Genomic DNA, 72,089 nt, shown 5'->3' with positions numbered 1-72,089 from the left:
TGTGAAGGTGGTAAATGACATTTTGATGGCATCGGACCGAGGCTCTGCATCTGTCCTCGTGCTCCTAGACCTTAGTGCTGCTTTTGATACCATCGATCACCACATTCTTTTGGAGAGATTGGAAACCCAAATTGGTCTACACGGACATGTTCTGGCCTGGTTTAGGTCTTATCTGTCGGAAAGATATCAGTTTGTCTCTGTGAATGGTTTGTCCTCTGACAAATCAACTGTACATTTCGGTGTCCCTCAAGGTTCTGTTTTAGGACCACTATTGTTTTCACTATATATTTTACCTCTTGGGGATGTTATTCGAAAACATAATGTAAACTTTCACTGCTATGCGGATGACACACAGCTGTACATTTCAATGAAACATGGTGAAGCCCCAAAATTGCCCTCGCTAGAAGCATGTGTTTCAGACATAAGGAAGTGGATGGCTGCAAACTTTCTACTATTAAACTCGGACAAAACAGAGATGCTTGTTCTAGGTCCCAAGAAACAAAGAGATCTTCTGTTGAATCTGACAATTAATCTTAATGGTTGTACAGTCGTCTCAAATAAAACTGTGAAGGACCTCGGCGTTACTCTGGACCCTGATCTCTCTTTTGAAGAACATATCAAGACCATTTCGAGGACAGCTTTTTTCCATCTACGTAACATTGCAAAAATCAGAAACTTTCTGTCCAAAAATGATGCAGAAAAATTAATCCATGCTTTTGTCACTTCTAGGTTAGACTACTGCAATGCTCTATTTTCCGGCTACCCGGATAAAGCACTAAATAAACTTCAGTTAGTGCTAAATACGGCTGCTAGAATCCTGACTAGAACCAAAATATTTGATCATATTACTCCAGTGCTAGCCTCTCTACACTGGCTTCCTGTCAAAGCAAGGGCTGATTTCAAGGTTTTACTGCTAACCTACAAAGCATTACATGGGCTTGCTCCTACCTACCTCTCTGATTTGGTCCTGCCGTACATACCTACACGTACGCTACGGTCACAAGACGCAGGCCTCCTAATTGTCCCTAGAATTTCTAAGCAAACAGCTGGAGGCAGGGCTTTCTCCTATAGAGCTCCATTTGTATGGAACGGTCTGCCTACCCATGTCAGAGACGCAAACTCGGTCTCAACCTTTAAGTCTTTACTGAAGACTCATCTCTTCAATGGGTCATATGATTGAGTGTAGTCTGGCCCAGGAGTGGGAAGGTGAACGGAAAGGCTCTGGAGCAACGAACCGCCCTTGCTGTCTCTGCCTGGCCGGTTCCCCTCTTTCCACTGGGATTCTCTGCCTCTAACCCTGTTGCGGGGGCTGAGTCACTGGCTTGCTGGGGCTCTCTTGTGCCGTCCCTGGGGGGGGTGCGTCACCTGGGTGGGTTGATTCACTGTTGTGGTCGGCCTGTCTGGGTCCCCCCCCTTGGGTTGTACCGTGTCGGAGATCTTTGTGGGCTATACTCGGCCTTGTCTCAGGATGGTAAGTTGGTGGTTGAAGATTTCCCTCTAGTGGTGTGGGGGCTGTGCTTTGGCAAAGTGGGTGGGGTTATATCCTTCCTGTTTGGCCCTGTCCGGGGTGTCCTCGGATGGGGCCACAGTGTCTCCTGACCCCTCCTGTCTCAGCCTCCAGTATTTATGCTGCAGTAGTTTATGTGTCGGGGGCTAGGGTCAGTTTGTTTATCTGGAGTACTTCTCCTGTCCTATTCAGGTGTCCTGTGTGAATCTAAGTGTGCGTTCTCTAATTCTCTCCTTCTCTCTTTCTTTCTCTCTCTCGGAGGACCTGAGCCCTAGGACCATGCCCCAGGACTACCTGACATGATGACTCCTTGCTGTCCCCAGTCCACCTGGCCATGCTGCTGCTCCAGTTTCAACTGGCCTGGGCCCTAGGACCATGTCCCAGGACTACCTGACATGAGGACTCCTTGCTGTCCCCAGTCCACCTGGCCATGCTCCTGCTCCAGTTTCAACTGTTCTGCCTTACTATTATTCAACCATGCTGGTCATTTATGAACATTTGAACATCTTGGCCACGTTCTGTTATAATCTCCACCCGGCACAGCCAGAAGAGGACTGGCCACCCCACATATGCTCTCTCTAATTCTCTCTTTCTTTCTCTCTCTCGGAGGACCTGAGCCCTAGGACCGTGCCCCAGGACTACCTGACATGATGGCTCCTTGCTGTCCCCAGTCCACCTGACTGTGCTGCTGCTCCAGTTTCAACTGTTCTGCCTTATTATTATTTGACCATGCTGGTCATTTATGAACATTTGAACATCTTGGTCATGTTCTGTTATAATCTCTACCCGGCACAGCCAGAAGAGGACTGGCCACCCCACATAGCCCGGTTCCTCTCTAGGTTTCTTCCTAGGTTTTGGCCTTTCTAGGGAGTTTTTCCTAGCCACCGTGCTTTTACACCTGCATTGTTTGCTGTTTGGGGTTTTAGGCTGGGTTTCTGTACAGCACTTTGAGATATCAGCTGATGTACGAAGGGCTATATAAATAAATTTGATTTGATTTGATTTGATTTTGCAACAGGAGTGCAGTCTGCTAAAACAGGCATCTGCAACAGGCAACTGCAACAGGCTGATGGAACAGGCAGCTAGCGTGTAGAGCCACATTGAGGCAGCAGCTCAGTGATCGACACTGAGAGACATATGTTAAATAACAGAGCAATTTAAAAAAAATGTTACATGACTTTGGTGTAATTCTCACAAGTATGTGGTACATTTTCACAACTCTTAGTACAAAACTCAAAACAGATAATTAAAAAGGCTAAACAAATGTTAAATTAGTCTACAAAACAAATCATACAAAGGACATCATATTCCCAATGGGCCCTAGTCAAAAGTATCGCACTAAATAGGGAATAGGGTGCCATTTGGGACGTAAACCACATGTCGGTCTTCGTGTACTCCTCTCCAGACTTTGTACTGTAGTTGATCGTCTTAAAATATCCAAGATCTTTGGTGGAATTATTCAATGCATGATAACAGTGGAGAGCATTCAAACAGTAATGACGTAGTCACCCGGAAACACGAGCGCAGCAAAATGATGTTTGGAGTAACAAGTTATGTTGGGGTATCTGATCGCGTGTGTGCATTCGTACAAACTTTAAATCCTCGCTCTCTTATGATGGAGAGACTAAATAAAGGAGTCAGATAAGATCTCTCCATCCTCAGAGAGGATTGTGGGTAACGGCATGTATCTTCTTGTACATCATACATCTGGTCTGTATATCTTGGTTGAGGTCTACAGAGGTCTACCTGTTCATGTAGACTTCCAGCACGCAGAGACATAAATATGGTATCTATCTGACATCTCTCCTGACAGGGACTTGACAAATGAACCCTGGACACCACTGAATGACCTGGGTCTTGTTTGTAGGAACAAGATAATTGTAGTTTGCTAATACAGTAGTGAGGCTATACACAAAGTTTTGAAAAATATATATTTATTTTCCTTAAAAAATACAGTTGATCGCACATCATTGATGTTAGTTCTTTACATTATAAAATGTAGGATTCATCCACATTCAACCATTATAGAATAAATAAATAAATATTCAATACATATAACATTTGTACATTCATTTGAAATATTCTGTAATAAAATATAAAATTATCTTATTTAAGAACAATTATGCTTTTCATCATGGAAGTACATAGTACAGTATACTATGTACTTCCAAACGTTTATATTCTGTCTACAAGCAGACATGGGAAGAACACGGACTGTAATCTTCAAGACACATTTAAAAAGTAATAATTTAACTAATAAATATGTTTGTTTAAAGAAATAAATAAATAAATAAATACATTTAAAAAATGACTCAACTTGTGAATACCTTTTCTTGAACATAGTGAGCCAATCCGTAAGTAGTACATTGAAAAATACATGAACAATCTAAACCTGAGAATGGTCTATAAATAATCATTACTTCTGTCACAAAGAGCGATGCAGCATATTTATGGGCCATATTACCCAAAGAGATCAATCTATAAGATATAGAGATAATCTAATGACTGTATCTATACAGTAGTATCTCACACACATTCGTTTTCATTAAGGTTCCGGAGGAATAATATGTACTTCATTAGAACGATTGTCGTCTGTAAATGGGGAATCTTTTTGTCCATCATGGGGCAGATCCTGGCCTCCTTCAAAAATAAAACACATTCAACCATTAGTATGTAGCCTTCAGTGTCCTGAACCAACTTCTACCAGTAGAATGGGCAGAACCGTCCCGGAGCTGGACCTGAACCTGAACCAACTTCTACCAGTAGAGTGAATAAACTGTGTGTATTAAACAGAGGCAAATGGCAACATATTCCCTATATAGTGCACTACTTTTGACCAAGGCCCCTAGGGACTGACCTGTCCAAAACACTAAACTAAACAATGTGTATAAAACAGCCAGTGTTCAGAAACTCACCTCATGGGTAGAGATCTGAGGCAGAGCCTGGATGTTCTTCTGCAGTCTGTTCAGAAGTGGTTTGTGTTCCTCGGTCCGGGGCATCACCTTGTTGACCACACGCTTCAGCTGAGTGGCAAACACCCCCTGGCACTTACACTCCAGCTAATACATGAGTAGACTTGATCAGATCACAATTCAGACAACAGTTGTGAGTTATGCATACACTACGTGTGTGTGTGTGTGTGTGTGTGTGTGTGTGTGTGTGTGTGTGTGTGTGTGTGTGTGTGTGTGTGTGTGTGTGTGTGTGTGTGTGTGTGTGTGCGTGCGTGCGTGCGTGCGTGCGTGCGTGCGTGCGTGCGTGCGTGCGTGCATGTGGACTGATGAAGGATAGATGACTTACTGCGTTATCCTCCATTTCTTGTGTTGGTACTCTGTTGGGCAGCAATGTCTGTATGATGGAAGTAAAACAGTCATTAGATAAGAAAGGCTGCATTCAGAATATTACAGTATATTACAACTCCACCAGTCATGTCACTGTCTCTGTGTATTTATTCCATTTAGAACACATCTCTTGTTGAACCAATGCCCTGCAGTTTGTGACGAGCCACGATGAACCACGTAGTATGGAACTCACCAAACAACTCCTCACATGTCAAACTATTGTCAGTGAGCTTAACTTTGAACTCTAAGTTTACGTCCCAAATAGCACTCTTGCACTTATATAGGGCACTACTCTGGTCAAAAGTAATGCCCTATATAGGGAATAGGGTGTCATTTGTGGCACAACTCTAACTACAAGTGATGAGAACGTTCCTATAACTGTATACTTACAAACTTGAAGTTCTTCAGAGTGAGCTTTTCCAGGTCTTCCAGGATCTCTGTGCGTAAGTTGTTGCCCAGGCCGAGATGCAGCATGTTGAGAAACATAACGACGACAACAGACTTTATCATTTTCAAACCGTGATCTCTGGTTCTCTGTCTCTCTCTGTCTCTCTCTGCTTCTCTCTGTCGGTCTCTCGGTCTGTCGGTCTCTGTAAAATGTGTGAAGTGAATATGATAGAGATCAGCAGCATTGATGCTTTTTATGATAAACAAACAGGAAGTTGTTGTGAGAGGGCGTAAAGAAACCATGATGTCACTGAAACAGCCCTTTTCTGAGGCATCAAGGAAAACACTGTATTATCATCATCATCATCATCATCATCATCACCACCAAAGCAATTAATGGTCAGGGATGATATTCGTGCATATACGAATCTGATGAAGATGTTTGATAGATAGTTTCATGTTTTTTGTGTCCAGGAGCATATATGTGTTAACAAAATGCTGACTTGTTAAATGAAAATCTAATAAAGATGTTTAGAATTGCTGCTCTCTCGTTCCAGACTAGCAAGTGTCTTTTTAGAGTGTGTGTGTACATGGTGAGAGAGATGGGGCGGCAAGGTAGCCTAGTGGTTATAGCATTGGACTAGTAACCGAAAAGTTGCAAGTTCAAATCCCTGAGCTGACAAGGTACAAAATATGTTGTTCTGACCCACTGTTCCTTGGCTGTCATTGAAAATAAGAATTTGTTCTTAACTGACTTGCCTAGTAAAAAATATTTTTTACATTTATAAAAATGGTGCACTGGAAAAGCTATGGAGAGTCGACATATTACACTTAGCTTTCATCAAATAAAGGCTCTGACAGGTTGCACAAACTTTTTGAGGAGGGGTTTTGTGGATGTGGAGCTCTGGCCTCTTGTGCGAGATGACCCAGAGATTCAGCTTGAGTTCTAGGCTACTATAGGAAGTGGTTGTCAGTGAGATAAAATGACTCTATATTTATCTGGTTGCACAGACAGACTTTTTCTGTGCCTCTCAAACCTGCTTGAAGCACTCTGACCATGCTTGAAACCATATTGCCCATGAGATAAATCAACCATGAAGTGACTCTCGGTCCGGCAAGTTGCACAATGGGTCTGCATCTGAAACGGCACCCTATTCCCTACATAGTGCACTACTTTTGACCAGAGTCCTATGGTTCCTGGTAAAAATGTAGTGTACAAGGGAATAGGGTGCCATTTCGGAAGCACCCAAGCTGTCAGTCTAGGCAGTGTAAAAGTAACTTTCCATCACAGGAGGTTGGTGGCACCTTAATTGGGGAGGACGGGCTCATGGTGATGGCTGGAGTGGAATCAGTGGAATAGTATCAAATACGTCAAACGCATGAGTTTCATTCCTTTTACTCTGTTGCAGCCATTGTTATGAGCCTTCCACTGCTTTCCATTGAAGAAGCTGTGGGGTTTCTCAGCCGTCTCTAGTGTGTGAGGAGGAGTTGACTAATAATACCCTGTGTGAAGCAGAGTTTTCGTAGTGTCAATGAAACCTTATCAGGAACTATCATCTCAGCCACACTGCTGATAATGACGCTGGGTTAGGTTTATTTTCTTCTTAGAATTTTCTAGTTTGAATAACTAACCTTAACCCTAACCCTAATCTTAACTTCAACCCAGTTCCATCATTTGAATAGTAAAGGAATCTGAGCTGCTGCTGCCGCCTATAGAGTCTTTGATGGTTCATGAACGTGGTCAGAACACATGGAAATCTGTGACAAATTTAGACTATGCCCCCAATGGCACCTTATGCCCTTTCCAGGGCACTACATCTACCAGGGCCCATATAGGGAATAGGGTGCCATTTGGGAAGCAGAGATGGTTATCTCTGCTGTTTAAATCAGGTTTCCTGTCAGAACTAGATGTTTTCATTTGCATATTCACATCTAGACTCACTCACACATCTCCTCCATGAGTATAACTATATCTCATATGTATAGTGCACACTGAGGTTAATACACCTCACCTCACCATCTAATAAATTATAATTTTTAAAAATTATTTTTAAAATATCCATACCGGCCAAACCCTCCCTAACCCACACGCCAATTGTGCATCGCCCCACAGATCTCCCAGTCGCGGCTGGTTACGACAGAGCCTGGGCACGAACCCAGAGTCTCTGGTGGCACAGCTGGTACTGCAGTACAGCACCCTTATCCACTGCGCCACCCGTCAGGCCCCAATTATGCTATTTTTATTTTTACATAACAAATTCTGATGATTAAATGTTCCACTCCCCCAGCCATCCATCTCCAGCTGGTGTCAGCCAGGCATTCTGTGTAATGTGTTTCTGTTGTGATGTGTGTTTACTTATGTTTGTGCTCATTTCATTTGCCCTCAGTGGCTAATTGCTTAACACTTATGCATACACACCCCCATAACCAAGTCTAGAATGATGACACTAATTCACTAATATATCTGTGTAGTGGTAGAGCCTCACGCTGGTTAATGCATCAACATCATCCTATAGCTATAGGCTGAAGCCATATAGAATCTAGCAGAAACACCATCCTATCAGATCTGGGTTCAAATATTATTCTCAATAATTAAAATAGTTTGAGCCTTTGCTCTGGCCTGCCTGGAATGGACGATTTGTGGGGTTGCAGGGCAGGGTTGCAGAGTTGGGGCTACTCAATCAAATATTTTTATGAAGCCCTTTTTACATCAGCAGATGTTACAAAGTGCTATACAGAAACCCAGCCTAAATCCCCAAACAGCAAGTAATGCTGATGTAGAAGCACGGTGGCTAGGAAGAACTGCCTAGAAAGGCAGGAACTTAGGAAGAAACCTAGAGAGGAACCAGGCACTGAGGGGTGGCCAGTCCTCTTCTGGCTGTGCCGGGTGGAGAGGAACCAGGCTGAGGGGTGGCCAGTCCTCTTCTGGCTGTGCCGGGTGGAGAGGAACCAGGCTGAGGGGTGGCCAGTCCTCTTCTGGCTGTGCCAGGCTGAGGGGTGGCCAGTCCTCTTCTGGCTGTGCCGGGTAGAGAGGAACCAGGCTGAGGGGTGGCCAGTCCTCTTCTGGCTGTGCCGGGTAGAGAGGAACCAGGCTGAGGGGTGGCCAGTCCTCTTCTGGCTGTGCCGGGTAGAGAGGAACCAGGCTGAGGGTTGGCCAGTCCTCTTCTGGCTGTGCCGGGTCAGTACCTCAGGATACATGTCAGTGGCTTTTCATAGCTGATCATTCAGAGGTTGAGACAGCAGGTCCAGTATAAAAAGAGAGAGAGGTAGTTGATAATAGCAGGTTCGGGACAAGGTAGCACGTCCGGTGAACAGGTCAGGGTTCCATAGCCACAGGCAGAACAGTTGAAACTGGAGCAGCAGCACGACCAGGTGGACTGGGGACAGCCAGGAGTCATCAGGCCAGGTAGTCCCAAGGCATGGTCCTAGGGCTCAGGTCCTAGGAGAGAGAGAGAATTAGAAGGAGCATGCTTAAAGTCACACAGGACACCAGATAAGACAGGAGAATTACACCAGATGTAGCAGACCGACCCTAGCCCCCCGTCACATAAACTATTGCAGCATAGATCCTGGAGGCTGTGGTCCTGTCCGACGATACTCCAGGACAGGGCCAACCATGCAGGATATAACCCCACCCAAGGCTGAGTATAGCCCACCAAGATTCTAGGGACAATAAGGAGGCCTGCATCTTGTGATTGTAGCGTACGTGTAGGTGTGTACAGCAGGACGAAATCAGAGATATATGTAGGAGCAAGCCCATGTAATGCTTTGTAGCTTAGAAGTAAAAGCTTGAAATCTGCCCTAGCCTTAACAGGAAGCCAGTGTACAGAGGCTCAGCACTGGAATAATATGAATGATACATTTTTTGGTTCTAGTCAGGATTCTAGCAGCAGTGTTTAACACTAACTGAAGTTTATTTAGTGATTCATCCTGGGAACCGGGGAGTAGAGCATTGTGTACTCCAATCTAGAAGTGACAAAAGCATACATTTATGGACCAAAGGTTTCTGATTTTTGCAATGTTACGAAGATGGAAAAAAGCTGTCCTTGAAAAATTCTTGATATGTTCGTCAAAAGAGAGATCAGGGTCCAGAGTAATGCGGAGGCCCTTCACAGTTATTTTTCAGACGACTGTTTAACCATCAAGATTAATTGCCAGATCTAACAGATCTCTTTGTTTCTTGGAACCGAGAAGTAGCATCTCTGTTTTGTCTGAGTTCAAAAGTGAAACATTTGCCGCCATCCACTTCCTTATGTGTCACACCCTGATCTGTGTCACCTGTCCTCGTTATTGTCTCCACCCCCTCCAGGTGTAGCTTGTTAACCCCAGTGTATTTATCCCTGTGTTTCTGTACCAGTTTGTCTTGTATGTTTTCAAGTCAACCAGTTGTTTTCCTGGTGTTTTGTTTTGTTGTTGCATTTCTTCATTTTCTAGTCCTCCCGGTTTTGACCTTTGCCTGTTTCTTGACTCTGTACCTGCCTGCCTCGACCACTAGCCTGTCTGCCACTCTGTACCTCCTGGACTCTGATCTGGTTTTGACCTTTTTCCCTGTCCACCACCATTCTCTTGCCTACTTCTTTTGGATGAATAAACATTGTAAGACCTCAACCATCTGCCTCCTGTGTCTGCATCTGGGACGCCTTGATTTGTCTACAGGCTTTTGGATGAATAAACATTGATATAGTCTCAACCATCTGCCTCCTGTGTCTGCATCTGGGTCTCGCCTTGATATAGTCTGAAACACAGGCTTCCAGGGTAAGCTATTATGGGGTTTCACCTTGTTTCATCAAAATGTACAGCTGTGTGTCGTTCGCATAGCAGTGAAAGTTGACATTGTATTTCCGAATCGCGTCACCAAGAGGTAGTATGTGTGTGAAAACAATAGTGGTCCTAAAATGGAACATTGAAGAACACTGAAACGTATAATTGATTTGTTAGAGGACAAACCATCCACTGAGACAAACATATCTTTCAGACCAATATGATCTAAACCAGTCCAGAACTTGTCCATGTCCATGTAGACCAATTAGTTTCCAATCTGTCCAAAGAATGTGGTGGTCGATGGTGTCAAAAGCAGCACTAAGTTCTAGGAGGATGAGGACCGATGCAGAGCCCTGGTCTGACGCCATTAAAAAGGTAATTTACAACTCTCAGGAGTGCAGTCTGCTAAAACAGGCATCTGCAACAGGAGTGCAGTCTGCTAAAACAGGCATCTGCAACAGGAGTGCAGTCTGCTAAAACAGGCATCTGCAACAGGAGTGCAGTCTGCTAAAACAGGCATCTGCAACAGGAGTGCAGTCTCAGTGCTATGATGGGGTCTAAAACCAGACTGAAGCATTTTGTATACATTATTTTGTCTTCAGGAAGGCAGTGAGTTTCTGGGCACATCTTTTTCTAAAATGTTTGAGAAGAATTTGAGTTTAAATGTTTGTTTTTTTATAAAACGTTTTCCAGGTCAAGGTTTGGCTTTTCCAAGAGGCTTTACTGCCACTTTTAGTGAGTTTGGTACACATCCGGTGGTTACGGGGTCATATAGTATGTTAAACATAGGAAGGCCAAGCACTCTGTCAGTAGTTTAGCTGGAATAGGTTCCAGTATGCAGCTTGAAGAGGCCATTATTAGAGGCCATTATTATTTTCATAAATGTGTCAAGAGTCTGTGCAGACTCAGGACAACTGAGCTTTGGAGAAATACGCAGATTCCAAGAGGGGTCTGTAATTTGCTCTGATTTTTTTGTTGAAGTTAATGAATTCATTAGTGCTGATGTGAACTCTATCCTGTCTTGGGAATGCTTATACAATACCTCTGTTTGAGCAGGGTGTTTCAGTAGGCTAAACTAGCTAGCTGCATGTGCTAGCTAACTAAGTGGGAAAAAAAGAGAATAAATCTCTTTCTCTCTTGCTTCTCCATTTTGGAAGAAATACATTTTTTCAAAACTGTTCAACTATTATGTTTCTCTCGAGTCAATTACTCATCACATTTTTATACACTGCAGTGCTAGTTAGCTGTAGCTTATGTTTTCAGTACTAGATTAATTCTCTGAACCTTTGATTAGGTGGACAACATGTTCATGCTGCAAGAGCTCTGATAGGCAGGAGGATGTCCTCCGGAAGTTGCCATAATTAGTGTGTAAGTCTATGAAAAAGGGTGAGAACCATGACTCTTACATTTTGTATTGAAGTCAATGTACCCAGAGGAGGACAGAAGCTGGCTGTCCTGTGGCTACACCATGGTGCTACCCTACAGAGTGCTGTTGAGGCTACTGTAGACCTTTGCGTAATAGTGTGTTTTAATCAGTTATTTGGTGACGTAATTATATTTAGTATAGACATATCTAAAAAGGTGACCTTTTTAATGTTTTACAATTTAAATGTTCATGAAATTACTTGAGGAGGATGGTCCTTCCCTTCTTCCTCTAAGGAGCCTCCACTGTTTGCAACTGTCTCAAAAATACATTTGGGATTGTTCTTATTCTCCTCAATTAGGTTGGAAAAATAGGATGGCTCTTCAATATTGCACGGTACTGTCTTTCCAAGATAGGCGGAAGATTTCCAGTTTGGTAGAGTGCCATTTCCGTGACAATTTTCTGGAAGCTTGCTTCAGGGCTGGGGTATTTTCTGTATACCAGGGAGCTAATTTCTTGTGACAAATGTTTGTTTTTAGGTGTGCGACTGCATCTAGGGTATTACGCAAGGTTAAATTTACGTCCTCAGTTAGATGGTTAACTGATTTTTGTACTCTGACGGCCTTGGGTAGGCGGAGGGAGTCTGGAAGGGCATCTAGGAATCTTTGGGTTGCCCAATAGTTAATAGTATGGCTTTAGATTATCCTTGGTTGGGGTCGGAACAGATTATTTGTTGTGATTGCAAACGTAATAAGATGGTAGTCCGATAGTCCAGGACATGAGGAAAAACATTTAGATCCACAACATGTATTCTAGATCATGTAAAACATGTAAAACTAGATCCAGATGTTAGATGTTGGACAAAACCCACTGAGTCGATGATGGCCCTTAAAGCCTGGGGTCTGTGGACTTTTCCATGTGAATACTGAAGTCACCAAAAAATGTGAATATTATCTGCCATGAATACAAGGTCCGACAGGAACTCAGTGAGGAACGCTGTATATGGCCCAGGAGTCCTGTAAACAGTAGCTATAAAAAATGATTCAGTAAGCTGCATAGATTTCATGACTAGAAGCTCAAAAGATTAAAACTCAGTCATTTTATTTTTATATAAATTGAAATTTGCTGTGGTAAATATTGGCAACACCTCCACATTCTCAGGATGCGCAGGGGATAGGAAAATAACCTCACACTCAACGTCAACAAAACTAAGGAGATGATTGTGGACTTCAGGAAACAGCAGAGGGAACACCCCCCTATCCACATCGATGGAACAGTAGTGGAGAGGGTAGTAAGTTTTATGTTCCTCGGCGTACACATCACAGACAAACTGAATTGGTCCACCTACACAGACAGCATCGTGAAGAAGGCACAGCAGCGCCTCTTCAACCTCAGGAGGCTGAAGAAATTCGGCTTATCACCAAAAGCACTCACAAACTTCTACAGATGCACAATCGAGAGCATCCTGTCAGGCTGTATCACCGCCTAGTACGACAACTGCTCCGCCCACAACCGTAAGGCTCTCCAGAGGGTAGTGAGGTCTGCACAACGCATCACCGGGGGCAAACTACCTGCCCTCCAGGACACCTACACCACCCGATATCACATGAAGGTCATAAAGATCATCAAGGACAACAACCACCCGAGCCACTGCCTGTTCACCCCGCTATCATCCAGAAGGCGAGGTCAGTACAGGTGCATCAAAGTTGGGACCGAGAGACTGAAAAACAGCTTCTATCTCAAGGCCATCAGACTGTTAAACAGCCACCACTAACATTGAGTGGCTGCTGCCAACACACTGACTCAACTCCAGCCACTTTAATAATGGGAATTGATGGGATTGATGTAAAATATATCACTAGCCACTTTAAACAATGCTACTTAATATAATGTTTACATACCCTACATTTTTTATCTAATATGTATACGTATATACTGTACTCTATATCATCGACTGCATCCTTATGTAATACATGTATCACTAGCCACTTTAACTATGCCACTTTGTTTACATACTCATCTCATATGTATATACTGTACTCGATACCATCTACTGTATCTTGCCTATGCTGCTCTGTATCATCACTCATTCATATATCCTTATGTACATATTCTTTATCCCTTTACACTTATGTGTATAAGGTAGTAGTTTTGGAATTGTTAGCTAGATTACTCATTGGTTATTACTGCATTGTCGGAACTAGAAGCACAAGCATTTCGCTACACTCGCATTAACATCTGCTAACCATGTGTATGTGACAAATACAATTTGATTTGATTAGATATGGTCACTGATGTAACCAGGAGGAGAGGCCTCATTTAACACAGTCAATTCATCAGGTTTGAGACATGTTTCAGTGAAGTCAATCACATCAAGATTACGAACAGATATTAGTTCATTGACTATGACTGCTTTGGAAATGAGGGAACTAATATTAAGTAACCCTATTTTGAGATGTGAGATATCACAATCTCTTTCAATAATGACAGAATGGAGGTCTTTATTCCAGTGAGATTGCTAAGGCGAACACAGCCATGTTTAGTTTAGCCCAACCTTGATCGAGGCACAGACACGGTCTCAATGGGGAGCACTGAGCTGACTACACTGACTGTGCTAAGCTGGCAGGCTGGCTAACAGCCTGCTACCTTGCCTGCGTCCTATCTCATTGTGGAGTGAGAGGAGTTAGAGCCCTGTCTACGTTGAGAAGATGAGAGCACCCCTCCAGCTAGGATGGAGTCCGTCACTCCTCAGCAAGCCAAGCTTGGTCCTGTTTGTGAGTCCCAGAAATAGGGCCAATTATCTACAAATTCTATTTTTTGGAAGGGGCAGAAATATTTTCAACCAGCGATTGAGTTGAGACTGCTGTAGCGCTCATCAGTCCCCATCACTCTCAGTCCATTGAGTCAGGCATGTTCAATCAAGCACAAATAAAATATATTAAATTATTTCAAATACTATTTAAACACAGTTCTGCCTTCTGTTGAGACATAAAGTAGGCCTAACTATACAGCCTGGCTCTCCGACCCAGAGATATGGGCTGCATCCCAAATTACACCCTATTCCCAATATAGCGCACAACTTTTGACCACAGCCCTATGAGCCTTGGTCAAAAGTTGTGCACTATATAGGGAATAGGGTCCCATTTGGAACACAGCCACTGTGCCACAATGTACATTCTCACAGTACATCAGAAATAGCACCGCTGCTCTTCTCAATTGAGGATGTCCAGCATGGCTGAAGGTGACATCATAGTTTCAGTGTTGCTGCCAACACACAGGGGACCCCCTGGATCATTAGTGATGTAGGAAATAACAGAGCAGGGTAGAAAGACCCAGAGAGCTGTGAGTCATGTTAGGCTAGCTGTGGTGACTATTTTCTCTTTCTCTCTCTCTCTCTCTCTCTCTCTCTCTCTCTCTCTCTCTCTCTCTCTCTCTCTCTCTCTCTCTCTCTCTCTCTCTCTCTCTCTCTCTCGAGCTAAATAAAAATATCCTCTGACTGCAGATAAGAGACCAGGGTGGAGAGGCCCAGACATGTGTCAGTCACTGTGGTTACCAGTGATAATCTACATAGATTTACAGTACATGGTCATCTTGTGATGATAATAATGGTCCTATGGGGAAACCACAGCGGTCGAAAGATATTGAAGGTCATAAAGATAACATGGGTATGACGACAGGTGTTCCCCATCCTTGGTAGTGTTTAAAAACATGTTTTACTGAATTTTAAAACATACAATTCACCTGCAGTTTAGCCGCTCAACATTTACATAACATTTGAGTCATTTAGCAGACACTCCAATCCAGAGTGATTCACAGAAGCAATCAGATCAAGTGCCCCGCTCACCCAGTCGACTCAGGTACCCAAACCAGCGACCTCTCGGCTACTGGTCCAGCGCTCAACCATCCAATGCGTGCATTTGAATGTTTTTTTAAACTGTCATTTTACCCCTCACTCAAACTTCCCTCTCATCTCCAGTTCCATAATCCAACCCTCGGCTTCCCTCACCCTTGTAATATTTGTTCCTTTCCATGGGATGAAATTGTAACCAGCTCTGTTTTGCCTGTTTGAAAAAGGGAGAAACCTGAACATGGTTTCATTTTCAATTGAGAAGTGGTGTAACAGTATAGCTTCCGTCCCTCTCCTCGCCTCGAACCAGGGACCCTGAGTGACGTCACCAATTGAAACGCTATTAGCGCGCACCACCGCTAACTCGCTAGCCTTTTCACATCGGTTACACTCACCCCCCTTTTGACCTCCTCCTTTTCCGCAGTAACCAGTGATCCAGGTCACAGCATCAATGTAACAGTATAGCTTCCGTCCCTCTCCCCGCCCCTACCTGGGGTCGAACCAGGGACCCTCAGCACACAGACAACAGCCACCCTGGAAGCATCGTTACCCATCAGTCTACAAAAGACGTGGCCTTGCAGAGCAAGTGGAACAACTACTTCAAGGAGTGACGTCACCGATTGAAACGCTATTAGCGCGCACCACCGCTAACTAGCTACCCATTTCACATCGGTTAGAGTGGCAATCTGCAAAAATGCAATTTTTAAACAAGGGATGAGCTTCTTTTAGTAATTTACTTGAGAACCATTTTGGGTTTAAGTAAAACTTTTGTGCAAAAATCGAATAATCTCAGCCCACCCAGTTCAAATTCATTATCTAGATAGGCACACTTTATCTTGTCTGGTTTAGCATCCCAGATAAAGCTAAATATTTTTTGCTCTGATTTTAAGCCTTTTTTTTGGGGGGGGGGGTTAAGGCTAATCCCCTAATGTCCTTATTTGATGTGATTTTAATAGCTAGCTTTTCAATGGCCATAATGAATACATATGGAAACAGTGGACACCCTTGTTTAACTCTTCTTGACAGTTGTAATGAATACAATGGAAGACAGAAGCTGGTTTTAAGCGCAGGGCGCAGCAGGTGTTTATTAGGAGAGGACCACAGGAGGAGGCATGTGTCTGGGTCCAGGGACAGGCAAGAGGTCATACACAGGAAGTACAAACAGGTAACAGTACAGGCAGGGGAAAGGCTAATGACGTAGTCCGGGAGATCAGGCAAGAGGTCATACACAGGAAGTACAAACAGGTAACAGTACAGGCAGGGGAAAGGCTAATGACGTAGTCCGGGAGATCAGGCAAGAGGTCATACACAGGAAGTACAAACAGGTAACAGTACAGGCAAGAGGTCATACACAGGAAGTACAAACAGGTAACAGTACAGGCAGGGGAAAGGCTAATGACGTAGTCGGGGAGATCAGGCAAGAGGTCAAACACAGGAAGTACAAACAGGTAACAGTACAGGCAGGGGAAAGGCTAATGACGTAGTCGGGGAGATCAGGCAAGAGGTCATACACAGGAAGTACAAACAGGTAACAGTACAGGCAGGGGAAAGGCTAATGACGTAGTCGGGGAGATCAGGCAAGAGGTCGGGCAAGAGGTTGATGACAGGAAATCAGATGGGCAAAAGTACAGGCAGGAAGGAGGCAAAAAGGCGTTGTTAGTGAGGATGGCCAAAAACTATGATACACGTGTCATGTTTGTCATTTATTATCATGTCTTGTCCCTGTGCTCCCCATGCTATTCGTTTCCCTCTGCTGGTCTTATTTGGTTCTTTCCCTCCTATCCCTCTCTCTCCCCCTCCCTCTCTCACTCTCTCGCTCTCTCTTCTCTCTATCGTTCCGTTCCTGCTCCCAGCTGTTCCTATTCCCCTAATCATCATTTAGTCTTCCCACACCTGTTCCCGATCCTTTCCCCTGATTAGAGTCCCTATTTATTCCTTTGTGATCCGTTCCTGTGCCGTCGGTTCCTTGTATTGTATTCACCATGCTGTGATTGCGTTTCACCCTGTCCTGTCGTGTTTTTGCCGTGATTGTGTATCACCCTGTCCTGTCGTGTTTTGTGCCTTCATCAGACGCTGCGTGTGAGCAGGTGTCTCAGTCGACTACGGCCTGCGCCTTCCCGAGCGACCTGCAGTCTGTGGCCGCTTCTCCAGTTGTTTTCCCCTCTACAAATCTAGAGGATTTCAGTTATTCCGTTTTGAACATTAATAAACTCTGTTTCTGTTAAGTCGCGTTTGGGTCCTCTTTCACCTGCATGACAGAAGGAAACCAAGGAATGGGCGACTTCAGACGCTGTTACACTGCCGTCGAGATCCAAGGAGCCATGCTCGGCAGACACGAGCAGGAATTGTCTGCTGCTCGCCATGCCGTGGAGAACCTGGCCGCTCAGGTTTCCGACCTCTCTGGACAGTTCCAGAGTCTACGTCTCGTGCCACCTGTTACTCCCTGGCCTGCCGAGCCTCCAGAACCCAGGGTTAATAACCCACCTTGCTACTCCGGGCAGCCCACTGAGTGCCGCTCCTTTCTCACGCAGTGTGAGATTGTGTTCTCTCTCCAACCCACACATACTCTAGAGAGAGAGCTCGGGTTGCTTACGTCATTTCACTCCTTACTGGCCGGGCTCGAGAATGGGGCACAGCTATCTGGGAGGCAAGGGCTGATTGCTCTAACAGATTCCAGAACTTTAAAGAGGAGATGATTCGGGTTTTTGACCGTTCAGTTTTTGGTGGGGAGGCTTCTAGGGCCCTGGCTTCCTTATGCCAAGGTGAACGGTCCATAACGGATTATTCCATTGAGTTTCGCACTCTTGCTGCCTCTAGTGAGTGGAACGAGCCGGCGCTGCTCGCTCGTTTTCTGGAGGGACTCCACGCAGTGGTTAAGGATGAGATTCTCTCCCGGGAGGTTCCTTCAGATGTGGACTCTTTGATTGCTCTCGCCATCCGCATAGAACGACGGGTAGATCTTCGTCACCGGGCTCGTGGAAGAGAGCTCGCATCAACGGTGTTTCCCTGCTCCGCATCGCAACCATCTCCCTCCTCTGGCTTTGAGACTGAGCCCATGCAGCTGGGAGGGATTCGCATCTCGAATAAGGAGAGGGAACGGAGGATCACCAACCGCCTGTGCCTCTATTGCGGAGTTGCTGGACATTTTGTTAATTCATGTCCAGTAAGAGGCCAGAGCCCATCAGTAAGCGGAGGGCTACTGGTGAGCGCTACTACTCAGTCCTCTTCATCTAGATCTTGTACTACTATGTCGGTCCATCTACGCTGGACCGGTTAGGTGCTACATGCAGTGCCTTGATTGACTCTGGGGCTGAGGGTTGTTTCATGGACGAAGCATGGGTTCGGAAACATAACATTCCTTTCAGACCGTTAGACAAGCCTACGCCCATGTTTGCCTTAGATGGTAGTCATCTTCCCAGTATCAAATTTGAGACACTACCTTTAACTCTCACAGTATCTGGTAACCACAGTGAGACTATTTCTTTTTTGATTTTCCGTTCACCGTTTACACCTGTTGTTTTGGGTCATCCCTGGCTAGTATGTCATAATCCTTCTATTAATTGGTCTAGTAATTCTATCCTATCCTGGAACGTTTCTTGTCATGTGAAGTGTTTAATGTCTGCCATCCCTCCCGTTTCTTCTCTCCCTACTTCTCAGGAGGAACCTGGCGATTTGACAGAGTGCCGGAGGAATATCATGATCTGCGCACGGTCTTCAGTCGGTCCCGAGCCAACTCCCTTCCTCCTCACCGGTCGTAGTATTGATCTCCTTCCAGGGACCACGCCTCCTCGAGGTAGACTATACTCTCTGTCGGCTCCCGAACGTAAGGCTCTCGAGGATTATTTGTCTGTGTCTCTTGATTTACCTTAGTGCCTTCTTCTTCTCCGGCCGGGGCGGGGTTCTTTTTTGTTAAGAAGAAGGACGGTACTCTGCGCCCCTGCGTGGATTATCGAGGCTGAATGACATAACGGTTAAGAATCGTTATCCGCTTCCCCTTATGTCATCAGCCTTCGAGATTCTGCAGGGAGCCAGGTGCTTTACTAAGTTGGACCTTCGAACGCTTACCATCTCGTGCGCATCAGAGAGGGGGACAGTGCGTTTAACACTCCGTTAGGGCATTTTGAGTACCGGGTTCTCGTTCGGTCTCGCCAATGCGCCAGCTGTTTTTCAGGCATTAGTTAATGATGTTCTGAGAGACATGCTGAACATTTTTGTTTTTGTCTATCTTGGATATCCTGATTTTTTCTCCGTCACTCGAGATTCATGTTCAGCACGTTCGACGTGTTCTACAGCGCCTTTTAGAGAATTGTCTCTACGTAAAGGCTGAGAAGTGCTCTTTTCATGTCTCCTCCGTTACTTTTCTCGGTTCCGTTATTTCCGCTGAAGGCATTCAGATGGATTCCGCTAAGGTCCAAGCTGTCAGTGATTGGCCCGTTCCAAGGTCACGTGTCGAGTTGCAGCGCTTTTTAGGTTTCGCTAATTTCATTCGTAATTTCGGTCAAGTTGCTGCCCCTCTCACAGCTCTTACTTCTGTCAAGACGTGTTTTAAGTGGTCCGGTTCCGCCCAGGGAGCTTTTGATCTTCTAAAAGAACGTTTTACGTCCGCTCCTATCCTCGTTACTCCTGACGTCACTAGACAATTTATTGTCGAGGTTGACGCTTCAGAGGTAGGCGTGGGAGCCATTCTATCCCAGCGCTTCCAGTCTGACGATAAGGTTCATCCTTGCGCTTATTTTTCTCATCGAGCCATCTGAGCGCAACTATGATGTGGGTCGTGAACTGCTCGCCATCCGAGCCCTAGGCGAAACAGTGGTTGGAGGGGGCGAACTTTTGTCGTTTGGACAGACCATAAGGGAGTACATCCGTTCTGCCAAACGACTTAATGCCCGTCAAGCTCGTTGGGCGTTGTTTTTCGCTCGGAGTTTGTGATTTCTTACCGTCCGGGTAGCAAGAACACCAAGCCTGATGCCTTATCCCGTCTGTTTAGCTTCAGGCTTCTACTGATCTCGAGGGATTCTTCCTTATGGGCGTGTTGTCGGGTTGACAGTCTGGGGAATTGAAAGACAGGTTAACAGCACTCACGCACACTGCGTCGCCGCCGCGCTTGTCCTAGTAACCTCCTTTTCGTTCCTGTTTCCACTCGTCTGGCTGTTCTTCAGTGGGCTCACTCTGCCAAGTTAGCTGGTCATCCCGGTGTTCGAGGCACTCTTGCGTCTATTCGCCAGCGCTTTTGGTGGCCGACTCAGGAGCGTGACACGCGCCGTTTCGTGGCTGCGTGTTCAGACTGCGCGCAGAAGAAGTCTGGTAATTTTTTTCTGCTTCTGCTCCTGGTCTTGCTGGGTCTCAGTCTGTTCCCTGCCATCGCATCTCTCCTGTTCTTGTCCCTGCCCTTGCTGTGTCTCAGTCTGTCCCTAGGAGTAGTACCCTAGTTTCCCTTTTTATCGTTTTAACGTTACGGTCCTGAGGAGAGGAGTTGGGTTCTTTCTCGGGACGTGCTGGACCGTTTGATCTATGATTTCCTCCGTTGCTGCCAGTGTTCCTCCTCGAGAGCGCCAGGAGGCGCTCGGTGAGTGGGGGGTACTGTCATGTTTGTCATTTATTATCATGTCTTGTCCCTGTGCTCCCCATGCTATTCGTTTCCCTCTGCTGGTCTTATTTGGTTCTTTCCCTCCTATCCCTCTCTCCCCCTCCCTCTCTCACTCTCTCGCTCTCTCTTCTCTCTATCGTTCCGTTCCTGCTCCCAGCTGTTCCTATTCCCCTAATCATCATTTAGTCTTCCCACACCTGTTCCCGATCCTTTCCCCTGATTAGAGTCCCTATTTATTCCTTTGTGATCCGTTCCTGTGCCGTCGGTTCCTTGTATTGTATTCACCATGCTGTGATTGCGTTTCACCCTGTCCTGTCGTGTTTTTTGCCGTGATTGTGTATCACCCTGTCCTGTCGTGTTTTGTGCCTTCATCAGACGCTGCGTGTGAGCAGGTGTCTCAGTCGACTACGGCCTGCGCCTACCCGAAGCGACCTGCAGTCTGTGGCCGCTTCTCCAGTTGTTTTCCCCTCTACAAATCTAGAGGATTTCAGTTATTCCGTTTTGAACATTAATAAACTCTGTTTCTGTTAAGTCGCGTTTGGGTCCTCTTTCACCTGCATGACAACACGGGACTAATACGGAAATAAACAGAGCTCCAACTAGAAGGTGTAACAAAAACAAACAATACCTCACAATGATGGGGTGCAAAGAACTGAACTAAATAGTGTGTGATAATGACATACAGGTGTGTGAACAGGTGATCAGAATACAGGTGATTGGGGATCTGTGTGTTTGAGAGTGTGAAGGAGACGTTACAACAGTAGTAGCCATTATTTACTATTTTACACCTGGGGTTGCTATACATTACTTTTACCCATTGAATAAGAGAATCAACCAAATAAAACATATGCATTTAAATATGAATTTCAGTCAGACTTTATTAAAGGCCTTTTTAAAATGGTGGTTTGTTTAGGGTTTGCCTCACGTTCTAGGGGCTCACCCTCCCTCAAACCAAAAGAACATCCTCTAGCTTGGCCACATAGTAAGAGGTCATTCAAAAAAATATTGATAACATTACAACACAATTGAATGTATCTGAATGGAGTAAAGCCCCAATATGTTGGGATGTACAACACCTGATTTCTGTGGCTGACATTGAATATTTAACATCTCATTTGAGTTGTTAATGTGTTTCTTCTGGGTGCTGAGGTGATGTTAGGTTTAAAGTCTGATCTCTAACGTAATCATTATTTCTATTCAATGTGATGACTTGGTTGTAAAAGTGGTTGGAATCTGAAAGGTGCCTTAAGTTCCAGTCAACAGTCAGAAGGTGGTGCTTTCTTCACATATGTCTGCACACCATCAGTGGGGCAGAGAGACGACTGACAAGGTACAGAATATGGGTTGAGGGGGATATTTCTGATGTCAGATTGTGTGATGATAGGAAGCCATTCCTAGTTCTCCTGACTCAGACAGCTATGCACTACAGGCAGTCCATATCTCATCCTGTCTATCTTGTCTCTAATACATCACTTTTCAACTAAGCTTGTTTGCTTGCATGGGTGTCTGTGTGTGTGTGCGTGTGTGTGTGTGCGTGTGTGTGTGTGTGTGTGTGTGTGTGTGTGTGTGTGTGTGTGTGTGTGTGTGTGTGTGTGTGTGTGTGTGTGTGTGTGTGTGTGTGTGTGTGTGTGTGTGTGTGTGTGTGTGTGTGTGTGTGTGTGTGTGCGTCTGTGTGTGCGTCTGTGTGTGTGTGCGTATGCGTCTGTGTGTGTGTGTGTGCGTCTGTGTGTGTGTGTGTGCGTGTGTGTGCGTCTGTGTGTGTGCGTGTGCGTCTGTGTGTGTGTGCGTCTGTGTGTGCTGGTGTGCGTGTGCGTCTGTGTGTGTGTGTGTGTGTGTGTGTGTGTGTGTGTGTGTGTGTGTGTGTGTGTGTGTGTGTGTGTGTGTGTGTGTGTGTGTGTGTGTGTGTGTGTGTGTGTGTGTGTGTGTGTGTGTGTGTGTGTGTGTGTGTGTGTGTGCGGGTGTCTGTGTGTGTGCGTATGTGTGTGTGTGTGTGTGTGTGTGCGGGTGTCTGTGTGTGTGTGCGTGTGTGTGTGTGTGCGGGTGTCTGTGTGTGTGTGTGTGTGTGGGAAACTTCATAGAGGACAGATGGTGTGATGATATGAATCCTGCAACACATTTCCGCTCACAACCCATCTATTTGTTGAACTCATCATGTAATTATGTTTAACACACAGACCTCACAATGAGATATATCCACTGATAGAGAAAATGGAACTGTGGAACGTGGATGGATAATACCACTAAACAGTGTGTGGAATTCCCAAACAATAGAGGGAGCTGCTGTGTTCACTTCTTAGATCAATAGGTTGTTAAAATATCTCATTTTTCAAAATACGTGGGAGATCAAAATGTCACCTGGAAATGCCATCCTCTCCCCCACCTACCCACCGGCAGTGGTGGAAAGTACTACTTAAGTCGTTTTTTGGGGTAACTTTACTTTTTATATTGTTGACAACTTTTTATTTTACTTCACTACACTACTAATAAAAATAATGTACTTTTTACTGCATACATTTTCCCTGACACCCAAAATAACTCAATACATTTTGAATGCTCAGCAGGACAGATACAGTGCCTTGCGAAAGTATTCGGCCCCCTTGAACTTTGCGACCTTTTGCCACATTTCAGGCTTCAAACATAAAGATATAAAACTGTATTTTTTGTGAAGAATCAACAACAAGTGGGACACAATCATGAAGTGGAACAACATTTATTGGATATTTCAAACTTTTTTAACAAATCAAAAACTGAAAAATTGGGCGTGCAAAATGATTCAGCCCCTTTACTTTCAGTGCAGCAAACTCCCTCCAGAAGTTCAGCGAGGATCTCTGAATGATCCAATATTGACCTAAATGACTAATGATGATAAATACAATCCACCTGTGTGTAATCAAGTCTCCGTATAAATGCACCTGCACTGTGATAGTCTCAGAGGTCCGTTAAAAGCGCAGAGAGCATCATGAAGAACAAGGAACACACCAGGCAGGTCCGAGATACTGTTGTGAAGAAGTTTAAAGCCGGATTTGGATACAAAAAGATTTCCCAAGCTTTAAACATCCCAAGGAGCACTGTGCAAGCGATAATAAGGAGTATCAGACCACTGCAAATCTACCAAGACCTGGCCGTCCCTCTAAACTTTCAGCTCATACAAGGAGAAGACTGATCAGAGATGCAGCCAAGAGGCCCATGATCACTCTGGATGAACTGCAGAGATCTACAGCTGAGGTGGGACACTCTCTCCATAGGACAACAATCAGTCGTATATTGCACAAATCTGGCCTTTATGGAAGAGTGGCAAGAAGAAAGCCATTTCTTAACGATATCCATAAAAAGTGTCATTTAAAGTTTGCCACAAGCCACCTGGGAGACACCAAACATGTAGAAGAAGGTGCTCTGGTCAGATGAAACCAAAATTGAACTTTTTGGCAACAATGCAAAACGTTATGTTTGGCGTAAAAGCAACACAGCTCATCACCCTGAACACACCATCCCCACTGTCAAACATGGTGGTGGCAGCATCAAGGTTTGGGCCTGCTTTTCTTCAGCAGGGACAGGGAAGATGGTTAAAATTGATGGGAAGATGGATGGAGCCAAATACAGGACCATTCTGGAAGAAAACCTGATGGAGTATGCAAAAGACCTGAGACTGGGACGGAGATTTGTCTTCCAACAAGACAATTATCCAAAACATAAAGCAAAATCTACAATGGAATGGTTCAAAAATAAACATATCCAGGTGTTAGAATGGCCAAGTCAAAGTCCAGACCTGAATCGAATCGAGAATCTGTGGAAAGAACTGAAAACTGCTGTTCACAAATGCTCTCCATCCAACCTCACTGAGCTCGAGCTGTTTTGCAAGGAGGAATGGGAAAAAATTTCAGTCTCTCGATGTGCAAAACTGATAGAGACATACCCCAAGCGACTTACAGCTGTAATCGCAGCAAAAGGTGGCGCTACAAAGTATTAACTTAAGGGGGCTGAATAATTTTGCACGCCCAATTTTTCAGTTTTTGATTTGTTAAAAAAGTTTGAAATATCCAATAAATGTCATTCCACTTCATGATTGTGTCCCACTTGTTGTTGATTCTTCACAAAAATATACAGTTTTATATCTTTATGTTTGAAGCCTGAAATGTGGCAAAAGGTCGCAAAGTTCAAGGGGGCTGAATACTTTCGCAAGGCACTGTAAATGGTCCAATTCATGCAACATCTCTACTGCCTCTGATCTGGTAGACTCACTAAACAGAACATCCCTAGTCATCTCTACTGCCTCTGATCTGGTGGACTCACTAAACAGAGAACATCCCCAGTCATCTCTACAGCCTCTGATCTGGTAGACACTAAACAGAACATCCCTAGTCATCTCTACTGCCTCTGATCTGGTGGACTCACTAAACAGAGAACATCCCCAGTCATCTCTACTGCCTCTGATCTGGTGGACTAACTAAACAGAGAACATCCCTAGTCATCTCTACTGCCTCTGATCTGGAGGACTCACTAAACAGAGAACATCCCTAGTCATCTCTACTGCCTCTGATCTGGAGGACTCACTAAACAGAGAACATCCCCAGTCATCTCTACTGCCTCTGATCTGGTGGACTCACTAAACGGAGAACATCCCTAGTCATCTCTACTGCCTCTGATCTGGAGGACTCACTAAACAGAGAACATCCCTAGTCATCTCTACTGCCTCTGATCTGGTGGACTCACTAAACAGAACATCCATAGTCATCTCTACTGCCTCTGATCTGGTGGACTCACTAAACAGAGAACATCCCCAGTCATCTCTACTGCCTCTGATCTGGTGGACTCACTAAACAGAGAACATCCCTAGTCATCTCTACTGCCTCTGATCTGGTGGACTCACTAAACAGAGAACATCCCTAGTCATCTCTACTGCCTCTGATCTGGTGGACTCACTAAACAGAGAACATCCCTAGTCATCTCTACTGCCTCTGATCTGGAGGACTCACTAAACAGAGAACATCCCTAGTCATCTCTACTGCCTCTGATCTGGAGGACTCACTAAACAGAGAACATCCCTAGTCATCTCTACTGCCTCTGATCTGGTAGACTCACTAAACAGAGAACATCCCTAGTCATCTCTACTGCCTCTGATCTGGAGGACTCACTAAACAGAGAACATCCCTAGTCATCTCTACTGCCTCTGATCTGGTAGACTCACTAAACAGAGAACATCCCTAGTCATCTCTACTGCCTCTGATCTGGTGGACTCACTAAACAGAACATCCCTAGTCATCTCTACTGCCTCTGATCTGGTGGACTCACTAAACAGAGAACATCCCCAGTCATCTCTACTGCCTCTGATCTGGTGGACTCACTAAACAGAGAACATCCCTAGTCATCTCTACTGCCTCTGATCTGGTGGACTCACTAAACAGAGAACATCCCTAGTCATCTCTACTGCCTCTGATCTGGTGGACTCACTAAACAGAGAACATCCCTAGTCATCTCTACTGCCTCTGATCTGGAGGACTCACTAAACAGAGAACATCCCTAGTCATCTCTACTGCCTCTGATCTGGAGGACTCACTATACAGAGAACATCCCTAGTCATCTCTACTGCCTCTGATCTGGTAGACTCACTAAACAGAGAACATCCCTAGTCATCTCTACTGCCTCTGATCTGGAGGACTCACTAAACAGAGAACATCCCTAGTCATCTCTACTGCCTCTGATCTGGAGGACTCACTAAACAGAGAACATCCCTAGTCATCTCTACTGCCTCTGATCTGGAGGACTCACTAAACAGAGAACATCCCTGGTCATCTCTACTGCCTCTGATCTGGTGGACTCACTAAACAGAGAACATCCCTAGTCATCTCTACTGCCTCTGATCTGGAGGACTCACTAAACAGAGAACATCCCTAGTCATCTCTACTGCCTCTGATCTGGTGGACTCACTAAACAGAGAACATCCCTAGTCATCTCTACTGCCTCTGATCTGGAGGACTCACTAAACAGAGAACATCCCCAGTCATCTCTACTGCCTCTGATCTGATAGACTCACTAAACAGAGAACATCCCTAGTCATCTCTACTGCCTCTGATCTGGTGGACTCACTAAACAGAGAACATCCCTAGTCATCTCTACTGCCTCTGATCTGGTGGACTCACTAAACAGAGAACATCCCTGGTCATCTCTACTGCCTCTGATCTGGAGGACTCACTAAACAGAGAACATCCCTGATCATCCCTACTGCCTCTAATCTGGTGGACTCACTACACACAAATGCTTTGTTTGTAAATGATGTCTGAGTGTTTGAGTGTGACTATCCGTAAATAACAAAAACAAGAAAATGGTGCCATCTGGTTTGCTTAATATAAAGAATTTGGAATTTATCCTTTTTCATTTCATTCTTAAGTATACTAAAAAAAATACTTTGACTTACTCAAGTAGTATTTTACCGCGTCACTGTTACGCGAGTAATTTTCTATTAAGAAATCTTTACTTTTACTCAAGTATGACAATTAGGTACTTTTTACACCTGCCCACCAGTTTTTCCAACTTTCCATAATGCAATGATGAGCAAGCAGAGACAGAATACGCCTCCCAAATGGCACCCTATTCCCTATCCAGGTTTAGAACAGAGAGCTATGGCTCCTGGTCAAAAGTAGTGCACTATAGAGGGAATAGGATGCCATTTGGGACGCAGAGAAATCTGTCAGACCTTACTGGTGACCTATGACCTATGTCATCTATATGTGTGTACGTAGGAAGAACAAGTGATACTAATTGTTTAGCTCCACTTGGTCACAACTGAGCTAAATAAAGCTTATGAGGTGTGAAGACGGACATGAAACTCCTATGATTCAACCACATGGGGGGGCTTATTACTGTGTACTTTTTGGGGATTTTCTAAAATGGTCACAGGCTGACTTTTAACCAAATTTAGCACAATCCATTGCATAACCTCCAACAGTTGGAAAGCTAATTTCCTCTCTGGCCAGTAGAGGGCAGTACAGAATGTTGTTCCCTCCTTGCTGTATTAAATGTTGATCATTATTAATTAAATGTTGATCATTATCATTGCAATATGTTTGTGTCTGAGCGGGCGTTTGTCCTCATGGAGATGTGCAAAGGGAAGGGATCACTGCTGTCAACTCGCTTTCCAAACAAGGTGCAAGAATTGAGGAGCGAGGAGATCCAGCAACACAGAGGACAATGGAATTGAATAAAAAAACGTTTCTTTATTGCTAAAAGTAGAACCAGCACGTTTTGGCTTTGAATAAAAACCTGATGAGGGTGAAAGGTCAACACGCTGGTTCTATGTTTAGCAATAAATACGCTTTTCATTTAATTCCATTGTCCTTCAAGTGTTGCTGAATGTCCCCTCATCATGGAGATGTGTGAATGTCCCCTCATCATGGAGATGTGTGAATGTCCCCTCATCATGGAGATGTGTGAATGTCCCCTCATCATGGAGATGTGTGAATGTCCCCTCATCATGGAGATGTGTGAATGTCCCCTCATCATGGAGATGTGTGAATGTCCCCTCATCATGGAGATGTGTGAATGTCCCCTCATCATGGAGATGTGTGAATGTCCCCTCATCATGGAGATGTGTGAATGTCCCCTCATCATGGAGATGTGTGAATGTCCCCTCATCATGGAGATGTGTGAATGTCCCCTCATCATGGAGATGTGTGAATGTCCCCTCATCATGGAGATGTGTGAATGTCCCCTCATCATGGAGATGTGTGAATGTCCCCTCATCATGGAGATGTGTGAATGTCCCCTCATCATGGAGATGTGTGAATGGATCTCGATGAGAATATGAGGCAAAGGAAAACATTTCTGGGTTATGACAGGAAATCATGAGACAGCAGAGATAACCATCTCATACTCTGAAACAACCCTGCGTCCCAAATGAAACCCTATTCCCTATATGGTGCACTACTTTTGACCAGGGCCCATAGGTAGTGCACAATATAGGGAATACAGTGCCATTTGGGACATGCAGATATCCTCTGAAACAGTTTCTGCAACCCCACGACCCATGCTATGGAACACAAATAGATTAGGGGTGTCTTGCTTAACTAACTAACTAACTGGCATTACCTTACCTACAACTCTGTTGGTTGTTTCAAACTCGGCAGAACAATGACAGACCAGACAAATGTGCTGATAAAGATTCCTCTTTCATAAACTCAGCAAAAAAAGAAACATCCTCTCTCTGTCAACTGTGTTTATTTTCAGCAAACTTAACATGTGTAAATATTTATATGAACATAAGATTCACAGACATGTGACTAACAGAAATGGAAACATGTGTCCCTGAACAAAGGAGGGGGGGTCAAAATCAAAAGTCAGTATCTGGTGTGGCCACCAGCTGCATTTAAGTACTGCAGTGCATCTCCTCCTCATGGACTGCATCAGATTTGCCAGTTATTGCTGTGAGATGTTACCCCACTCTTCCACCAAGGCACCTGCAAGTTCCTAGACATTTCTGGGGGGAATGGCCCTAGCCCTCACCCTCCGATCCAACAGGTTCCAGAAGTGCACAATGGGATTGAGTTCCGGGCTCTTCGTTGGCCATGGCAGAACACTGACATTCCTGTCTTGCAGGAAATCATGCACAGAATGAACAGTATGGCTGGTGGATTGTCATGCTGGAGGGTCCTGTCAGGATGAGCCTGCAGGAAAGGTACTACATGAGGGAGGAGGATATCTTCCCTGTAACACACAGTGTTGAGATTGCCTGCAATGACAACAAGCTCAGTCCGATGATGCTGTGACACACCGCCCCAGACCATGACGGACCCGCCACCTCCAAATCGATCCCACTCCAGAGTACAGGCCTCGGTGTAATGATCATTCCTTCGACGATAAACGCAAATCCATCCATCACCCCTGGTGAGACAAAACCATGACTCGTCAGTGAAGAACACTTTTTGCCAGTCCTGTCTGGTTCAGTGACGGTGGGTTTGTGCCCACAGGCAACATTTTTGCCGGTGATGTCTGGTGACGACCTGCCTTACAACAGGCCTGCAAGCCCTCAGTCTAGCCTCTCTCAGCCTATTGCAGACAGTCTGAGCACTGATGGAGGTTCCTGGTATAACTCAGGCAGTTGTTGCCATCCTGTACCTGTCCTGCAGGTGTGATGTTCAGATGTACCAAAGCTGTGCAGGTGTTGTTACACGTGGTCGACCACTGCGAGGGCGATCAGCTGTCCGTCCTGTCTCCCTGTAGCTCCGTCTTAGGAGTCTCACAGTACGGACATTGCAATTTATTGCTCTGGCCACATCTGCAGTCCACATCCCTCCTTGCAGCATGCCTAAGGCACGTTCACGCAGATGAGCAGGGACCCTGGGCACATCTGCAGTCCACATCCCTCCTTGCAGCATGCCTAAGGCACGTTCACGCAGATGAGCAGGGACCCTGGAGATCTTTCTTTTGGTGTTTTTCAGAGTCAGTAGAAAGGTCTCATAACTCTGACCTTAATTGCCTAGCGTCTGTAAGCTGTTAGTGTCTTAACGACCGTTCCACAGGTGTATGTTCATTAACTGTGTATGGTTCATTGAACAAGCATGGGGAACCGTGTTTAAACCCTTTACAATGAAGATATTTTGATATTTACGAATGATCTTTGAAAGACAGGGTCCTGAAAAAGGGACGTTTCTTTTTTTGTTGAGTTTAGCATATTGCCAAACATTTCAGTAAAAATGAATGGGATTTCTTCTTCAGTAGTACATGAAGTAAAACATTGAGACAACATAGAAATGCATTTACATGGAAGTAATTAAATAGATAAATAAGGAAAGTTTCTACTTGACATCGTAAGTGAATCAATTTTCTTTATTTTTCAAGCACCTTCTACAGTTCCACTGCCTCTCCAGGAGGAACCAACAAAAACCCCTTCAGATTTCTGCTTACTTCACTTCAAGGTATTTTGAAGGAGGGTGTTCTCACAGTCTTACCCACAGATGTTTACACTTCAAGGTGGTATCTCCTTTAATCTTTTAACTTGCTACCGGTGTCATGAAACCTCAAATCAGTTTGGGCTGTGAACTGCCACAGCAACTCAGGGGATTTTCCCCTCCACAGTTTCAATGAAAAGCCTGATAGCACCCTCTTCTGTTTACAATGTTATGAACCATGATGGATGACAAATCATTCCCCAACATAAACGTGCTGCATCGTAGGCCTACAGGTAATGTCATGGTGCATCAGAAGTCCAGGTTTGGAGGGTGGTTCCACCATTTAAAATGTTTTAACACAGTTTACCCTCTTGGTTGAGAGTGAATATGAGATTGCAGTTTTCCAGATGGTCAGGACCCCAGTGTGTGTTTAAAGTGTGGCTGCTGTTCTTCAGGGCTGAGACCGTTCTCAAAGTGTTCGCTGATTTGCTCGTAGAGAGAGGGGCCGATGCCCTCTGCAATGACACACATAGACAATCAACAACACAGGCACACACACACACACACACACACACACACACACACACACACACACACACACACACACACACACACACACACACACACACACACACACACACACACACACACACACACACACACACACACACACACACACACACACACACACACACACACACACACACACACTTACCCATGATATAGCTGTCTCTCAGAGTCTTCAGTGTGACAGCCACACCCCCTGCGTCCCTCAGCTGAAACTCCTCCCCATCACCCTCTGCAGAAAGCTCCAGAGCAGCGCCGGCATAGTGGACCACCATCATCACATCCTCGTCTTCCTCCTCCTCAAAGTCATCAGGGTACTCATTAGGGTCCTCCACTTCAGGGGTCACTGTACACGGACGTAAATGGTTGATTAAAGTACTGAAATGTAACCTTAATAGTGGATTATCTATGAGGATCAAGCACACAGCTTTTGAGTGAGCAACACATTGTTTATTAGACCTAATTATTTCTATCAGATTTACCATTAGCGTTCATAGAGACATCCTCCGTGACAGAGTTAAAAGTTGTAGAGGTTGCCTCGTCCTCTCTGTGTTCCTCTATGGAAGACAAGCTGTTGTCGTCATCAAAGTCCTCAGAGTAGTCAGACTGGCCTACGCTGACCACATCACCCTCTACCTCCTCATTATCACTGGGACAGGGCTCTGTACTGTCCCCCTCCTCTTCCCCTGTATAGGAAGGTGTGAGCAGAAGTGGTCCTGAGAGAGAGAGAGAGAGAGAGAGAGAGAGAGAGAGAGAGAGAGAGAGAGAGAGAGAGAGAGAGAGAGAGAGAGAGAGAGAGAGAGAGAGAGAGAGAGAGAGAGAGAGAGAGAGAGAGAGAGAGAGAGAGAGAGAGAGAGAGAGAGAGAGAGAGAGATCGAGAGATCGAGAGAGATAGTGTCACACAAGCACCAAAGACAGCATATAAACACAATAGGGCCTAAACAATGCAAGAGTTAAGCATGTAATCAGAGTACCAGAGTTACTGTCACTGCTGCTGTCCTCCTTCCATTCTGCAGTCACGGCCATGCTCTTATCTGCAGGTGAACTCACAGAGCCAGATGTTCTCACACACTCACAGACCCAACTAGAGAGGGGTATGGATCTGGAGTCTACATTATCATACACTGCTAACTCTATCTCCCTGCGCTTGACAAACTCTCTGAGATGTTCCCGTACATAGATCATGTCCAGTATGACTCCAGCACTAGGTCTGTCCTCAGGCACCGGACTGAGCAGTATCTGGACCAGAGGGGTGATGCGGTCTGAGTAGGTCTGGGGAACAGGGCTGTACTCTCCTCTGATGATCTTAGAGAGCAGACTCAGCAGGTTGGAGGCAGCAAACGGCGGTCTGAGAGAACAGATCTCATACAGCAAACATCCCAGTGCCCAGACATCAGACTTAGAACTGTATGGGACGTCCTGACACAGCTCTGGACTCAGGTAGCTGGGGGTACCAACACAGGTACGAGCCATATCTACTGTGTTGGTCATTATCTTGGATATCCCAAAGTCCCCCACCTTTACCACGCCTCTCTTAGTTAGAAGCACATTGGAGGTTTTGATGTCCCGGTGGAGGATTCTAGCTGAGTGAATGTAGCTGACTGCCATGGTAACCTGTACAAACCACTCCATTATCATCCACTCTGGGAAATAGTCCCCTGTCTTTCTCTCCTTGACTTTGTCATCCAGTGTCCCTCCATCACAGTAGTCCATGACTATATAGATGTATCCATCATTTGAGTCAAAGAGAGCCTCGCTGCAGGTCACTATGTGAGGGTGATTCAGCTTCCTGATGATTTCAGCTTCTTGTAGGATGGCCTCTTTGGTCTTTGTTTTGCGAGAGTCGTCTGCTTGTATTCTTTTCACTGCATGCAGTCTCTTAGACTCCGCGTGTTTCATCAGGAATACTTCTGCTGCTCCACCTCTTCCCAGACACAGAATCTTCTTGTACAATTCCATTATCGTTTGTAAAATGTTCATCAGTTATCAGCCATCTCAATTAATAATGAGATTACATTTTTTTTTTTTTACATTCCATGTCTTGGTGTGAAGTACAAGTATTTGTATCAGAGAAACTCTCGCACAACAAAAACAAAAGTCACCTTGTGTTGTGTCTGATTCCCATAGTAACCGTCTGGCTCAGCCCACTCGATAAATAACAGGGTTTCTTTATTTGGTCGGAAATGCTGTTGCGTTCAGAAACTTTTCCAGTGAAGCTTAACATTGTAATTTACCCCAAGGAAACCCAGTGAGCACACATCATAAATAGCTTTTTAAAATCAATATGCATCGGAAAACGATTTGATATAAAAACGGTGCGTATAGGAAAATAGTATTGTTCAAAACATCTAAACTGGATGATGCATGCGCAATTTCTCGTTTACTTCCGCGCAGTTTAGCGCACATTTATAAAGCAGAAACATCACGACTACATTTAAGTCATTTAGCGTGTCTTGTAGTAGATGGCTAGCTAGAAGTTATATTTCCAGTTGTCCCATTCGTTTTCTGTAAAGGGTATTTTCAAGAATGCCACCTAGGGGGAAGGTGCCAAGGGAGGCAAAGGTTACTTTATTCATCACTAAATCGACTAGGCATGTTGGATTGAAAAACATGCTAACTTTACAACACAGCCTGTGTGTAGCAGCTAGGCAGCCATCTCCATGTTAGTCATGTTATTATGTTGAACGTTATCATTCAGGTGGAGCTGCTGCAGGGGGTGGAGAAAGGGGAGAGAAGACGATAAAAAGGAGGCACTTCTGTTAAGGTAGGTAGCGAGATTGCTATGTTACACCATACTGTAATGTCTTTGGCTACAGTGTGTACTCATGTGAGCATAGACGGCTAGCTTAAATTGACTAGTTATGTTGTTTTAATGTATTTCCCAGGTCAAACATATCCTGTGTGAGAAACATGGTAAATGCATGGAGGCGATGGAGAAACTGAAGTCCGGGTTTCGCTTCAGTGAAGTGGCCTTTCCAGTACAGTGAAGACAAAGCCAGCCTTTCCCATGCTAACGGTAACTAACATACATTCACCTTTACGATCTCTCGTGTATTGGTTTATCATGTTGTTGAATAGGGTGATGTCTGTTAGTATCCAAAAGATCCACTAGATGGCATCCTCCGTCTTGCTGTCTATCACTTGTTCATTTTTCAATAATATTGTTCAGATGGGAGAACTTGGAGGTGTATTCATTAGTCGCAGACTGTTGCAAATCGTTTGGTCTGTTGCAAAAAATTTTGCAACGTAAACTTTACTCTAGGAACTAGAGATCGACCGATTTTGATTTTTCAACGCCGATACAGATTAATAGGCCGATTTGTAATAATGACAATTACAACAATACTGAATGAACACTTTTAACTTACTATAATACAGCAACAAAATCAATTTAGCTTCAAATACTGAAACATGTTAAATTTGGTTTAAATAATGCAAAAACAGTGTTGGAGAAGAAAGTAAAAGTGCAGTATGTGCCATGTAAAAAAGCTAACGTTTCAGTTCCTTGCTCAGAACATGAGAACATATGAAAGCTTGTGGTTCCTTTTAACATGAGCCTTCAATATTCCCAAGTAAGAAGTTTTAGGTTGTAGTTATTATAGGACTTTCTCTATACCATTTGTATTTCATTAACCTTTGACTATTGGCTGTTCTTACAGGCACAATAGTATTGCTAGTGTAACAGTATAGCTTCCGTCCCTCTCCTCGCCCCGAACCAGGGACACATCGACAACAGCCACCCTCGAAGCAGCGTTACCCATTGCACCACAAAAGCCGCGGGGAAGGAGAACAACTACTTCAAGGTCTCAGCGCGAGTGACATCACTGATTGAAACGCTATTAGCGCGCACCCCGCTAACTAGCTAGCCCTTTCACATCGGTTACACCAGCCTAGTCTCGGGAGTTGATAGGCTTGAAGTCATAAACAGCTCAATGCTTGAAGCATTGTGAAGAGCTGCTGGCAAACAAAGGAAAGTGCTGTTTGAATGAATGCTTACAAGCCTGCTGCTGCCTACCATCGCTCAGACTGCTCTGTCAAATATCAAATCATGGACTTAATTATAACATAATAACACACAGAAATACAAGCCGTAGGTCGTTAATATGGTCAAATCCAGAAAATCCAGAAACTCATCATTTTGAAAACAAAACATTTATTCTTTCAGTGAAATACAAAGTCTAAATATTGGTGTTACATTGCATAACCTTCAATGTTATGTCATAATTATGTACAATTCTGGCAAATTAATTAGGGTCTTTGTTAGGAAGGAATGGTCTTCACATAGTTCGCAACGAGCCAGGCGGCCCTCACTCTGCTTGCACGGAACGCACGAGATGTGACACAATTTCCCTAGTTAAAAGAAATTCATGTTAGCAGGCATTATTAACTAAATATGCAGGTTTAAAAAGATATACTTATGTATTGATTTTAAAGGCTTTGATGTTTATGGTTAGGTACATTGTTGCAACGACAGTGCTTCTTTTGCAAATGCTCTTGTTAAATCATCACCCGTTTGGCGAAGTAGGCTGTGATTCGATGAGAAATTAATAGGCACCGCATCGATTATATGCAACGCAGGACAAGCTAGATAAACTAGTAATATCATCAACCATGTGTAGTTAACTTGTGATTATGATAAGATGTTTTTTTATAAGATACGTTTAATGCTAGCTAGCAACATACCGTGGCTTATTGCTGCACTCGCGTAACAGGTAGTTAGCCTACCACGCAGTCTCCTCGCGGAGTGCAATATAATCAGCCACAATCCGTGTCCAAAAATGCCGATTACCGATTTGTTATGAAATCAGCCCTAATTAATCGTCCATTCCGATTAATCGGTCGACCTCTACTAGGAACCAAACAGACGCCAAGGCAACAAAGCGGGAGGGTCTAGAAGAAAAAGAAACGCTCACCTTTTTAGGCGAGGTGCTGGCTAGCGGAGTAGAAAATTTTAGAGCCACACACTCTAGGAGCTCGGATGCAAAAATGTAATAGCCAACGTTTCAACAGCCAAGCTGTCTTCATCAGGGTATGATCACTAACACTGCGGTATGACTCATTTATATAGTGTCAAAAGACACACAGGTGTAATCATGGCCAAGTGTGGCCTAATATCATTGGTTAATTCTCAAATGTTAAAATGGCATACAAAGAACAGCATACAAAAAACAAAGGATATCATACGATTCATATTAGACTAAACAAGCTTACAAACAATTACAATGGCAAAAGTCACAATCACAAGAATGGCTTCAGATCAACGTTTACGTTGAGACCGAAGGGAGCAAAAGGGTCTTTAAATTAAAGATAGAGATTTACTATGCAATCTGATACACGTCAAATCAGTTTTCTTGATCTTCTGATCTTGTGTGAAGATGATGTTCGAAACACTGATCTTTACAGGAAACCTACTGATCGTAACAGTTTGAGGGCTGATAGTTATCACCCATTTCCCTTGAAAAATAGTTTGCCCTACAGCCACTGCTGTTGAATCAAAAGAATTTGCAAAAAACAATCAGATTTCGATAGAAATATGGCTGAGACTCAAAGAAAAGTCAAGGAGAGGGAGTACAAACATGATCAGATTAATATTGCCATTGAGAAAATCCAAAAACAAAACAACCTTTTTCAAGGTCAGTCCAGCAAAAAGACGCATTCTTGCCCCGGGTTTTCACGTGTGTTTTGCAACAGTGTCTGCCTTATGAGTACACCCCTGTTTTAGCCTTTGTGACTGTGGCAATATTGACTGTGCTGTTATCCTGGTTGTGTCAGGGTGATCTGGGCTGGATGACAAGAGGTTCTATGACTGGACCCTTCCAGGACGCTGCCTTCGCCCTACCCAACAGCACCATGGACCCATTTACACAGACCCTCCCATCAAGACCAAGTCTGGCTACCACATCATCATGGTGGAAGGAAAGAAATGACCTGAAGGTAAGATCCACTACTCTTCACGGTGTCACGAACCGGCTCGTAGCCCGTAACAAAGAGGGGGATAACATGGAGATCAAGGAATAACAAATATATTAAATAAATATACACTGCTCAAAACAATAAAGGGAACACTTAAACAACACAATGTAACTCTAAGTCAATCACACTTCTGTGAAATCAAACTGTCCACTTAGGCAGCAACACTGATTGACAATAAATTTCACATGCTGTTGTGCAAATGGAATAGACAACAGGTGGAAATTATAAGCAATTAGCAAGACACCCCCAATAAAGGAGTGGTTCTGCAGGTGGTGACCATAGACCACTTCTCAGTTCCTATGCTTCCTGGCTGATGTTTTGGTCACTTTTGAATGCTGACGGTGCTTTCACTCTAGCGGTAGCATGAGATGGAGTCTACAACCCACACAAGTGGCTCAGGTAGTGCAGCTCATCCAGGATGACACATCAATGCGAGCTGTGGCTAGAAGGTTTGCTGTGTCTGTCAGTGTCGTGTCCAGAGCATGGAGGCGCTACCAGGAGACAGGCCAGTACATCAGGAGACGTGGAGGAGGCCGTAGGAGGGCAACAACACAGCAGCAGGACCGCTACCTCTGCCTTTGTGCAAGGAGGAACAGGAGGAGCACTGCCAGAGCCCTGCAAAATTACCTCCAGCAGGCCACAAATGTGCATGTGTCTGCTCAAACGGTCAGGAACAGACTCCATGAGGGTGGTATGAGGGCCCGACCTCCACAGGTGGGGGTTGTGCTTACAACCCAGCACCGTGCAGGACGTTTGGCATTTGCCAGAGAACACCAAAATTGGCAAATTCGCCACTGGCGCCCTGTGCTCTTCACAGATGAAAGCAGGTTCACCCTGAACACATGTGACAGAGTCTGGAGATGCCGTGGAGAACGGTCTGGGAGGAGATCCCTCAGGAGACCATCCGCCACCTCATCAGGAGCATGCCCAGGCGTTGTAGGGAGGTCATACAGGCATGTGGAGGCCACACACACTACCGAGCCTAATTTTGACTTGTTTTAAGGACATTATATCAAAGCTGGATCAGCCTGTAGTGTGGTTTTCCACTTTAATTTTGAGTGTGACTCCAAATCCAGACCTCCATGGGTTGATAAATTTGATTTCCATTGATAATTTGTGTGATTTTTGTTGTCAGCACATTCAACTATGTAAAGAAAAAAGTATTTAATAAGAATATTTCATTCATTCAGATCTTGCATGTGTTATTTTAGTGTTCCCTTTTATTTTTTTGAGCAGTGTATTATTAGTTATATTAAGTTAATATATTATTAGTAAACTATATACAATTAACAATGGTGTGTAATCAGTAGTATAAGTTAGTGGGTGTGTGCATAAGTGTTGATGGTGTGCAATTAGCATGTTGACTGCAGGAATGTCCACCAGAGCTGTTGACAGAGAATGTAATGTTCATTTCTCTACCATAAGCCGCCTCCAACGTTGTTTTAGAGAATTTTGCAGGTCGTCCAACCGGCCTCACAACCGTAGACCACGTGTAACCACGCCAGCCCAGGACCTTCATCAGGCTTCTTCGCCTGCGGGACCGTCAGTGAGAAATACTCCTCAGCTCCCTGTCTGTAAAGGGCTTTTGTGGGGAAAAATTAATTCTGATTGGCTGGGCCTGGCTCCCTAGTTAGTTGGTCTATACCTTCCCAGGCCTGCCCATGGCTGCACCCCTGTCCAGTCATATGAAATCCATTTTAAAGGTTAAGATGGACTTTTTGGCCTTTATAGCTGTGGTGATTAATGACACTGCAAAGGTGGAGAGAAGGTCCAGGAAGATAGAAATCATAGTGGATGAGGCGGAGCGGTTCATGGAGTTACATGGAATATTGGAACAAGCCGTACCACCCTCTCAGGTCCTAGAGCCGTACCACTCTCAGGTCCTAGAGCCGTACCACCCTCTCAGGTCCTACGGCTGTACCACCCTCTCAGGTCCTACGGCCGTACCACCCTCTCAGGTCCTAGAGCCGTACCACCCTCTCAGGTCCTAGGGCCGTACCACCCTCTCAGGTCCTAGGGCCGTACCACCCTCTCAGGTCCTAGGGCCGTACCACCCTCTCAGGTACCACCCTCTCAGGTCCTAGGGCCGTACCACCCTCTCAGGTCCTAGGGCCGTACCACCCTCTCTCTCAGGTCTCTCAGGTCCTAGGGCTCGTACCACCCTCTCAGGTCCTAGGGCCGTACCACCCTCTCAGGTCCTAGGGCCGTACCACCCTCTCAGGTCCTAGGGCCGTACCACCCTCTCAGGTCCTAGAGCCGTACCACCCTCTCAGGTCCTAGAGCCGTACCACCCTCTCAGGTCCCACCCTCTCAGGTCCTAGGGTACCACCCTCTCAGGTCCTAGGGCCGTACCACCCTCCAGGTCCTAGGGCCGTACCACCCTCAGGTCCAGGTACCACCCTCTCAGGTCCTAGTACCACCCTCTCAGGTCCTAGAGCCGTACCACCCTCTCAGGTCCTAGAGCCGTACCACCCTCTCAGGTCCTAGAGCCGTACCACCCTCTCAGGTCCTAGAGCCGTACCACCCTCTCAGGTCCTACAGCCTGAGAAGGGAGATATGGAAAATTAAACAAAGGAAGAAGTGGGAGTTTGTTTTGGCAGTGTACTATTTTTATTATGGTGGATTAAGTAAGTTTCACAATTACATATGGATTTTTTATTTACATTTTTTTTGGGGGGGGTTTCAACCCTTACAGTTGGTGGCGACAACACACCTTTTTGGGTTGTAGTCTGCCATAAAACCCACAGAAGAAGAGTTGCGGGCCCTTCCCGAATGTAGGCTATATGATTCAGAACAATCCACAGCTTCTTTTTAAGAAGCTAATGATCCTCTGTGGCCAAATCATGCTTTATGCTGTAGTAGACTATTTTAGGAGTCAGCTAATTAGGCTATTTCATTTTGCCAATTCAGTTTACTTTAGGGAAAGCTCAGCTTCCCCTAGTCTTATGGGGACAACGCCTATGCATTTTAATGTGGCAGAAACACAACCAGTCATGATGTTTTCATCTGATTGTCAAACAATCACTTAAGAAAGACGCTCCTGTAGGTTATCTGTGCACATTAGTTCACTCAGAAAACAATTCCAGCATCCAAACCCCAACAGTGCGCTGTGCACCAACAATGTGATGAAAGGAAACAGACAGCTGCCATTAAACACATAGGTGTTTTGTAATGACATTCTGGGATTGCCATTAGGCCTCCACGGTTGTCCACACGTGCCTCGGCCTCGGCCACTCATCAAAATGTAGTGTTCTACTCAGACCAAAATGCAATTGGGGTATTATACCACCTAGTTTCCAGCCAATAAGCACCTTTTTAATGCAGGTGACATGTAGTAATATTACATAATTGTGTAATAGACTATAGTTTTTGGGGCATGTAGTATTATTTGTTTTATCTGTAAACTGTACCCCCACTTTATTTTTGCGGGGACGCCGTACTGGACTGTACGGCCTTACTTTCACCCCTGAACATGTCTGAATGAATACCCATTGAGGTGTTTGTTGCAGAAACTTACTTCGGATACAAAGTTGTTCACTGATCTCGGAACATAAACGATACAATGAATGTGTTTGATATTACCTCGCTTTTTTATTCATGCAACCAACGGTTTACCACTTAAAATCCAGGTCATTTAATAACCTAAAATGATATCAATTCAATAATATACAACCCCTTTAAAAAAGAACCTAGAAGCGCCAAACAGGAAGTAAGAATCTTGCTTCGCCAGCTCATTGGCCCAGGAATATGGAATCAAATTGGGTATTGTTTCCGGGTTCCCTTACTGGCAGAGATCACAAAAGGTAACTGTCGGTCAATTTGTTCTGGCAAGAGGGATCGACTGACCGGGCTTGGCAGCTGAAGATAAGGATGTTTAGAACTTGCCAGGTAAACGGTATTATTTGCTAGCTGGCTACTGTAATCTTAATAAAAGTGTAATCCGTATGCAGATCATTGACATTTCAAATGAGTGGATTCAGCTATTTCAGCCACATCCGTTGCTGACAGTTTTATCAAATCAAGCGCACCGCCATGAAATCTCCATAGACAAACATTGGCAGTAGAATAGCCTTACTGAAGAGCTCAGTGACAAGTCAATTTGTCAAATTTCTGCCCTGCTAGAGCTGCCCTGTGGAAATGTCTAGGAATAACAGTGGCTCAGCCGTGAGGTGGTAGGCCACCCAAGCTCACAGAACGGGACTGTGTAGTGCTGAAGCGCGTAGCGTATAAAAATCATCAGTCCTCGGTTGCAGTCGAGGACAGATGATGCCTCTGGAAGCAACATCAGTACAAGAACGGTTCGTCGGGGGCTTCAAGAAATGGGTTTTCATGGCCAAACAGCCACAGACAAGCCTAAGATCACCACGCACGATGCCAAGTGTCTGCTGGAGTGGCGTAAAGCTCGCTGCCTTTGGACTCTGGAGCAGTGGAAACAAATTCTCTGGAGTGATGAATCACGCTTCAGTCCGACGGACGAATCTGGGTTTGGCGGATGCCAGGAGAATGACTGTTTTTGCCGTTCACACTTGTAAAAAGTATATTTTAGGCTTAGAAGTTAGTTTTAGGGTTATAGTAAGGGGTTAAGTTCAGGGTTAGAGTAAGGGGTTAAGTTCAGGGTTGGGTAAGGGTTAGAGTAAGGGGTTAAGTTCGGGGTTGGGTAAGGGTTAGAGTAAGGGGTTAAGTTCAGGGTTGGGTAAGGGTTAGGGAGAATAGGATGTTGATTGGGAGTCCATTCCCTTTTTAATGGAACCTCCAGCATGTGACATAACAAGCGGTCTAGAACAGGTAGACGAGAGAATCCTAACCTGACCATCCCTGATATCCATCCAACCTGACCATCCCTGATATCCAACCTGACCATCCCTGATATCCAACCTGACCATCCCTGATATCCATCCAACCTGACCATCCCTGATATCCAACCTGACCATCCCTGATATCCAACCTGACCATCCCTGACAATCCAACCTGACCATCCCTGATATCCATCCAACCTGACCATCCCTGATATCCATCCAACCTGACCATCCCTGATATCCATCCAACCTGACCATCCCTGATATCCATCCAACCTGACCATCCCTGACAATCCAACCTGACCATCCCTGATATCCATCCAACCTGACCATCCCTGATATCCATCCAACCTGACCATCCCTGCTATCCATCCAACCTGACCATCCCTGATATCCATCCAACCTGACCATCCCTGATATCCATCCAACCTGACCATCCCTGCTATCCAACCTGACCATCCCTGACTATCCAACCTGACCATCCCTGACATCCAACCTGACCATCCCTGATATCCATCCAACCTGACCATCCCTGACAATCCAACCTGACCATCCCTGACAATCCAACCTGACCATCCCTGCTCTTCCTGTTTTCACGAACCCCTTTTCTTCACATATTAATACCTTTTATTTTCTGTTCCAACATTAGGCCTACTCTATTTGGATTGAGTGAACTGGAACCAGACGGCATCAGCCTGAAGTGAGCCCCTACCTGTCTCTGGATCCTTGGCATCGATAAGGCTCCTCTCCTCATTTCCTCTCAGGTTCTACCTGACACCCTGACCTTTAACTCCTGATTCTACTCTTTTCCCCCCCCCCCCTGATATCCCATCCAACCTGACCACCATCCCTGACAATCCAACCTGACCATCCTTTCCTTTCCTTTCTTCCCTTGTAATACCTCACCGGGCTGGGGAGAAGAGAACCCAGGCCACACGGGTCAAGGCTCACTCCACCTACTGCCGCTCCGAGGAGCCATGACACCCTGACCTTTAACCCCTCCGGGCGCTCCGAGGAGCCATACCGCTGTGTAGACCGCTTCCAGAGCTTGATATCAAATTGATTGAGATTATAGATAGATTTATTTGCATTCTCATGGTTATGATGAATCGCTATGATCCTAAATGACTCTATTCTGCTTCATATTGAATTCCTATTGGACTGAATTGCTGAATTACCTCATTAGGTTAATAATGACAATGAATGTTATGATTTAGACTTTTGTGATTATGAATTTGATTGGATACATGTTATTCAGTTTCCTTTGTGATGCAGCACAGACAAACTACCCAGTAAATATGTGGTTAAAGGAATTCCTGCCTCAGTCTCCTCCATTCCTGTCACGTGACCCGTGACCTCCTGTTCACCGTCACTATTGTCAGTCATCCTACCTTTCCAGCTACACACACAGAATCCAATAATCTTTCCCTGTTTGACCGCTAGGTTTTATGGGTATTATGACACCTCCACTGTTGGGCCTTATACAGGCTGTCGTGGCTTTATGATTTCAAATTTGCCTAACAGGATAATAGAAACACATTGTTTAGTCAAATTTCTATACAAACTTTCTAAATGTCGACAAACCTCTATGGACACATTTGATTTGATTTAATGGAAACATGGCAATGTCTCGGGTTGTAATGACCTTCCGCTCTCTCGCTCTTTCCTTCCTTCTCCCTCCTCTAGTTTAATTCCAGAGGTTTGAGATCCCAATGAAGGTCCACCTCAGCACAGAGTGGGTGTGGAAGACGTTAGGTACCCAGGCTAGTGGGCGTGGAAGACGTTAGGTACCCAGGCTAGTGGGCGTGGAAGACGTTAGGTACCCAGGCTAGTGGGTGTGGAAGACGTTAGGTACCCAGGCTAGTGGGTGTGGAAGACGTTAGGTACCCAGGCTAGTGGGCGTGGAAGACGTTATGTACCCAGGCTAGTGGGCGTGGAAGACGTTAGGTACCCAGGCTAGTGGGTGTGGAAGACGTTAGGTACCCAGGCTAGTGGGCGTGGAAGACGTTATGTACCCAGGCTAGTGGGCGTGGAAGACGTTAGGTACCCAGGCTAGTGGGTGTGGAAGACGTTAGGTACCCAGGCTAGTGGGTGTGGAAGACGTTAGGTACCCAGGCTAGTGGGTGTGGAAGACGTTAGGTACCCAGGCTAGTGGGTGTGGGTGGAATGAATATCCCTATTAACCAGTTAAGCGCGTCCAGTTCTAACCTGCATCGTTGTCATTAGGAAAAGACGCTGGTGAGTCTTAACTGTGGATGGGGAAATTATTATTTGGGAAATCAAACTTGAAGCTGATCCAACCTTACAGAAATATGTCCTCAACTTTCACTAACAAACATTGAGGAAATGGAACCATTCCAACAGTCAGCGTCTACCTGCCATTCCAACAGTCAGCGTCTACCTGCCATTCCAACAGTCAGCGTCTACCTGCCATTCCAACAGTCAGCGTCTACCTGCCATTCCAACAGTCAGCGTCTACCTGCCATTCCAACAGTCAGCGTCTACCTGCCATTCCAACAGTCAGCGTCTACCTGCCATTCCAACAGTCAGCGTCTACCTGCCATTCCAACAGTCAGCGTCTACCTGCCATTCCAACAGTCAGCGTCTACTTGCCATTCCAACAGTCAGCGTCTACCTGCCATTCCAACAGTCAGCGTCTACCTGCCATTCCAACAGTCAGCGTCTATTCCCTGCCATTCCAACAGTCAGCGTCTACCTGCCATTCCAACAGTCAGCGTCTACCTGCCATTCCAACAGTCAGCGTCTACCTGCCATTCCAACAGTCAGCGTCTACCTGCCATTCCAACAGTCAGCGTCTACCTGCCATCCCAACAGTCAGCGTCTACCTGCCATTCCAACAGTCAGCGTCTACCTGCCATTCCAACCTAAGCTGTTTGTACCAGATGTATTTTTGAATATCTGTTTATTCTTTCTCTCTGTGATACGTTGTTCCTCACCAGATTTGGTCAATTATATAGTTCTGCTGCCCTCTAGTGGTAAGACGGCAGTAGTGACATTACTGTGCCTTCCAGAGCTCTCACTTCCCAGTTCCAGGTTATATTTATGAAGAACGTTACATCCATCCATTGAGAAGAGCCAAGTCATATTTTGTGAGACAAAATTATCATTGAGATTTGAACAATTCGGTTTATTTCACTTTTCAATACATTCTTTCCCTATCAAACATGATATTTGGTTTGTTTTCCTCAGCATATGTCGCACCAAACGTGTCACTATATTATTCGGCATGTTTTCCCCAGGTTAAATGTATTCGCTAAACATTCTGAATAGTGTAAACCGTATCCGTCTGTGTGCACCTTAACTCCACAGAACATGCAGTTCATGGGGCGGCAGGGTAGCCTAATGGTTGAAGCGGTGGACTAGTAACCGGAAGGTTCAAACCCCCGAGCTGACAAGGTACAAATCTGTCGTTCTGCCCCTGAACAGGCAGTTAACCCACTATTGCTAGGCCGTCATTGAAAATAAGAATTTGTTCTTAACTGACTTGCCTAGTTAAATAAAGGTTAAATAAATAAATAAATAAATAAAAATTAGGCTGCCATAACTTTGCTCACACTCTCTCAGAATGGGAACAGAGGTTTACAGCACACATTTTAAATTCACTAGAACAATGACCACATGGGAAATAGCATTTTATGTTTCGTTACCTGAATACTGAAAGTAATGTTATGAGACTAGTAAGATATTTTGACATTGTCTTCATAAACAGTTATTTCATTCCACATGCTTTGGTGGTGAATAAATCATTGTATTTCTGACTACTTTGTTGTGTTTATTTTATTACAAACGACTTTAGGTACACAGTGTAACTTCAAAGAAAGGGCATATTTACCAACTATTATAAGATTGGTAGATCGTGGTATAAAAAAAGACCAAACATCTTAAAGCAGGGTTGTACTCATTAGGTACCAAACAGACTGAAACTTGTCCAACTTTTCTATTGTGTTATTATTGGGCTCCAAAGTGGTGCAGCAGTCTAAGGCACTGCATCTCAGTGCCAGAGGAGTCACTACAAACACCCTGATTTGAATCCAGGCTGTATCACAACCAGCCGGGATTGGGAGTCCTATAGGGCAGCGCACAATTGGCTCAGTGTCGTCTGGGTTTGGCCGGTGTAGGCTGTCCTTGTAAATAAGAATTTGTTCTTAAGATAACTTCCCTTTCTCAGAGGTCCCCAGCCAGCCTCTCAGATCATTAAGGTAACTTTCCTTTCTCAGAGGTCCCCAGCCAGCCTCTCAGATCATTAAGATAACTTCCTTTTCTCAGAGGTCCCCAGCCTCTCAGGTAACTTCCCCAGAGGTCCCCAGCCAGCCTCTCAGGATCATTAAGGCCTCTCAGATCATTAAGGTAACTTCCCTTTCTCAGAGGTCCCCAGCCAGCCTCTCAGGTCATTAAGGTAACTTCCCTTTCTCAGAGGTCCCCAGCCAGCCTCTCAGATCATTAAGGTAACTTCCCTTTCTCAGAGGTCCCCAGCCAGCCTCTCAGATCATTAAGGTAACTTCCCTTTCTCAGAGGTCCCCAGCCAGCCTCTCAGATCATTAAGGTAACTTCCCTTTCTCAGAGGTCCCCAGCCGGCCTCTCGGCGAAGGAGAAGATGGTACTGATTGAGTTACAAAATAGACTGGATAATACATATAGATTAAATAAACTGGATAATATATATAGATTAAATCAACTGGATAATATATTAATTAAAGTTCAAACCCCCGAGCTGACAAGGTAATAATCTGTCGTTCTGCCCCTGAACAGGCAGTTAACCCACTGTTCCGAGGCCATCATTGAAAATAAGAATTTGTTCTTAACTGACTTGCCTAGTTAAATAAAGGTAAAATAAATAAAACATAATGACTTATGTTTGGAAGAAAAAGGGGGAGGCTTGCAAGCTGAAGAACAACTGTGAAGTACGGGGCTGGCAGCATCATGGGGCTGCTTTACTGCAGGAGAGACTGGTGCACTTCACAAAATAGATAGCTCCATGAGGATGGAAAATTATGTGGATATATTGGATATATTGAAGCAACATCTCAAGACATCAGTTAAAGCTTGGTCGCAAATGGGTCTTCCCAAGCATACTTCCAAAATTGTGGCAAAATCGCTTAAGGACAACAAAGTCAAGGTATTGGAGTGACCATCACAAAGCCCTGACATCAATCCTATAGAAAATGTGTGGGCAGAACTGAAAAAGCATGTGCGAGCAAGGAGGCTTACAAACCTGACTCAGTTACATCAGCTCTGTCAGGAGGAATGGGCCAAAATTTACCCAACGTATTGTGGGAAGCTTGTGGAAGGCTACTCAAAACTTTTGACCCAAGTTAAACCATTTAAAGGCACTGCTACAAAAAATGAATTGCGTGTATGTGAACTTCTGACCCACTGGGACTGTAATTGGTCCATTCAACAACAGAGCGTTACAAACCTTGTATTCGTGTAAGGGATCTGTGGCAAGATATCAGTAGATTTATATTTGTACACATTTATGAAGATTTTACACTTATGGAGAGCTGTATGGCTTGGATTCTTTACCTAAGATAGAAATAAGTTGAAACTATTTTATTTCATTTAATTCTTTTGGCCAAATTTCATATTCACAAATGTAAATTTAAAAAATAAAACACATTTTCTTACCTTACAAAAATAATTTGAACTATATTTTAAGACAAATACTCTACTAACAAAAAAGCTGTTAAGCTTATAATTTTATGTATGTCACTTATGGTCCATGTGTAATGTGATATTGTACCCCCTAGCCCAATTGTCCTTTGTATATTCTTTATATATACTTGTGTCCCTCATGTACTTTTTGTATTGATTTGTTATTAATAATAAAAAATAAAAATAGGTATGTGTGTGTGGGGGGGGTGGTGGTTACGTTGGGGGTATTTGCCCTGTCATTGGCTAGAATAGTCCCACCTGATCTCACCTCACTTCCTTCTTTGAGGACATGTATTTCCATTGTTAAAGCGGTCACTCAACCATTTTGTCAATCTAATAGATAATCTTTGGCCTTACATTAACTTTCAATAAGGGACTTTATCTTTTTCTTCATTCTATCAAAAATACTTTTCTCTATGCTCAAATCTATGCTCAAACCAGTTATCCATATTTTATGTCTCCCAAGGCTACACACACAGAGCCAAGAGAGATTTTATCAACCCTGACCAAAACAGAAGTAATGTGGGAAGGATATGGACATTTCTGTGGTTTTAAAGGGGAAATGGCACAGATCCTTCTTTCCAAAACCACCCCAGACTTTCTGTGACGTTCACACGTTAGGCCTATGTGACATCTGAAATTTGATATTGTCATTTCATTCCATATTTGGAGTTGTTCATTAATCTAAACATCCTCTTAACTCTAAATGTAATTTTATGACCGATTCATTGAACTCAAATAGCCTATAATAATATATTACATTTTTATAGTGCTTTTCATAGACGTAAAGCATTTCAAGAGCAAAAAACAAACAATCAGTATACTGTATCAGGTCAACCAATAGAGGCCAGGTCTTTCAGTGCTGCATCCTCTGCAGATGGAGAGGGTCAGTTCAGGGCTTGAGCGGAGGGAGCTGGTCAGAGGATGGTAGGTGATATTGATGGAGTCTTCTGATGATCTTGTAGAGGGCAAGTCTGGGAACCAGCCTGACTCTTACAGCCACCCTCTTCCACTCTGTGTAACACCACTTGGGTGATGTCTCAGCAGCTCTGGGTGCCAGAAAGCTCACCACACAAGGATCAGAATAGTAGCCAGTCGTCCTCACTATGAGCCCTCTGCCTAAACTCTGTCTCCCAGTCTCCTCGCTCTTCAGGCAACTCCTCAAATGATGTTAGCAGAAGATCAGAAATTGGCAGCGAGGTGAAACAAAAACAGATGGTACTCTGTCCAGATGCATTTTTTCAAAAAGAGACATTAGCCAAAGAGTGTTAACCTATCAGTCAATTTGCAAATACTTGTCTCAAAAATACCACATATTGGTAATAAAAACTCAAATGTTATCTAAAAACTAATTCGCTGATTATAAATCAACAATTAAAATCACCTCAAAATAATTAAATATGTACACATTTACAACTCTGTGCTCAGGCTGCAACATGGTCTCAGAGCATTTGATATTATCCTGTACGTAAATCAGCACTACTCAATTTAATATGAAACTGTATGTTACATTTAATATGGTATATATTCATTTTTGAATATCCATCACTCATTTCATATATGTTACAAATTACAATTGATATTATATGTTATGAATTCTAGCTAGGCTAGAGGTTAGTGTTAAGTTTAGGAGTTATGATAAAGGGTTATGGTTAAGGTCATGGGAAGGGTTAGCTAAAATGGTTAAGGTTAGGAGAAGGGTTAGCTAACATGTTGCAAAGTAGCAAAAAAAGTAGTAAGTTGTTAATTAGCTAAAACGCTGAAGTTGTCCATGATGACATTCAAACTCACAAACTTTGAGTTGCTAGACGTTACCATTACGCCCACCATTACGCCTTAAGAAACAATCTGTCTTATGTAACCATACCAAACATAACATATGATAATACTTTTAGTGTCCCGTTTTTACGTATACTATGTTGCATCTAGTCTATGAGACCAGGCTGAGGCTGTTATTAGGGTGCCATGACAACTATAGAAGTCATATGCTTGAAATATGGAAATACATGGAACCCTGAATCATGATTATTTAATCTTCTGATTTAATCAAGCCTATTGTTTTCCTGTTCTATTTTGGAAAGAAGTTTAGGTGACAAGCTGATGGGACTATGGGCTATAGGTAACAAGCTCTGCTCGAATGACGGCTGTATAATGACGCACCTTAGAACTTGTAAATGTGCGCCAGAACAGTACTCTGTCCTAGACCTATCCAAAAGGCCCGAGGATGCGCCTCAAGCTGCGGAACCTTCTACAGTTCATGTGGAACAGGAGGTCCAACAGCGGGCCCCAATGTGTGCCATACATCCGCGACATCAGACAGCTGCAGAGCGAGGGGTTCTACCGAGTTTATCTCGGTGAAACCGAGTTTTCAGAGGGTCTGATCACTGGTGACATCTCCGTGGCAACGGACGCCACTAGCAGCAGATACAGCTGGAGCGTCATCCACGCGGGAGGTCAGAGAGGATGGGTTCCATGGAATTACAAACTACTGTTCCGCTGTAACGGTGTCTCCTCACTGCAGCCTTCAGGGGAGATATTTGAAGAGTTGTGTGGCAGTTTAAGGAAGAACTACGGGAAATGTGCAATAGTAGTGAACAATCATAGCTGGAGGTCACCAAGGAAAGTTGACGATTGTAACTTCGCAGGGTACGTCCATCACCTGCCCGAGGCCCCGGTGGATCTCATACCTATGAGCTGCTGCCCGACGTTGGCGCGCGCGTACGGACACGAGCTTATTCAAATCCCGTTCCAGTGCGCGCACCTGTGCCCTCTGAACAGCGCTTGGTCCACGGTGAAGTGGTTTGCGACCAACGACCATGGGAAGTATTCGAGGCCATTTACGACCGTGACACTCTACATAAATACGTCTATTGGAATGAGCTGATGGAGGGAGCTCTGAAGAAGATGACCAAGAGGAAATGGGAGGAAGCATTGTCTCGAGTTAGGAAGAATGAGAATCATTACATAAATGACAAGCAGTGACAACGGGTTAATTCAGACTATATAAAAGAGATGCACATGACATTGGCTAAGGGACTTTTTGTTTGTTTGTTGGTAAAAGTATAGTTTCCCATATTGTGAGGTTAGTGCTATGGTCTCTGCCAAAAGGTCTGAACCATTATGGCACAGGATAATGTGCTCACCCCACACTGCAATGTTATTGATTCAAGCAAGGTTCCTGCTCCTTCTCAATCACAACTGTACATTATGAAATGCTATGATTCATTAAGATTCACAACCAAAATAGAATTAAATAAAACTTGTTACAGATTATCAATTTTTATTTCACCTTTATTTAACCAGATTATCAATGTATTTAGAATCAAAGGAATGCAATGAACTTACAACCAAATCACATGTTCAGACGGTGAAACATGTTTTAAATAGGCCTGGATATGAACATACACTACCGGTTAAATTTTTAGAACACCTACTCATTCAAGGGTTTTCTTTAAAAAAAACTATTTTCTACATTGTAGAATAATAGTGAAGACATCATGAAATAACACATATGTTATCACCCTTTACCTTGATGACAGCTTTGCACACTCTTGGCATTCTCTCAACCAGCTTCATGAGGTAGTCACCTGGAATGCATTTGAATTAACAGGTGTACCTTGCTGAAAGTTAATTTGTGGAATATCTTTCCTTATTGTGTTTGAGCCAATCAGTTGTGTTGTGACAACGTAGGGGTGTATACAGTAGATACCCCTATTTGGTAAAAGACCAAGTCCATATTATGGCAAGAACAGCTCAAATAAGCAAAGAGAAACAACAGTCCATCATTACTTTAAGACATAAAGGTCAGTCAATACTGAACATATCAAGAACTTTGAAAGTTTCTTCAAATGCAGTAACAAAAAACATCAAGCGCTGTGATGAAACTATCTCTCATAAGTACCGCCACAGGAATGGAAGACCCAGAGTTACCTCTGCTGCAGAGTGAGACGTTCATCAGTAACCAGCCTCAGAAATGGCAGCCCAAATAAATGCTTCAGAGTTCAAGTAACAGACATCTCAACATCAACTGTTCAGAGGAGACTGTGAATCAAGCTGTCATGGTCAAATTGCTGCAAAGAAACCACTACTAACTACCAATAAGAAGAGACTTGCTTGGACCAAGAAACACGAGCAATGGACATTAGACCGGTGGAAATTTGTCCTTTGGTCTGGAGTCCAAATGAGGTATTTTTGGTTTCAACCGCCGTCTCTTTATGAGACACAGTGTTGGTGAACGCATGATCTCTGCATGTATATTTCCCACCGTAAAGCATAGAGATTGTGGTGTTATGGTATGGTGGTGCTTTGCTGGTGACGTTGTCTGTGATTTAGAATTCAAGACGCACTTAACCAGCATGGCTACCACAACATTCTGCAGCGATACACCATCCCATCTGGTTTTGGCTTAGTGGGACTATCATTTGTTTTTCAACAGGACATTGACCCAACACACCTCCAGGCTGGGTAAGGGCTATTTTGCAGATGGAGTGCTGCATCAGATGACCTGGCCTCCACAATCCCCCAACCTCAACCAAATTGAGATGGTTTGGGATGAGTCAGACCGCAGAGTGAAGGAAAAGCAGCCAACAAGTGCTCTGTCATGTTTTGTCTTATATTGTCTTGTCATTTTGCTTTCCCTTCTGTTCGTTTTCCCCCTGCTGGTCTTTTTAGGTTCGTTCCCTTTTTTCTCTCTCCCTCCCTCTCTCTCTTCTCTCTATCGTTCCGTTCCTGCTCCCAGCTGTTCCTATTCCCCTAATCAATCATTTAGTCTTTCCACACCTGTTCCCTATCTTTTCCCCTGATTAGAGTCCCTATTTCTCCCCTTGTCTTCCGTTTCTGTCCTGTCGGATCCTTGTATATTGTTCACCGTGCTGTGTCTTTGTCTCGCCCTGTCGTGTCGTGTTTCCCTCAGATGCTGCGTGGTGAGCAGGTGTCTGTCTTTCAGTGAAACCTACAGCAGTCTCCAGTCTGTCCTCGTCAAGCTGGGTTTTTTATGCTTTGAGAGAATTTCCTTTTCTGGAATAAAGAGAGTCGCTTTTGGGTCCTCATTCACCTGAATAACATGCTCAGTATATGTGGGAACTCCTGCAAGACTGTTTGAAAAGCATTCCAGGTGAAGCTGGTTGAGAGAATCCCTAGATTGTGCAAAGCTGTCATCAAGGCAAAGGGGGGCTTTTTGAAGAATCTCAAATATATTTTGATTTGTTTAACACTTTTTTGGTTACTACATGAGTCCATATGTTATTTCATCATTGATGTCTACACTATTATTCTATAATGTAGAAAATAGTAAAAATAAATCAAAACCCTTGAATGAGTAAGTGTTCTAAAACTTTTGACCGGTAGTGTATGTAGACGAGGTGATTCATTCAAGGTTTTTTTAAGACACTAACTTATTACATCTTTAAAAAATAATGTTTAAGCTGCATTTCTAGAACAGTTTCACATGTCATACAACATAGGTTGCTCTGGTAAGTAGCTGTAGGACATTATCATGGTCAGTCAGAATTTCTCTTTCCTCCAACAAAAATGCTGCCATACAGTGTATCTCAATAGTCCACAGTACCCTCATCCCCTCACATCCACAGTACCCACATCCCCTCACATCCCCAGTACCCTCATCCCCTCACATCCCCAGTACCCTCATTCCCTCACATCCCCAGTACCCTCATCCCCTCACATCCACAGTACCCTCATCCCCTCACATCCACAGTACCCTCATCCCCTCACATCCACAGTACCCTCATCCCCTCACATCCACAGTACCCACATCCCCTCACATCCCCAGTACCCTCATCCCCTCACATCCCCAGTACCCTCATCCCCTCACATCCACAGTACCCTCATCCCCTCACGTCCACAGTACCCTCATCCCCTCACATCCACAGTACCCCCATCCCCTCACATCCACAGTATCCTCATCCCCTCAAATCCACAGTACCCTCATCCCCTCACATCCACAGTACCCTCATCCCCTCACATCCACAGTACCCTCATCCCCTCACATCCACAGTACCCTCTTCCCCTCACATCCACAGAACCCTCATCCCCTTACATCCACAGTACCCTCATCCCCTCACATCCACAGTACCCTCATATCCAAACTATCTTCATCTACACTGATCTGTAACTGGACTGGTTGAAAATCAACACCCCCCAGACTGGAATAGAGGATTGGTCAAAGCAATATGGCAAAGTTTATCCTGTTTTCTCAAATCAGTGCAGATGGAAAGACGATGAATGGATGGAGAGATGAGAGGAAGCCCATTTAGACCACTGTCGACTGGATCTCTTCGCTGCTTCAGTGTGTGGTCAGGTGGATCAGACGTTTCCTCCTACGATCCTCCTCAAAAGTGTGGCCAGACCTCCTTTAGAGATCTGTAATGGCGTCTTCTCCTCCTTGTTCTCTATGTACAGTGTTGCAAAAAAGTATTTAGTCAGCCACCAATTGTGCAAGTTCTCCAACTTAAAAAGATGAGAGAGGCCTGTAATTTTCATCATAGGTACACTTCAACTATGACAGACAAAATTAGGAAAAGAAATCCGGAAAATCACATTGACAATAAAAGAGGATGACTATTGTGTATTTTGACATGTGGAATGAAGGGTTGTTGATCAAGTTGAGTGCATTGTGCTTTGGGGGACGTCTGTGTAACTGGATTCCTGTATGTTGTTATGATCACACCACGTCTCGTTAATCATAAGGCATACCCCGCCCCCCCGCCCCTCTTCTTCCCAGAAAGATGTTTGTTTCTGTCGGCGCGATGCGTGAAGAAACCAGCTGGCTGCACCGACACCAATAGCGTGTCTCGACTGAGCCATGTTTCCGTGAAGCAAAGAACGTTAGTCTCTGATGTCTCTCTGGAATGCTACCCTCGGATTTCATCAACCTTGTTGTCAAGAGACTGGACATTGGCGAGTAGTATGCTCGGGAGCAGTGCGCGATGTGCCCGTCTCCGGAGCCTGACCAGAAGACCGCTTCGTCTGCCCCTTTTACGGCGTCGTTGTATTGGATCGCCGGCTGGGATCCGATCCACTGTCCTGGGTGGTGGGCAAAACACAGGATCCGCTTCGGGAAAGTCATATTCCTGGTCGTAATGATGGTGAGTTGACGTTGCTCTTATATCCAAGCAACACTCTCCTCAACAACGCCGGATTCCTGCCATAATCCCTGGACCACTATTTCTGATCTTCACAGCTAGCTTGCACCCAGTACCGTAGCTATCCCTGAGGCCCACCTCCCGGACTACTCAGCTGTTCACCCGAACCCCACTCATACACGGCTAGAGCCCAATACTCCACCAGGTCCTTGCTGTAAACTCTGGACCTTGGCTAATGCCACTGCCACGAAGCTAGCACCAGTTACCCGTGAGCCAGGCACATCTCCCTGCTAGCAAACTAAATTCTACAATACCTCTTTCGCCATCTGGCTTGGATTCTCTGTCGACGGCTTCCCTGTTCCATCTACTGCTGCCTCCTGGACGCTATGATCACTTGGCTACATAGCTGATGCCTGCTGGACTGTCCATTAATCACGGTACTCCATTCTGTTTATTTATGTTTTATCTGTCGGCCCCAGCCGCAAACTCAGGCTCTGTGTGAAGTTAATCCAACCCTCTCTCCCTAGTCATCGCCATTTTACCTGCTGTTGTTGTGTTAGCTGACTAGCTGTTGTTGTTTTAGCAAGCTCTCCCAATCAAGACCTGCGATTACTTTATGCCTTGCTGTATGTCTCTCTCAAATATCAATATGCCTTGTATACTGTTGTTCAGGTTATCATTGTTTTAGTTTACAATGGAGCCCCTAGTTCCACTCCTCACACCCCTCTGATACCTCCTTTGTCCCAACTCCCACACATGCGGTGACCTCACCCATTATAACCAGCATGTCCAGAGATACAACCTCTCTTACCATCACCCAGTGCCTGGGCTTACCTCCGCTGTACCCGCACCCCACCATACCCCTTTCTGCACATTATGCCCTGAAAATATTCTACCACGCCCATAAATCTGCTCCTTTTATTCCTTGTTCCCCAACGCTCTTGGCGACCAGTTTTGATAGCCTTTAGCCGCACCCTCATCCTACTCCTCCCCTGTTCCTCGGGTGATGTGGAGGTAAACCCAGGCCCTGCATGTCCCCAGGCACCCTCATTTGTTGACTTCTGTAATCGAAAAAGCCTTGGTTTCATGCATATCAACTTCAGAAGCCTCCTCGCTAAGTTTGTTTTACTCACTGCTTTAGCACACTCTGCCAACCCTGATGTCCTTGCCGTGTCTGAATCCTGGCATAGGAAGGCCACCAAAAATTTGGAGATTTCCATACCCAACTATAACACTTTCCGTCAAGATAGAACTGCCAAAGGGGGAGGAGTTGCAATCTACTGCAGAGATAGCCTGCAAAGTTCTGTCATACTTTCCAGGTCTATGTCCAGTTCGAAAATCTACTTTAAAAAATTAATCTCTCCAGAAATAAGTCTCTCACTTTTGCCGCCTGCTACCGACCCACCTCAGCTCCCAGCTGTGCCCTGGACCATTTGTGAATTGATCGCCCCCCATCTAGCTTCAGAGTTTGTTCTGTTAGGTGACCTAAACTGGGATATGCTTAACACCCCGTCAGTCCTACAATCTAAGCAAGATGCCCTCAATCTCACACAAATCATCAAGGAACCTACCAGGTACAACCCTAAATCTGTAAACATGGGCACCCTAATTGACATTATCCTGACCAACTTGCCCTCCAAATACACCTCTGCTGTCTTCAATCAGGATCTCAGCGATCACTGCTTCATTGCCTGTATCCGCTACGGGTCCGCTGTCAAACGACCACTCCTCATCACTGTCAAACGCTCCCTAAAACACTTCTACGAGCAGGCCTTTCCATTCGACCTGGCCCGGGTATCCTGGAAGGATATTGACCTCATCCCGTCAGTTGAGGATGCCTGGTCATTCTTTAAAAGTAACTTTCTCACCATCTTAGACAAGCATGCTCCGTTCAAAAAATGCAGAACTAAGAACAGATATAGCACTTGGTTCACTCCAGACCTGACTGCCCTCGACCAGCACAAAAACATCCCGTGGCAGACTGCAATAGCATCGAATAGTCCCCGCGATATGCAACTGTTCAGGGAAGTCAGGAACCAATACACGCAGTCAGTCAGGAAAGCAAAGGCCAGCTTTTTCAAGCAGAAATTTGCATCCTGTAGCTCTAACTACAAAACATTCTGGAACACTGTAAAGTCCATGGAGAACAAGAGCACCTCCTCCCAGCTGCCCACTGCACTGAGGCTAGGTAACACGGTCACCACCGATAAATCCGCGATAATCGAAAACTTCAACAAGCATTTCTCAACGGCTGGCCATGCCTTCCTCCTGGCTACTACAACCTTGGCCAACAGCTCCGCCCCCCCCCCCCCGCAGCTACTCGCCCACGCCTCCCCAGCTTCTCCTTTACCCAAATCCAGATGTTCTGAAAGAGCTGCAAAACCTGGACCCATACAAATCAGCTGGGCTTGACAATCTGGACCCTCTATTTCTGAAACTGTCCGCCGCCATTGTCACAACCCCTATTACCAGCCTGTTCAACCTCTCCTTCGTATCATCTGAGATCCCCAAGGATTGGGAAAGCTGCCGTGGTCATCCCCCTCTTCAAAGGGGGAGACACCCTGGACCCAAACTGTTGCAGACCTATATCCATCCTGCCCTGCCTATCTAAGGTCTTCGAAAGCCAAGTCAACAAACAGATCACTGACCATCTCGAATCCCACCGTATCTTCTTCCGCTGTGCAATCCGGTTTCCGAGCCGGTCACGGGTGCACCTCAGCCACGCTCAAGGTACTAAACGATATCATAACCGCCATCGATAAAAGACAGTACTGTGCAGCCGTCTTCATCGACCTGGCCAAGGCTTTCGACTCTGTCAATCACCATATTCTTATCGGCAGACTCAGTAGCCTCGGTTCTTCTAATGACTGCCTTGCCTGGTTCACCAACTACTTTTCAGACAGAGTTCAGTGTGTCAAATCGGAGGGCATGTTGTCCGGAACTCTGGAAGTCTCTATGGGGGTACCACAGGGTTCAATTCTCGGGCCGACTCTTTTCTCTGTATATATCAATGATGTTGCTCTTGCTGCGGGCGATTCCCTGATCCACCTCTACGCAGACGACACCATTCTGTATACTTCTGGCCCTTCCTTGGACACTGTGCTATCTAACCTCCAAACGAGCTTCAATGCCATACGACACTCCTTCCGTGGCCTCCAACTGCTCTTAAACACTAGTAAAACCAAATGCATGCTTTTAAACCATTCGCTGCCTGCACCCGCATGCCCGACTAGCATCACCACCCTGGATGGTTCCGACCTAGAATATGTGGACATCTGTAAGTACCTAGGTGTCTGGCTAGACTGCAAACTTTCCTTCCATATCGAACATCTCCAATCCAAAATCAAATCTAGAGTCGGCTTTCTATTTCGCAACAAAGCCTCCTTCACTCATGCCGCAAACTTACCCTAGTTTGTCATCTACAAAATAGCTTCCAGTACTCTACTCAGCAAACTGGATGCAGTTTATTACAGTGCCATCCGTTTTGTTACTAAAGCACCTTATACCACCCACCACTGCGACCTAGTCCGCTGGCCCTCACCAGACCCCCTGGCCCTCGCTACATGTTCGTCGCCAGACCCACTGGCTCCAGGTCATCTACAAGTCTATGCTAGGTATAGCTCAGCCTTATCTCAGTTCACAGGTCACGATGGCAACACCCACCCGTAGCACGCGCTCCAGCAGGTGTATCTCACAGATCACCCCTAAAGCCAAAACCTCATTTGGCCGCCTTTCCTTTCAGTTCTCTGCTGCCTGCGACTGGAACGAATTGCAAAAATCTCTGATGTTGGAGACTTTTATCTCCCTCACCAACTTTAACATCAACTATCAACTATCTGAGCAGCTAACCGATCGCTGCAGCTGTACATAGTCCATCGGTATATAGCCCACCCAATTTACCTACCTCATCCCCATACTTTCCCCCTTCTGATGACCAGGTGGCGAATCGCATCTCTGCATGTCTGGCAGACATATCAGTGTGGATGACGGATCACCACCTCAAGCTGAACCTCGGCAAGACGGAGCTGCTCTTCCTCCCGGGGAAGGACTGCGCGTTCCATGATCTCGCCATCACGGTTGACAACTCCATTGTGTCCTCCTCCCAGAGCGCGAAGAACCTTGGCGTGATCCTGGACAACACCCTGTCGTTCTCAACCAACATCAAGGCGGTGGCCCGTTCCTGTAGGTTCATGCTCTACAACATCCGCAGAGTACGACCCTGCCTCACACAGGAAGCGGCGCAGGTCCTAATCCAGGCACTTGTCATCTCCCGTCTGGATTACTGCAACTCGCTGTTGGCTGGGCTCCCTGCCTGTGCCATTAAACCCCTTCAACTCATCCAGAACGCCGCAGCCCGTCTGGTGTTCAACCTTCCCAAGTTCTCTCACGTCACCCCGCTCCTCCGTTCTCTCCACTGGCTTCCAGTTGAAGCTCGCATCCGCTACAAGACCATGGTGCTTGCCTACGGAGCTGTGAGGGGAACGGCACCTCAGTACCTCCAGGCTCTGATCAGGCCCTACACCCAAACAAGGGCACTGCGTTCATCCACCTCTGGCCTGCTCGCCTCCCTACCACTGAGGAAGTACAGCTCCCGCTCAGCCCAGTCAAAACTGTTCGCTGCTCTGGCCCCCCAATGGTGGAACAAACTCCCTCACGACGCCAGGACAGCAGAGTCAATCACCACCTTCCGGAGACACCTGAAACCCCACCTCTTTAAGGAATACCTAGGATAGGATAAGTAATCCCTCTCACCCCCCCCCTTTAAGATTTAGATGCACTATTGTAAAGTGACTGTTCCACTCGATGTCATAAGGTGAATGCACCAATTTGTAAGTCGCTCTGGATAAGAGCGTCTGCTAAATGACTTAAATGTAAATGTAATACTGTTTTTATTTTATTTACTTTTCTGCTCTTTTGCACACCAGTATCTCTACCTGCACATGTTCATCTGGTCATTTATCACTCCAGTGTTAATCTACTAAATTGTAATTATTCACTCCTATGGCCTATTTATTGCCTACCTCCTCATGCCTTTTGCACACAATGTATATAGATTTTTTTTCTTCTACTATGTTATTGACTTGTTTATTGTTTACTCCATGTGTAACTCTTGTGTTGTTGTCTGTTCACACTGCTATGCTTTATCTTGGCCAGGTCGCAGTTCCAAATGAGAACTTGTTCTCAACTAGCCTACCTGGTTAAATAAAGGTGAAATAAAAATATCCAGTAGTTCCTCCTGACTGTATGTAATAAAACCTAAGATTACCTGGGGTACCAATGTAATAAATTACACATTAAAAAAAAAAATACTGCATAGTGTCCTAGGAATGGGAAGCGAGGCTGCCTTCTCTGTCGGCGCCGGAAGTTATATGAACATGTTTTAATGTAGAAATGTGTAGACCCATATTAAGTATAAATAATCACACAATAAGAGAAACAGAATGTGATCTTGCATGATCAGGATGGTGAAACGAGGCCAACACCACTTTCCCTTATGTTCCCATACAGAACAGGCAACCCAGGGCCAGACCACGCTATTGGTGGTCAAAGCAGGACAGATGAAGTTTGATGGACAGAAGCAGCGTTACTTCAATCAGAACATCCTCCTCACAGCCCAGGCTTCTCCCACCAGTGACCAGCCTGTCTGGAAGATCGCCAGTGACTGTTTCTGCTTCCAGGACTGGAGTAGCTGAGGCCTACTTTTATCTTCTTTCAGGGTCGTATTCATTAGGGCACACAATGGCAACGGGATACGAAACAAGCGATTTATTTTACCAACAAGCAAGTTTGTTAATGATCTGAGAGGCTGGCTGGGGACCTCTGAGAAAGGGAAGTTATCTTAATGATCTGAGAGGCCGGCTGGGGACCTCTGAGAAAGGGAAGTTACCTTAATGACCTGAGAGGCTGGCTGGGGACCTCTGAGAAAGGGAAGTTACCTTAATGATCTGAGAGGCTGGCTGGGGACCTCTGAGAAAGGGAAGTTACCTTAATGACCTGAGAGGCTGGCTGGGGACCTCTGAGAAAGGGAAGTTACCTTAATGATCTGAGAGGCTGGCTGGGGACCTCTGAGAAAGGGAAGTTACCTTAATGATTTGAGAGGCTGGCTGGGGACCTCTGAGAAAGGGAAGTTTCCTCAGCTCTTGTAGTCTTAGCAAGATTACTACCAGATTTTCTAAGGTATTTGGACATATTAAATTTAAAGAGCTCCCAGTTCTTGCCATAAGATTTTTCTTCACAAGCCCTTTCCCAAAAGTGTGAGAGCAGATCTTTAACCTCAAACTTAACTATATCATTATTTAATAATGAACTATTTAAGTAGGATGCGCTACCAAGGTTAGTATCAGGGGTAAATATTTTGATATCAATGTAAATGGCCCTATTGTCTGTGAGGGGAGTAGTAAAAATATTTGTAAAAATCTATTCTGGACTGTCTGGAACCTGATTTGTTACTCCAAGTGAATGATCTGTCGGCCGGAAACCTATCTCTCCATATATATAAGATCAAACTTCTCCATAAAAAGTATTAAACCCAAATTTTGACTGGTAGAAAGAGGAGGAAGGGAAGCACTACTACGGTACACAAAGGTCCAATCAATTTCCCTCTTCTAATTAGGGCTAATTGGAAAAGCTGTTCAAAAGAGGACATTGTATTCCTTTTTGTTTGTACTCCCTGACCAAGGCCACGCAGCCGAAACACGTCGGTTTTTAAAAACTTTGTTTCTATTGAACATGCCATACTAATAAAGGCATTTTAATCAATTATATGAAGAGTGCCTTGGTCCTCCTTTCTTTTTGATCACCAAATTCTGACTGGTTGGACAACCTGGGGGCCATATATCAGTTCAATGATCTATAGTCATGTTAAAGTCCCTTCCTATCAATAATAACGAATTGGGAAATGTAGATAACCAATGAAGTATATGTTTCTCTATAGATTCAAGCAACTCATCATTCTCATGTTTGGTGTTGTACCCGTAGTAGTTTACAGTAATGAGCGTAATGTCATTGTAACTCATCATTCTCATGTTTGGTGTTGTACCTGTAGTAGTTTACAGTAATGAGCGTAATGTCATTGTAACTCATCATTCTCATGTTTGGTGTTGTACCCGTAGTAGTTTACAGTAATGAGCGTAATGTCATTGTAACTCATCATTCTCATGTTTGGTGTTGTACCCGTAGTAGTTTACAGTAATGAGTGTAATGTCATTGTAACTGATCACAAGACAAATAAAGTGACCAAAGGGGTCACAGAGTGTAGAATATTACCACCAAAGGTATTTTGCATTGTAGTGACACCAGCGGAGCGTTCAGATCCATGGGAGAGCCAAATATCTTTGCCCCACTGTGACCTCCAGAAGTTGACGTCAGCAGAAATTGAGTGAGAACAAAGATCTGTTCTAAATTGTTTAGCAAATAAAAATGACGGCCTTGCGCTTCACATCGTTTCGTAACCCCCAAGCATTAAGGGAAACTATAGACAAAGACAAAACAACAAATATAATATAAAAGTATACAACCGTAGGATGAGTCAATAACGTGGACGCGGTGAACGTAAGTGAATAAGGAACCGAGATCTGCACCATTTAAGTAAACTTAAAGTGAAAATAGCTTAAACCATAAACTCTGAGCTATTTGTTATTCGACTTTTGAAATTGAATTCAACTGAAAATTATGTTCCAAGACCAAACCAAGGGTTCGCTGTAGTAAGAGAGACTAAAAACCCTCTTTAGTGTAATCAGGTACTATTCTGAGAAATACAAAACAATAATTTAAACAATAAAATGATACCTACTATTTTAAGTGTATATGAAAACGGATCATTAAACAACAAAGAATAAAACGTTTTAAATCAAATCAAATCAATTTTTATTTGTCACATACACATGGTTAGCAGATGTTAATGCGAGTGTAGCGAAATGCTTGTGCTTCTAGTTCCGACAATGCAGTAATAACCAACAAGTAATCTAACTAACAATTCCAAAACTACTGTCTTATACACAGTGTAAGGGGATAAGGAACATGTACATAAGGATATATGAATGAGTGATGGTACAGAGCAGCATAGGCAAGATACAGTAGATGGTATCGAGTACAGTATATACATATGAGATGAGTGTGTAGACAAAGTAAACAAAGTGGCATAGTTAAAGTGGCTAGTGATACATGTGTTACATAAGGATGCAGTCGATGATGTAGAGTATCAAATCAAAAATCAAATCAAATCAAATTTTATTTGTCACATACACATGGTTAGCAGATGTTAATGCGAGTGTAGCGAAATGCTTGTGCTTCTAGTTCCGACAATGCAGTGATAACCAACAAGTAATCTAACTAACAATTCCAAAACTACTGTCTTATACACAGTGTAAGGGGATAAGGAACATGTACATAAGGATATATGAATGAGTGATGGTACAGAGCAGCATACAGTAGATGGTATCGAGTACAGTATATACATATGAGATGAGTATGTAGACAAAGTAAACAAAGTGGCATAGTTAAAGTGGCTAGTGATACATGTGTTACATAAGGATGCAGTCGATGTTGTAGAGTACAGTATATACATATGTATATGAGATGAATAATGTAGGGTAAGTAACATTATATAAGGTAGCATTGTTTAAAGTGGCTAGTGATATATTTACATCATTTCCCATCAATTCCCATTATTAAATGGCTGGAGTTGGGTCAGTGTCAATGACAGTGTGTTGGCAGCAGCCACTCAATGTTAGTGGTGGCTATTTAACAGTCTGATGGCCTTGAGATAGAAGCTGTTTTTCAGTCTCTCGGTCCCAGCTTTGATGCACCTGTACTGACCTCGCCTTCTGGATGATAGCGGGGTGAACAGGCAGTGGTTCGGGTGGTTGATGTCCTTGATGATCTTTATGGCCTTCCTGTAACAACGGGTGGTGTAGGTGTCCTGGAGGGCAGGTAGTTTGCCCCCGGTGATGCGTTGTGCAGTCCTCACTACCCTCTGGAGAGCCTTACGGTTGAGGGCGGAGCAGTTGCCGTACCAGGCGGTGATACAGCCCGCCAGGATGCTCTCGATTGTGCATCTGTAGAAGTTTGTGAGTGCTTTTGGTGACAAGCCGAATTTCTTCAGCCTCCTGAGGTTGAATAGGCGCTGCTGCGCCTTCTTCACGACGCTGTCAGTGTGAGTGGACCAATTCAGTTTGTCTGTGATGTGTATGCCGAGGAACTTAAAACTAGCTACCCTCTCCACTACTGTTCCATCGATGTGGATAGGGGGTGTTCCCTCTGCTGTTTCCTGAAGTCCACAATCATCTCCTTAGTTTTGTTGACGTTGAGTGTGAGGTTATTTTCCTGACACCACACTCCAAGGGCCCTCACCTCCTCCCTGTAGGCCGTCTCGTCGTTGTTGGTAATCAAGCCTACCACTGTTGTGTCGTCCGCAAACTTGATGATTGAGTTGGAGGCGTGCGTGGCCACGCAGTCGTGGGTGAACAGGGAGTACAGGAGAGGGCTCAGAACGCACCCTTGTGGGGCCCCGTGTTGAGGATCAGCGGGGAGGAGATGTTGTTGCCTACCCTCACCACCTGGGGCGGCCCGTCAGGAAGTCCAGTACCCAGTTGCACAGGGCGGGGTCGAGACCCAGGGTCTCGAGCTTGATGACGAGCTTGGAGGGTACTATGGTGTTGAATGCCGAGCTGTAGTCGATGAACAGCATTCTCACATAGGTATTCCTCTTGTCCAGGTGGGTTAGGGCAGTGTGCAGTGTGGTTGAGATTGCATCGTCTGTGGACCTATTTGGGCGGTAAGCAAATTGGAGTGGGTCTAGGGTGTCAGGTAGGGTGGAGGTGATATGGTCCTTGACTAGTCTCTCAAAGCACTTCATGATGACGGAAGTGAGTGCTACGGGGCGGTAGTCGTTTAGCTCAGTTACCTTAGCTTTCTTGGGAACAGGAACAATGGTGGCCCTCTTGAAGCATGTGGGAACAGCAGACTGGTATAGGGATTGATTGAATATGTCCGTAAACACACCGGCCAGCTGGTCTGCGCATGCTCGGAGGGCGCGGCTGGGGATGCCGTCTGGGCCTGCAGCCTTGCGAGGGTTAACACGTTTAAATGTCTTACTCACCTCGGCTGCAGTGAAGGAGAGACTGCATGTTTCCGTTGCAGGCCGTGTCAGTGGCACTGTATTGTCCTCAAAGCGGGCAAAAAAGTTATTTAGTCTGCCTGGGAGCAAGACATCCTGGTCCGTGACTGGGCTGGATTTCATCTTGTAGTCCGTGATTGACTGTAGACCCTGCCACATGCCTCTTGTGTCTGAGCCATTGAATTGAGATTCCACTTTGTCTCTGTACTGACGTTTTACATATACATATTCCTATGACCTTTTTCACTTGGAAATAAGTATTAATAACTAAATAGAACAAGAACCATGTGAAGTCAGAGCAGACATGTATGCCCCTTACGGTATGCATAAAAAACTTTCAGTCTTCTTCGTGAGTTTGTAAACAAAATAGGCCTTCTGGTCTGGTCATACAAGAACAAGCTAATAAATTATTGAGGTACCTGAGTATTCAGAAAAAAAATGTCACCTGGGGCTTGTTTGGAAAAGTTAAATCAGTACAAGGAAAATGAGAATACCATGCCTGAAACCATCAATCTGTTCCTTCTGGGGAGATTCTAGGGAGGAATATTGATTTCCGAACCGTTGATGAAGCCTCGTCCTCCGACAAAGCCTTCACCTTACCCTCATTTCGTGCTTTCTTGATCGTTGGCCACAACTTGTTCCTTCTTTCTATGTCCTCCGGGCTGAGATGCTCGGCAAAACGCATACCATGGGTCTGAAGGAAGGCGTTCTTCCTAGCAGCTTTCCAGACAGCATCCCTGTAGAATCTGGCAGTGAAGAGGATGATGATACCCCTTGGTCTTGAATCGTTTTGCTGTTGCTTCTTACCGAGGCGATGCACAACATCGATAGTATCACCAACGTTTGTTATTCCATGCAGACATAACTTCTTGGCAGATGCGGATAGCCTCTCGTCACACATCTTCATTCTCCACCTCTGGCACGCCGTAGTCTCAGGTTCCATCTGGTTGTGCATTGCTCCAGATCAGTGACATGTCTGTGGTAGACATTGAATTCTGTTCCACCTTTTCAACACTTTTTTCAACTCATTTTCACATCCTTGATTTCACCACATTTATTTATTTATTTTAATTTTAACTTTATTTAACCAGGCAAGTCAGTTAAGAACACATTCTTATTTTCAATGACGGCCTGGGAACAGTGGGTTAACCGCCTGTTCAGGGGCAGAACGACAGATTTGTACCTTGTCATGCAAACTCCACAGTCTGTTTCAAGCCTTCGATTACCATGGTGTTCGCACCTACTATTTCCTTCAATGGCGTCAGACCTGGAGTTGATGAGTGAGGAGAGGAGAGGGTGGCCACGATCTCAGAGTCCATGTTGGGTTTTTTGCAGGGTGGAGGTTTGCACGGAGTAACCGGTAAAGAGGGGAACTCGTCACCTTCAACAGCATGATATTATCCATAGGGAAAGCGTAGTTATGGCAGGGAGTCTATAAGCACGTTCCTCTCTTGTTGATTAGCAATAGAACGGATAGCTTCTTCCTTTCTTTTTTTTGTCACGACTTCGCATGAACATGCCGAAATAAATTATCAAATTATTATTCCAGTCACAGGAACATTTTTTATATATTGAACAAATAAAAATAGTAATGACTGTAAACTAGTTTTGTTTCCACAATCTTTCTGAAGTTTGGTGCGGAACTCGGTAAAAATAAAGAAAAAGCATAAGGTTATTCCGCCATCTTGGTCTTGTCACACATACTTTTATATTATTTTTCAGTTCATTTTTTATTTATGTTAAAGAACATTCGGAAAGTGTCCAGTATACAATCACATGCCAACGTGGTAATTCAAAGGTTTTCCTCATATACTTGGGAGTAATTATAAAATAGATATTTTAACACAAACGACATATTGATAGAAATCTACTTTATAGAAAATGTTCATGCAAGGCTACATTCATCAAAAGGTTGGGCAGTCTTTTGAAATGTTAATTCTTTACAAAGTTGTGTATAGACTTACATCACTCTGCCAACGACATACAGTATAATGATAATCTCCCAATTCAAAGAATTCTAGCAAAAACAAAGCCATACAAAATATTGAATTACTAGAAAATATTAGGATGTGTATGTATATTATATTAATCCACATTACAATATTACTTTACCTTTGATGAATTTGAATATGAATTGATAAGATTGGATTGAAAAAAGTGAGGCAGTGAAAAAGGATAAATTACTGAACGATATAGGAATGGAAAAGAGTATGAATACTAAAACCCTATTGGCGCCATCACGTTTTAGTGGTACACACTAGTGTAATTTGTAATGAAGTGTATTCAAACGTCTCATTTCATTTGACTTTGGCTCAGCATGCAACTAAAGTGTATTAGCAGTCTGACATCAACCAGCAAGCAACCTAATTAACAATCCAACATGCCACTTTCTCTATATAAACCTGAGAAAGAAGGCACTTAAAGTGGACTATACCCTAGCCTTGATTTCCAGGCAACGATGGCAACACCAAATGAATTATACCCAGAGGGTTGAGAATGAGAAGTAAACTGTCTTCCTGCTACACTACCTACAAAAGTCCAATCCTCAAATGAGTATTACAGTATTTGGTAGACAAGTACAGTTAGAGTATAATGAGATATAAAGTATGCAGTTTGGCTGTGCTTGTTACTTTGGTAGATGCACTGCATGGATAAAGATATCAAAATAAAGATATATCGTCCAAGCCCGATGAATATTCATTAATTTCCCCCAACACAGAGCAGTGTTAAGCACTAAGTATTCCGTTCTTATTAATGCCATACACCAAACATAACAACTCATATAAACAGGAAGCCTCTATGGAATACATAGAGCCCTGCCACACACATACTAAACCTTCCCTTTTTTTCTACGTCATAAACTTTACATTTCCGCTATGGTGGTCAGGTGGGCTGCGCCTGTAATGGTGCGCAGAACAACACCAACGCTGAACTTACTTCCCGAAACCAGGGTCAAATAGTCTGGTCAAAAATACTGGTGATCTGTCTTATTTGGAAAGGAGACAGGCATCATCCAAGACCTTACAGACACAAGTTGACATCCAAGCTTTTCCAAGGTATGCGTATAGGTTATGCTTTTGCGATGTATTTTCAACTGTTATGGTTGACGGCTCGTCTGTTGTACTACGTTACTGTCTAAGGCGAACCAGCTCAATGTCGACTGATCAGTGCACTATAGACACAATTTTTGCTTTGTTAGTTTTCGTTATTACACGAAACGTTGCTTGTGTTTTATTTAACTATGTCATACTTAACATTGGAAGAATGTAATCCCCGAGAGTGCGTATCCATGCCCAGCAGAGTACTCAACTGTGCCAACTCTCAAACAGGTCAATCGGCAGCACATTGCGATTCACGTCAACCCATGTTTATGTTTGGGACTTTTGTCTTGCTATAGACACAAACAAGAGCCTGTGAACTTTCCTGAATGTACGTGGCCGGCCAATAGACCTCACCCACCCCCACGTGTGGGTACGACTGTTGCATTGAGTGGGAACATTTAGTCAGAGTGGAGTTTGAACCGCGGACACGGCGCTACTGTGCCGAAAAGGTCTCCCAGAACCCATGACAGACACTTTGCATACATGTATGATCAGCGTGGTGGAATCTATACATCCACATGTCCTTTCTGTGCATTTGGATTCAGGCCCAGCTCTGGTCAGTAACAGATGGGCCTCGGCCACAAGGACAAGTGCTGCAGTGTAAAACATGGCTGAGTTATACAATCATGGACACAGCCAGTTCAGAGTCAAGAATATGTTATACTCCGGGCCCTGTTGATGATGATGGCATCCATTACTCAGGGCCCTGTTAATGATGATGGCATCCATTACTCAGGGCCCTGTTGATGATGATGGCATCCATTACTCAGGGCCCTGTTGATGATGATGGCATCCATTACTCAGGGCCCTGTTAATGATGATGGCATCCATTACTCAGGGCCCTGTTAATGATGATGGCATCCATTACTCAGGGCCCTGTTGATGATGATGATGGCATCCATTACTCAGGGCCCTGTTGATGATGATGATGATGATGGCATCCATTACTCAGGGCCCTGTTGATGATGATGATGATGATGGCATCCATTACTCAGGGCCCTGTTGATGATGATGATGATGATGATGGCATCCATTACTCAGGGCCCTGTTGATGATGATGATGGCATCCATTACTCAGGGCCCTGTTGATGATGACTGCATCCATTACTCAGGGCCCTGTTGATGATGATGATGGCATCCATTACTCAGGGCCCTGTTGATGATGACTGCATCCATTACTCAGGGCCCTGTTGATGATGTTGGCATCCATTACTCAGGGCCCTGTTGATGATGGCTGCATCCATTACTCAGGGTCCTGTTGATGATGATGGCATCCATTACTCAGGGCCCTGTTGATGATGGCTGCATCCATTACTCAGGGCCCTGTTGATGATGGCTGCATCCATTACTCAGGGCCCTGTTGATGATTATGATGGCTGCATCCATTACTCAGGGCCCTGTTGATGATGATGATGGCTGCATCCATTACTCAGGGCCCTGTTGATGATGATGGCATCCATTACTCAGGGCCCTGTTGATGATGATGGCATCCATTACTCAGGGCCCTGTTGATGATGATGGCGGCATCCATTACTCAGGGCCCTGTTGATGATGATGGCTGCATCCATTACTCAGGGCCCTGTTGATGATGATGATGATGGCATCCATTACTCAGGGCCCTGTTGATGATGATGATGATGATGGCATCCATTACTCAGGGCCCTGTTGATGATGACTGCATCCATTACTCAGGGCCCTGTTGATGATGATGATGGCATCCATTACTCAGGGCCCTGTTGATGATGATGATGATGATGGCATCCATTACTCAGGGCCCTGTTGATGATGACTGCATCCATTACTCAGGGCCCTGTTGATGATGATGATGGCATCCATTACTCAGGGCCCTGTTGATGATGACTGCATCCATTACTCAGGGCCCTGTTGATGATGATGGCATCCATTACTCAGGGCCCTGTTGATGATGATGGCATCCATTACTCAGGGCCCTGTTGATGATGACGGCATCCATTACTCAGGGCCCTATTGATGATGATGGCATCCATTACTCAGGGCCCTGTTGATGATGGCATCCATTACTCAGGGCCCTGTTGATGATGGCTGCATCCATTAATCAGGGCCCTGTTGATGATGGCTGCATCCATTAATCAGGGCCCTGTTGATGATGGCTGCATCCATTAATCAGGGCCCTGTTGATGATGGCTGCATCCATTACTCAGGGCCCTGTTGATGATGATGGCATCCATTACTCAGGGCCCTGTTGATGATGATGGCATCCATTACTCAGGGCCCTGTTGATGATGACTGCATCCATTACTCAGGGCCCTGTTAATAATGATGGCATCCATTACTCAGGGCCCTGTTGATGATGGCTGCATCCATTACTCAGGGCCCTGTTGATGATGGCTGCATCCATTACTCAGGGCCCTGTTGATGATGATGGCATCCATTACTCAGGGCCCTGTTGATGATGACTGCATCCATTACTCAGGGCCCTGTTAATAATGATGGCATCCATTACTCAGGGCCCTGTTGATGATGGCTGCATCCATTACTCAGGGCCCTGTTAATAATGATGGCATCCATTACTCAGGGCCCTGTTGATGATGGCTGCATCCATTACTCAGGGCCCTGTTGATGATGGCTGCATCCATTACTCAGGGCCCTGTTGATGATGATGGCATCCATTACTCAGGGCCCTGTTGATGATGACTGCATCCATTACTCAGGGCCCTGTTGATGATGACTGCATCCATTACTCAGGGCCCTGTTGATGATGGCTGCATCCATTACTCAGGGCCCTGTTGATGATGACTGCATCCATTACTCAGGGCCCTGTTGATGATGACTGCATCCATTACTCAGGGCCCTGTTGATGATGGCTGCATCCATTACTCAGGGCCCTGTTGATGGCTGCATCCATTACTCAGGGCCCTGTTGATGATGATGGCATCCATTACTCAGGGCCCTGTTGATGATGACTGCATCCATTACTCAGGGCCCTGTTGATGATGACTGCATCCATTACTCAGGGCCCTGTTGATGATGACTGCATCCATTACTCAGGGCCCTGTTGATGATGATGGCATCCATTACTCAGGGCCCTGTTGATGATGACTGCATCCATTACTCAGGGCCCTGTTGATGATGACTGCATCCACATGATGCCTTTTGGAGCCGTCAGAGAGAGCATGGGGACGAGTGGATACAGCAAACTTTCCTTGGACATCATCATCCCATCCATTTAGTCATCTACATGTCTCTTTTCACAGCAGTCTGTCAAGGGACAGTTTCATTATAGTGTGAGAGTGCTGCCTATGAAACCATGATAACTTCCAGTCTATGTGCATTTTTCATTCTGAAGCAAAGCCTCGCTTGCTGCAATGGGGATGGCAGGTATACAAAATATTACAACAAACATAACCAATATGGGTTGGTTGTTTGCTAGCATAGACAGTAGCGTAATTATATTCCATATAAATGGTAATTCTATGGTTGGTAGCCTGGGTGCCTGTCTGTTGCTGCTATAGCCAATTTATCTAGCCTAACACAAGGCATGGCAACGAGGTACTGTATGTAATTGATTGCATTAATGTTGACGGAAGGAATAGTGATGGGATTGGATAATATTTGATTGGTGAATACAGCCGGAGGTGAAATAGCTGATTGTTCTAAGTGACTGGTTCCTCACCCTCCCTGTTGGGGATTTGTGCTGTGTTAGTACTGTAACATTGATAAGGCTGGGTACTGATCGTGTTGCAACACACTACTCGGGAGAGGGCTGATTGATTCACATCGCAAAGTAGGCGTTACGTAACTCCTTTCCTACAAAATGCTGAGCTTTGTTTTAAAGAGCTGATAATAGGAAATAAAGGAAAACTGAGCCCAGTGCTCACTTAAGATAATAAGTGTTGATTACATTCGGCTGTGTGGGTCGTTGTGTATTTCTCTGTATTCCTGCGGTTAGCAGGGCGGCCCGGTAGTGTGAGAGCATATCTTAAAGAGCCTGTTCCTGCCTCCCCACCCCTCACATGTAACAGCCTCCATGTGACCACACACACTTTCCTGTCTTAAAGGCACAGCATCCCAATATCCATAGCAATGTGCATATTGCCATCTAGTGCCTCTTT

General features: G+C 44.7%; 3 protein-coding genes and 1 pseudogene across 4 annotated transcripts in view; 2 read left to right on the top strand and 2 right to left on the bottom strand.

The window, feature by feature from the left end:
* Positions 1-3,461: 3,461 nt before the first annotated feature.
* Positions 3,462-5,553, bottom strand: LOC124010479. Its single transcript, XM_046322943.1, has 4 exons — positions 5,236-5,553; positions 4,805-4,852; positions 4,423-4,566; positions 3,462-4,147 (listed from the first exon to the last, which is right to left on the bottom strand). The coding sequence occupies exons 1-4, from the start codon at positions 5,533-5,535 to the stop codon at positions 4,034-4,036; spliced, it is 606 nt and encodes a 201-aa protein (XP_046178899.1). The 5' UTR covers positions 5,536-5,553; the 3' UTR covers positions 3,462-4,033.
* Positions 5,554-30,364: 24,811 nt separating this feature from the next.
* Positions 30,365-33,351, bottom strand: nek12 (NIMA-related kinase 12). The gene is made up of 4 exons (XM_046322918.1): positions 32,213-33,351; positions 31,721-31,954; positions 31,387-31,584; positions 30,365-31,186 (listed from the first exon to the last, which is right to left on the bottom strand). The coding sequence occupies exons 1-4, from the start codon at positions 33,216-33,218 to the stop codon at positions 31,083-31,085; spliced, it is 1,542 nt and encodes a 513-aa protein (XP_046178874.1). The 5' UTR covers positions 33,219-33,351; the 3' UTR covers positions 30,365-31,082.
* A 413-nt stretch (positions 33,352-33,764) lies between these two features.
* LOC124011613 lies at positions 33,765-37,165 on the top strand (annotated as a pseudogene).
* Positions 37,166-67,785: 30,620 nt separating this feature from the next.
* Positions 67,786-72,089, top strand: part of LOC124011389 (E3 ubiquitin-protein ligase XIAP-like) — a 14,922-nt gene continuing 10,618 nt past the window's right edge. For both annotated transcript variants that reach the window (XM_046324710.1, XM_046324711.1), the window contains exon 1: positions 67,786-67,953. The gene's annotated coding sequence lies outside the window, so the exon portion shown is untranslated. The remainder of the gene's footprint in view (positions 67,954-72,089) is intronic.

The sequence above is a fragment of the Oncorhynchus gorbuscha genome, linkage group LG23 (genome assembly GCF_021184085.1).
Source record: "Oncorhynchus gorbuscha isolate QuinsamMale2020 ecotype Even-year linkage group LG23, OgorEven_v1.0, whole genome shotgun sequence".
Lineage (NCBI taxonomy): Eukaryota > Metazoa > Chordata > Actinopteri > Salmoniformes > Salmonidae > Oncorhynchus > Oncorhynchus gorbuscha.
This window is presented reverse-complemented; position numbering and strand designations above follow the sequence as displayed.

Excerpts from the sequence above, each read along its gene's own strand:
- LOC124010479 (XM_046322943.1), bottom strand. The coding sequence starts at position 5,535 with ATGGTTTCTTTACGCCCTCTCACAACAACTTCCTGTTTGTTTATCATA. Across the intron at positions 4,853-5,235 it reads CTCTGAAGAACTTCAAGTTT|ACATTGCTGCCCAACAGAGT; the intron begins GTAAGTATACAG and ends TCCATCATACAG. Across the intron at positions 4,148-4,422 it reads CTCAGATCTCTACCCATGAG|GAGGCCAGGATCTGCCCCAT; the intron begins GTGAGTTTCTGA and ends TTATTTTTGAAG.
- nek12 (XM_046322918.1), bottom strand. The coding sequence starts at position 33,218 with ATGAACATTTTACAAACGATAATGGAATTGTACAAGAAGATTCTGTGT. Across the intron at positions 31,955-32,212 it reads CAGCAGTGACAGTAACTCTG|GACCACTTCTGCTCACACCT; the intron begins GTACTCTGATTA and ends TCTCTCTCTCAG. Across the intron at positions 31,585-31,720 it reads TGTCTCTATGAACGCTAATG|TGACCCCTGAAGTGGAGGAC; the intron begins GTAAATCTGATA and ends GTCCGTGTACAG.